Source organism: Marmota monax, unplaced genomic scaffold (genome assembly GCF_021218885.2).
Source record: "Marmota monax isolate L192 unplaced genomic scaffold, Marmota_monax_Labrador192_F-V1.1 WCK01_AAM20220418_F8-fsc00026, whole genome shotgun sequence".
NCBI lineage: Eukaryota > Metazoa > Chordata > Mammalia > Rodentia > Sciuridae > Marmota > Marmota monax.
Genome location: NW_026693108.1, coordinates 7,302,274 through 7,368,868, shown reverse-complemented (window position 1 = coordinate 7,368,868; position 66,595 = coordinate 7,302,274). Strand labels below are relative to the sequence as shown.

At 37.6% G+C, this 66,595-nt stretch overlaps 1 long non-coding RNA gene across 1 annotated transcript; it reads right to left on the bottom strand.

The window, feature by feature from the left end:
* Positions 1–27,297: 27,297 nt before the first annotated feature.
* On the bottom strand, positions 27,298–65,577 carry LOC124099707 (uncharacterized). Its single transcript, XR_006854057.2, has 3 exons — positions 65,226–65,577; positions 28,457–28,559; positions 27,298–28,373 (listed from the first exon to the last, which is right to left on the bottom strand). It is a non-coding gene; the product is annotated as an uncharacterized LOC124099707 (long non-coding RNA).
* Between the last annotated feature and the right edge of the window lie 1,018 nt (positions 65,578–66,595).

Below are 66,595 nucleotides of genomic sequence, written 5' to 3'. Positions count from 1 at the left end.
AAATAAGGTATGTTGTGCAACAAATCTTGTTTTAATCATTTTAAATCACATATTCTGTTTGACTAAGTTATCTAATTCTGTTAAGATAGATAATTAGGAAACACCATGGAGATGCCACAATCTCTGTGTTCACGAACTACCAGACTGTAAGGCCACATATCATGGGCCCCTTGGAAGAGTCTGTCTGCACAATGGGCTTGTCCGGGTTACCAGTCCCACCAAATGGTTTGGCTCCAGGGGATAGTTGGTATCATTATGCAGAAAATATATAAAATATTATCATGAAAGCAGAAGTAATTCTAAGTACCTCCATGGCATAGTATAGCCCATGGTAGCTTGCTATACTTCCACTCAGATAGATATTGTGTATTTTATCCATAATTGAACAGTACAAAAATGTAGAAAGGGTTTCCATGCATTTGAATTCTACTTTAATTTTTTCTTTCTTTTCTTTTTAAAAACTTTAAAAGTATTATTTTTAATACTGGTGCTTTACCATTGAGCTACATTCCCAGCACTTTTTATCTTTATTTTTTTATTTATTTTGAGATAGAGTTTTACTTTGTTGTCCAGGGTGACCTTGAATTTACAATCCTCCTGCCTCAGCCTCATGAGTAGCTGGGATCACAGGCATGACCAATGCACCCGGCTCTTTTGATTTTCTTAATATAACTAATACACAACCTGGGATGATGGAGAAATTATTACTTTCCTTGAAATTGCAAAAATAGATTTCTGTGGCCCTTACACATATTTCACTTTTATTTGCTAAGCTTTTCTTTCCCCCAAATTTTACTAGGATAGGAAGGATAATTTGGAACATTTAGATTAAAGAGGAAAAAGAGCACCCTTTTACAGTAAGCTCAAATAAATAAAACTACTCTGTGAGGGCATAGAATGGACATGTTGATTTCTTAAATGTCATAGCAGGGAAATGAGAATGTTTTGTAAAGAACTAAATCAATGTCCAAATAGGATCAGAGTGTGTGCCTCTGGGTATGAAGTTATTAAGATTTCATGTATAAAATAGTAGTTCTTTGTTATATCAGTTAAATTAAGCAGTCTATCCCTTTAATACACTAAGGCACAGATTGGAGGAGGCGCTGGCCATGCCTGCTGAGGTCTTCAGGGGAAGCCACACTTGTATGTTGTTGAGAGACAAAGAGAAGGGCCCGGGGGGAGGTGGAGGTTCTGGGGAATGATGACCATGGGGGTCTCCCCTCAAAAGCCAGTGTATCAACTCCACCAAGAGGAAACCCCACAGGTGATGCCCACTCTGAGAAATCATGGTAGGTGAGCTGGGGCACAAGCCTGCTACAACAGTGTTTGAGTTGTAGCAACAACAACCGCAGTGTTTTTCCTGCTGTTGGAACAGAATGCAGCACACTGGGTGAATCATAACCACAGAAGACCATTTGGCTCAGGATTCTGGAGGCTGGACGTCCAAGACAATGGCCCTGTGCTTGACAGGGGTCTTCTCGCTGTGTTATAACAAAGGAGGGTCCCACAGGGCCTGGGGACACTGAAGACAGCAAGAGCGCCAGGAAACCTCTGGGTAACAGTTCAGCTTGGTAGTAAAGCAGTTCCCGTGATGAGCAACTCAGGACTGAGCAGCCGTGCAGGTCTGTGCATAAAGTGCTGCTCTGGTCACTCAGCACCTTGTGAAGGTCCCCCCTCCCAATATCATCACAGGGGAAATTAAATTTCAACAGGACTTTTGGAGGGGGCATTCAAACCATAGTGACATCCTGTCTGGAGGAAAGAGTCAAGTTCATCACATAATGCACAGTTTGCAAACAGGAGCACACAGAATTGCCCCCTGGAGGTAAAGCACAACAGATCAAAGAATACCGTCAAAATCCTAAGGATTCTTATGGACTCTAAATTGAGGACTGCTACCAGACATGAAGTGGCACGAAGAATCCAAAGTCTGTGAAATCCCCAGTAAGCCTTCCACCTCCAGCTCCACACTGAGAGGGGCATGTTGGAAAGATGATCTACACTTGTCAGAAGAGAAACCATGTTACGTTTAAAATGAAAAAGGAACCCATTAGGAGATTTCAAGTGGTAAGGGGCCATATCTTAAAATTACAGAAGAGAGCATCAGGACTCTGCACCTGGACAATACTTCTCACCCACCATTCCTTCCTAAGATTTCATGAAATCAATTTGATGTGAACAACAACAATCCCAGGGATTTTAAACCACTATTATAAGAAGATAGAAACACACACACACACACACACACACAAAGATAGAGTAGAATAATGCCCACACAGAAAAAGGGAAAACTCCAAAGAGATAAAAGCTCAAAGGAAACTTTCAAAATAAGCTAAAATAAATTGAGATAGTTATAGAAGAAGCAAGAGAACTTCACAAATCTACATTAGAAAAACTCAGGAGGTGATAGCTCACAGAAAACACTTTGAAATAAACAAATATAATAAGTTTAAGAATGACCACGAAACTAAAGACACACTGATAATGCCTTTGCAGTAATAAAATAAGAAAGGAAGAAAAATTATAAAATCAAGGTAGAGATGAAAGTCATAGAAGGAAAAGTGACTTGTATAAAATATGTTTCAGGAATATCTTCTTGCTTAATGGACGACCTCAAACAAAAGGCAAAGAATGAAATATTGCATGATTGCAAAAGTCTCAGAAGGATTACATTCCATCATAATAGAACATTGGCTTCATAAATTTAGTCTTTGAAAATAATTGTTGTTCTTGGTATGTCTGACTTTTCCTTCCAGCACAATCTTTAAAATCCTTCCTTCTATTTCCAGATAGTCTTAATTTTTATACTGAATTTGTTGCCCAGTCATAATCCTTCCTTGAAATGAGTCCTGGCTTATGTTTTTAGCAAATAAAACCATATCTCCTCAGCATGCTCCAAACTTTAGTCAAAACGTTCATGCCATAAGCATACTAGTGATTCCTGCAATGAAAAGTATACAGGGTCCCAACCTTCGTGAATCTCCCACTTGGTGGGAATGTGTTTTAATTTTCAACTTCCTCTGATATAATTTGCTTCTTTCCAAACTATGATTTCCTTCCCCCGGGAGCTGGTGCTGACCTGCTACTGACAGCAGAAGCTGCTTCTACTTAGAACATTCCTCAGTGTGAGGCAGAACTCTGCTCTAGCTTCAAAACACTTGGGAGTAAACCTCCTCTCTGGCCCATACTAAGCATGTAACTTGAAGTAAGGAGCTTAATCTTTCTAAGCCTCATTTCCTCAGCTGTAAGAGAGCCATGATGATATTTTACTCCTCGGGTTTATTGTAGGGATTAATGGGGCAACATATGAAAGTTCTTTGTAAACTTAAAGCAACATATAGGCTTGAGGTTCATTACTGCTGAAAATTTCCACACTCAGTGTCTAATATGGAATTCATTTAACAGTCATGAAAAACAACAACAACAAAAAAAAACCTCTGAACGTCTGCTAGTGTTCAATATCCAGTCAACTTCTTTCTCACTTGCTGAGTTTCTCTTTATGATATTTTTGACTTCTCTTTCTTTAGTTCTTTTCTTATTTGTGCACCTACTTAAGGAAATCAGAAAATATACCATTTAAGTATCATACAATTATGTTTTAAACTGCCTTGGTGTTTTCTAAATTAAGCAAACTTGCTTAGGAACTGACCTTTACCAAAGTTCCTAGGAGAGTGACTTATTGAAAAATATATAAGGAAACTCAATAGAAGAACAAGCTTAGGTAGTTCTTTTAATGTGGAATATTCATGGCACAAAGAAATAGCTAGAAAGGTAAATACGCACTCACATTCAAACACATGTATGTGTTTTTTAAACTCTGGGTATGTGAATAGACACATTCTAATAGGTTAAACGGAGCATAGATCTGGGAAATTTTGCACATTGACCCAAAAGAGAATCCAGGATATTAAACAAGCTACATTTACTTTTTAGACTCAGAGAATGAAAACTGATTTATGAAGATAAAAATGAACAGAGACTTGCTTGTCTCCCCATTAGTGCTCTAGAAAGATATACTAAATCTAAGTAGGACTTCCCTGTGCAAGACAGTTTGGACGAAACCCCAAACTTAGAAAGATAGATGCGAAAATCGTCTTTGAAATCATAACCTCTCAGCAAGACCTACTGAAAACTCAATTAATTGCCACCACTGCATGCACTCTTGTACACACAGAGAGACTAAGAAGCATCCAGACATTGGACAGGAGGAAGAAGAGGAGAAGAAGATACCCTTGTTATTATTCTTGGAGAGAATGCTTTCTCTAAAATTTTCATAACATTAAGGGAATGCTATTATAAGACATTTAATTTTATCCAATGAAGACAGAGAAGTTTATTTATCCATTATAAAATTAATTATGTACTCTGAATTAAAAGTGCTCATAGGGAACAGATGTTGCATTTTAAACTATCTTATTGACTGTGGAAAGATTTTTACTTTCTTTAATCAAAATGATGAGTGAGATACTCAAACACCAAAATATCTTTATCTTACAACATAAATCCTGTTTGGTCTTAATGAATTAATGTCATGTTGAGTGTGAATTCTATTTTCTACTTTTCTGAGATTTTTTTTTCATTCAATAAGATAATTGTGATTGTACTTTTTTCTGTTTTAAAGCTATTTTTACATCATCTTAATCTGAGCTTCATTTAAAAAACATAATTTCTGTTTTTTTCTGTTTTGATGCTTTAGGAAAGGAAAAAAAATGAAGCTCATTTATATAAATATTGTGCATTTATATTAAATTTATTCCTAGATATTTCCTTACCATAGTAAATAAATTATTTTGTTATGTTTCTTAAATATTAAAAATATGCACAAGTATTGAATAATTAAATACAAGAAAACTACCATTAAATGCCAAAAATAAATATAGCATATTTAATTTTAATTCACTTTGGTAACAGGCATTTCTAGACAGCATACAAATCCTGAAAGTTAAACTGAAATCATTAATAAATTCAAGTTATTGGAATTTTTAAAATAGCAAAATATTTAAAGAGCCTCAGAGTTGGAAGTTGGTTACTTAATACTCAGATGAATGTGGCTGTGGAGCACACTGTCACACACCCAGATGTATACTGCAGGAGATTTCCTTCTCCTGCACAGGCACCTGTGGGTGCCAGAGGGTGACCTCCTGTAGACAGGGTTGTGGTGGGGACCCTGCTTTGGTCTGACGCCCTAGCTGGGTGTGGATTCTGGATGAGATGGTTCAGCTCAGATCTTTGTACCTGTGCATGATGGTGACCAGGCTGAGGGTCACTGTGAAGAAACCCCTGTATATCACAAAATGTCAGGATGTAAGGCCAGTCTTACAAAGAATTGTGATTCTGTACCCATGACATCTCCTAACTCACTATTGACTAAAACAAGTCCCACAGACAAAGAAAATGTCAAAGAATAACAACACCTGCTCCCAAGAGGAAAACAGAGAATTTTCAAGTATGACACTAACAAAAACTGAAAATTTGGGTTAATTTGTCAGTTTTTTAACAGTGAGGGTGAATTTGCAAACATTATATAAAAAGAAGCTTTCTTGTATATAAAGAACTCTTACAAATAATTGGGTTTAAGTATAAAAGAGTAGCAAAAGTTGAACCAACATTTTCTAGAAAATACATAGAATTTTATTATAACCAAAGACATTCTATTTCATTTATGAGATAAATATAAGTTAAAATTGTCAAAGATTGACAAAAAATGAAACAAAGAAGAGCTGTCTTGTGTTGGTGAGGCATCCTAATGTATTACTGATGGATGTGTAAATGCTTATAGCTACAGAAAATATATATCTATACCTACATAACTATTTGCATACATATTTTGCCTCTATGTTTTACATATGTATGTTTAAAACATGCACCATTGTGCCTCTAATAATCCTATTTCTTCATATATATTTGTCCTGGTGTATTTCCACTTTTGCTACACAATTCTGTGTAAGGTCATTCATGGCAATAGTTTACAACAGCTGAAGAAACATCTAGACAGTTATCATTCTGAATGTTTAATGAAATCTCAATACATCTATAAAATTTTCTCCAGTCTTTGGAAAGAATCAGGCTAGCTCTGCATGTCCTTCTGAATGATCTTCAGGAAAAGCACCCCCCACACATACTTATCCTGAGATTCTGTTTGTGGGAAAGTGGGTAAACATGCAGAAAATTCCTGAAAATAAAGTAAAAAAAAAAAAAAATTAGTAACAAGGCCATCTGTCTGTAGGAAAGGAAATTTGGAAGCAATTAACATCTATCAATGAGGTGAAAGCTAACAAAACAGCAATCCCTTCAGAAGTCATCTAAGCAGACTGAGCTGGCTTTTAAGCATTTGGGGAAAATGACCAGTATAGTCCCATTGAAATTTTAACTCTAGAAATGGTGGTAGTTTCCTGTTTCTTGTTAGCAGTAGCTTGATGGTACTTCAAGGCCTCTCACACACTTTATGATATATGTATTCAAGAGAGAGAATATGAATTTTAATATGCAAATTTCTTCAGGCCAACCACCACACTCTTTCATTTTCTTTAAAATTACCCAGAACTATTCCTGAAGATTTTGACAATAACAATCTATATTCTAATAATTTCCTTGTTATCTTTCAGCCTTAGAAAAATTATCTGCTCAAAAATTTTATAATACTCTAATTCCATCATTATAAATGTTATCTTCTGAAGACGTCAAATACAGCAATTGAAATGAAGCCTTAATAAGGATATATGTTTTTTTTTTCCTTGTTGGGGAATTTCCTTTACTTCAGATCTCTTGATCAATTTTCTTGAAAGTAAATGGACATAATAAGCTAAACTCTCTGTTATTTTTAAAACAATAGTTTTTCTTTGACATGCTAAAATACGAGATACTTTTTTTGCCTAAACATTTGCATTTTCTTAAGAAGTTATTTCTTTTATCAGAACTGTCATTTCAATTTGATGTGGGCTTATTTGTACAGGTTTTTATTTCACAAAGTCTAAGTGAAGTTAAAGTAACTTGGTCTGCTTTCTTTCACAATCTATTACAGAAAATCTTAAAGAACCCACAAGTCATTTATTTGTTGTTATAGTTATATTTTCACAGTGCTGAGTACTGGATACAGGCCTTGCACATACTAGATAAGCTACCACTGACCTACATCCCTAACTCTAGAAAAAATTTAGTGACCTAAATATGACCATAAATTAAGTCATAAAACTATAGGTTTGTGTCCACGAGGAATGTATTGTAGCTTTTGAGGTCTTATTTTCCTCATTGGAAGATGTGAACAATAATAATTACTTCTTGAGTCTGCAGCACTTTGTGAAATATATTAGAAGATGCTATAGTTTGGATGTGAGGTGTCTCTCAAAAGCTCACATGTGAACCAATCCAAGTAGGTTCAGAAGAGAAAAGATTGGGCTGGGAAAGCTTTGACCCAATCACTGAATTAATCCCCTGCTGGGATGAACTGAGCGGTAACTAAAGGGGTAGGGTGTGGCTGGAGGAGGTGGAATGGGGGCCTGGCTTTGGAATATATATTTGTATCTGGAGAGTGGAGTCTCTCTCTCTCTCTCTGCTCTCTGATCACTATGTGAGCTGTTTCCCTCCGCCACACTCTCCCTCCATGATTTTTTGCCCCACCTCCAGCCCCAAGTAATGGAGCCGGCCTTCTATGGAGTAAGACCTCTGTAACCTTGAGCCCTCAAAGAAACTTTTCTTCCTCTATAATTGTTTTGGTGGGATCTTTTAGTCACAACAGTGAAAAAGCTGACTAAAACAGAGAGCACCTAAGGAAAAAATAATTAGTTGGTATCTCTGGTTATTTTTACCAAAATGTTTATTACATGTTACTATGACAAAAACTGCCATTTCTTACATCAAAACCAACGTCTACCAATTTTTTCATGTTAATTAATCATAATGAGCTAATCACACAGTAATAATATAAAATGTATTTTGCCTTTGTGATGTTAAGGATAGAGAGATAGTTTGGACAGAAAGATAGAAAATAGATAAGTAATAGATGATATACCGTGTACACTAACAGTTAGCCATCTACTATTATTTTCTATTCTTCTCTCCAGCTACTGTCTCAGATGTCTTGCCTTGCTGATATTTCAATCTTCTATATCATGACTTAAAACCCTAGACGAAGGATGCCGGAATAAAATATGAAGACAGAGATTTTTATATCTCTCTATCAAATAATATTAGTTTCTTTTCTTTACCTTTCTTCAAAAAATGAATATATACTTGGGTTTCACTAACATTGTGAATTTGAGCAACAATTTCATAAGAAATTTTGTCAAGTGGATTTGAAAGCTCTTAAAAGGGAATTCTTGCTTCTGAAGTGGTAAGATGTTTCTAGAAAGAATTGCAAGGTGTTGTGAATAGAGGCATTCACTCCATGTTTACCATAATTATCTTCCAGGAGCAGGAATCCAGGAATGTGCATAAAGATCCTTGTGTTCCAATAATTCCATGGTCCATCCACCAATAACAAATTACCCAAGGCAGAATGATGATTTCTTCTTTGTGATGTACATTCAAATTTATATGTTTTCCATCTTCATATTCTTTGAAGATTTACTGGGAATAAACAGGTACATTTTATAGATAGGAAATGGAATTCAGAGAAATTTTGGGGTGGAATTTTTGCTCAAACTCTCCTGAAAGTAATTAAAAAACTTAACAAAATACACAGCTTTTTTTTATTTAGATCCCAAATAATTGAATGCTGAAAATGGGTCTGGATAGCAAATATAAGAAGGGAAAAACAAAATAAGCTTAAATTATACTCGATACCCTTCTATATAATCACCATAACTTATATATTTCTTAGTAATAATATAAATTCAGGGACACCACACCAAGTAGAAAAGCATTGTATTTATTCCAAACTTAACTAGCAAATGTAAGAAGTTATTTCAAAGTCTTGTCAATCTTAATTCTATATAGTTCAGATCAGATTACATGTCTATTTGGGCTTATGATAGAATTAATAATGAAGAAAACTAGCTATATGTTAATGAACACACATTCATTGATATGACAATTTTACAATAATTTTGTAAATTTTTTACTATATTTTTATGATTGAAATATATTTTTTCCTGCCTTGAAAGAAAATATTGTTAGTATATTTTTAAAGCTCAGAAGTTTTTTTGTTTGTTTGTTTCTTTCCCTCAGAATGGCATTGTCTCCATTATACAGATGGAACGTGGATTTACTTTACAGAACAGTCAGCAAGAGCCCCAGAGTCCCCAGAGTCACTCCAGTGAGATGAGAAGCTTTGGATCATTGTGGACACCCCTCACAAAGTCCAGTAACACCTCATCATGAAGAATTAGTGTTAGGAAGTCAGGCTGATACCAGCCTTGCAGTGCAGTATCACAAGGCAAGAACACTGCAGAATTAAAGCAAGTGTTATTGGGAGTTTTACAAAACATTTTCCAAATACAGAGAGAGCATAAATGGTGGAAACTGACCTATTTATAGGAAGACTGATTGGAAACCAAATGTAGAACTTAAAGTACCCACTAACAAATTTAGCCCTGGATTCTAAATGAAGGCTCAACCTCAGAAAGAAATCAAAAAGCTATTAAATTAACTTACAGCAAGTATTATAGTAGAAATTACTAAATTCATCTGACTTATCCTTATTGAGTTATTTTACAAAGCCTGATCCAACAATGCAACAGCAATTGCCTAAAACAAGAGTTTTAATAATAATAAAAGTAAAGTTTTAAAATAAAATGGTTTGCACACTAGACTGTGAACTGTCCTGTTTTCAGAAAAGACTCTGTCGCCAATGACTAAGGATCAATTCCTGTTCTGCCTCCACCCTGTCTAGACCACTCTCTCCCGAAGATGAGCAAGGTAAGAAGACAAGCAGGAAGAACCCAGCACTGTGTGTCTGTGATTTGTGATGCAGGAGCTGTGCAGAGGTCCCAAGTCAGTGTCTCTAGTCTCAAGGTCAATGCAAACACCAGGACAGTGACAAAGATCCTCTGGGGCTGAGTCTTAGGAAGTCCATCTATTTCCCCCCATAGTTATTGCCCCATCAACAGCCCTAGTTTCTTTAAGAGGTGGTACTTTCTAAATAATGTTTTCCCTAAAGTCTTTACTTTTTTTTTCTTTTTTCTTGGAATTCCATTTGTTCTTCCTATCTAATCTTCCAAGACAGAATAAAGGCCTTCTACTAGAAAAAGTTATTTGCTATTTTTTTCTCAAAGTTGCCAAAGTATTACAGCATATGTTGTTTAATGATAAAATGATGGTTTTTAAGCCAGAATATTTAAATTCCCTCATTCATTGCTCTATAATGTTATTAGACTCTTGTGGACGCCCTGCAAGAGAAATGTAAATATAGCAAATAAGACTTAGGTATTTATTTCTTTGTTTGTGCATTAGGTTACACATAATAGTGAGTTTTGTTTTGACATATTTGTAATGCATAAAAGTTTTCTCCACTTCAATCCCAGGTCCTCCCCTTCTCTCTCGCACTGGTGTAGATTTTTGCATGGTCCTATGGTAGTGTCATTCTACCTGCTTCGAGGAGGAGGGGAGACTTACTTGATGAGGCAATCCTAGGAACCAGACTTGAGGAATCAGGGCTTGGATGATGTCCCTGCTTACCCTAGGATATCCTTAGCCTTGCTCTAAAAACAGTGAGGAAATTTAGCAGGCAATCCTTTACCCATTTTTTTTCCTCAAAAGTAGTTCAAATTCTTTGAAAAAACATTCAGTGATTCAATGTGAGCCTCTGACACATGGGCAGGAATGATCCAGTATTATTCCTGTTTGAGTTGCAATTAAAATTATGTTGGTAAACAGTGGTGCAGGAAGGATCAGAAGGTGTCCTTGTTTTTAGCTACAAAGTTCCAAAATTATTTTTGTTTTCTTTCTGACTTGAAAACTCTATTTCAGAAGAAAGAATTTCAACTAAAATATATTTATCATCAAATCCATTGGTTTATGGAACTAAGCCATGTACCCCATATTTGTGATGGATGTAGATGGGGGAGAGATGGGTGGGAAAAGAGAGAGGTGGGAGGTAGTCAACTGCTGAAAAGCAAATCTAGGCAACAAATATCCAAATCTTTTCAACTCAGTACCATGAAGATTTCAGTTACCATCATATTTAGTGACTTATAAAGGATATACATGTTAATATTTAATTTCAAATGAAACCACTCAAATAGTTAAAAATATTTTCCTTTCAAGACCATTTTATTTCAAATTGTCACTTTAACATAATGCAATTACTTAATACTGTTTTCTGGGTTAACTATTACAGGACTAATCAAATTTAATTAGGAACTTAGCTTCTGAATTTCTATTCAACTCTGAAATAAATCTATTAAAGTTTATACTTCTGCTTAGGCAACAGTGAGAATTAAAAATTAAGTGTCACAATTGTATCAAACATGTTCTAAGCAGAGGCAGAGTCTCTGAACGCTGCTCTTTGGCTTCTTCCTTTTGCACTATTTTCGAAGATATCATGGTAGTCAGACTGGGAACACAGTTTAAATTAAATTTTCAAACAGAGAGTCATCTTTAAGATCCAGAAATAGGTTTCACTTCTATGAACACAGTGAGTTTAAAATATTGAAGACCAAATATGGAAAACTTGATTGATCTTATTTAGTGGGATATATTGACTCCATCAAAATATGCCAAATGGCCTTTACCTTTGTGGGTGAAAAGAACTGTGCTTTGAAAAACAAAATTACTTATCATAGCACAGCAGGGATGGGAACTGAGGACTTTTGAAGTTAATAATATAGAATTAGAGTTATTTATTTAATTGGTTCCAGTCTAGTGCAGTATTTAACAAGCTCAGATAAATGGGGTAATCTTTCACAATTAGGCCACTAAAGTCTGGTTATTTTTGAAACTTGAATCACTATAACCAGAGGGTTTCCTAAGGCATGAACTGTCCAACACCTTTGTACTCAGAGGGTGTCCAACTTGCCCTCTGCTATTTGTTCCGTGGACATTGTTTCAGCACAGGGAATTCTAGAATCATCACAGACAACTGCAAAACCTGGACAGCTTCAGCACATGAAATAAAGTCATCAGTTATTACTGACTAGAGGGGATCCTCCATTTCTACTGAATAAGCATTTCCTATTTTTAAATGTGCAACGGCACACAGTGTAAAAAATCATGCAATGAGAACTCTTAGCACTAATGACTGACAATAAAGTGGTGTGCATCTATTCATAAGGTGCTGCATCCTGCTAAATATATGGAAGTACAGAACTGTCATTTATTTTTTTCTCACATGTAAGCATATTTAAACCTTTTACAATCCTTTATAAGTTATTGAAGAAAAATGAACATTTATGATTCTTCAGGGTTGCAAGTCTAAACTTTTATATTAGGTAGTCAATCACAACAGCTTTTATAAAAGGAACAAATGGAAATAATTGACACAGTATCACCTGCAGGTCAGAAGTAATAACCAAATATGTTTGTCAGTAAAGATGAAATACTCTAAGCATAGGTTTAATGACTTGTGATCTACTAATTGACCCCATCACCCTTCCTCCGTCTACCAAAGTTCTTTGACCTCTCACCTGCACCTCCCTTGCTCTGTCCACTGTTATTCCAGTTTTCTGAGCCCTCTGAAGTTACTTGCAGCTGTTTTTATTTTCATTTATTTTTTTTTCACATGGGTGAACTTTGCTTAACGTGTGTGCTTATACTCTGTGCTACCAGATTTGGGCTACTAGCTTCAAACTAAGACTTCTCCTAATTTGGATTATATAATAAATATTTGGCAGTGAATCCAATTGATTTTCTAATGTGATTACATTAACTTTGTCAACTAAAACCACGCACCTAGTCTTCTACTCTTTAAATGGAATTCCTGGACGGCTGAAATGTGTTGACATTTAAAGAAGTAGTCAAACTTCTGCTAATGCTCCTATGACTGAATTCAATGATAGCAATTCTAACAAATGCATTGTCTACAAACATTCCAATAGCAAGAATAACTTTTTTTTTGTTAGAGTTTTTAAATTGATTTAAGAGATAAAAATGTTTAGAATTCTAAGGATGATAAAGAAAAAGAAAACAGAGGATATTAAATTCTCTATCACAAAATATTGAAAAGTTATTATTATTGACATATCCCTGAGAGATTTCTGATTAAATTAGCAAATTTAACTACAATTAAATGCATAAAATAGTTTAGTAATAGTAATAAAATAGGAGCTTAACAGAATAATAAAATTATTTATTTACACTTTTGAAAATGAAAAAAAAAAATCTGCAATGACCAAACACAAGGTCCCCTGTCCGGTGTCTCTCAGAGCACAAGAGTGGTAAGTTTGGAACTTTATGCAGGCACACATGTGGGGGATCAGTAAGAACTGTGGCTGCTGTGAGGAGGGGTGAGAAGCTGGCATACCCTGAGGAGAAATGTTGGTGTCCAGTGTTTAAGTGGAGAACGCATCTGAGGACCACCCTTCATGCTGCTGATGGATCTTGAATCTTGTGGAATAAAATCTCTTGAGAAAATAAGAAATGTGATGATAAGTACAGAAAACCAAGTTCTGGAAATGCAGAAATTAATTTCCACACTCAGGACAAGGTGATGAGAATTACCAAGTGAGCCCTAGGAAATGTGCCAAAAGAGAAAAGAGCCACTGCTGTTGGGGGAGCAATGTTTTCACAGGGGGTTGATGACCAAAGGAGGTTTCACCTTTATGTCTTAGTAGGATATTAAAAAGAAGAATATCCGTAGTTTAGGACAGAAGTACACATATGTAAAATATTTGGAAGCCAACTTATCAATACGTTATCAGTATTTGTTACTGGATGGTAGTTTTTTGAATGATTTTTCTTTTATCCCCATTGGTCTCAGTTTACACAAAGTTAATGAAGAAACAGAAATAAACAACAGTGACCTCGTGTTGTATTTAGTTTCCATTATAAGCCAATAAGACAATTGTATGATGACAACAGAGTGAGAAAAGTCTCAAGACTATTAACATTTTGCAAATAGTTGTATTTAAAATCTGTGCTCACTATTTTTCTTCCCCCTTAAGAGAATGAGCAGTAAATTTTGAGTCTTGATGTTACTTTATTGACGGAAAGGGAGAATTCTTAATTTTTCTCTGAAACACCTCTACATTTCACACATGTAGTGCACACATGTTACAATTTCTGAAGGAAGAAATGTAACTAGTAATTGCAATGTCAAGTGTGCTCTGTGGAAGTTAACTACTTATAAGTTATAATAGCTTACAGTAATTACTATGATGACTTTCTATATTTATTTTGTCTATGAAAAATATTTGACATTTTTGGTCTTAAAGTTTAGATAATAACATCACTGTTAAAATTATGAAACTTACCCACTCATTTGTCTTATAAAAGAGATTGTGCAAAAAGCTGAGAAAATGTATTCTAAGATGCCATACTTATCCATTCTCTTGGGAGAGGGATTTTAGGAAATAGGTCCTCTGCTCCAGTGGAAACTATCTAATTCTTTCCACCTGAAAAAAAAGGATATCTATACTGATAGCATTTTTAGCACATTTCTTTTGTCATTGTGCAAAAGTAATACTATGGATATGTTCAAAATGTAGAGCTCTAAAGTTAATACTTAGATGCCTATTCATAGTATTTTATTATCATTATTCTAGAAGGCTACCTGTGCAAGATAGGCTAATAGCTGTTTATTGTTACAGTTAAATAAATTGAAGACTAGATGATTTCAGCTTTACCTCAAACCAGGCTAATCTTTTCTAAGTGTTAGAAGTAGGACAGCATCCTTGTAACACACAGCTCACTGGGAGTACCACCATGGACATTGCCTTACTTAACTCTGAGACAGAGGGATGCTACTTCTACAGGCTTATTTCATGGATTCCAATTTGAAGCAGAGGAGAATCTATATTCTGGCCAACTGTTGTATTAACTGTGGGAAAGCTAATTTACACTGTATTTCCCTGCAGAAACAGGACGTCAGAAAGCCATTTATCTGAGCAAGAGCTTCCATAACAAAGTATCAGAGACTGTGGCTTCAAACAAACAATATATATATATATTCTTCTGGAGGCTAGAAATTCAGGGTCAAGTTGTCCAGCAATCCAGTTCCTGGTGGGGGCTCTCTTCCCAGTTTGTAGATGGCTGCTTTCTTGCTGTGTCCTCATAGTGGGAGGAAGTGGGAAGCAGACAGAGAGAGACTTCTCTTTTCCTTTTCTTATGCAGCTACAGTCCAGTGAGATTAGGGTCCTACCAGGATCTCTTTTAACCCTATTTGCCTCTCAATGACCTTAACTCCAAAGGTCATCATATTGGAAGTTAGGGCTTGAGCACGTGACTTTTGGAGGACAATTCAGTCTGTAGCACCATTTTTCTATGAGACTCTTGGAATTAATATCTCAAGATAATTTAAGAAAAAACAATCAGCATTGAAGCATGAGTCCTTATGATAAAATCTGTTAGTGTTAATATTTATGTTGTTTCAGCAAAGTATTCACAATGAAGTAGTAAATTCAGCCAATTATAGATCAAATTGAAAATCATAAATTTATATCTAATATATGAAAAACAATATAATGAAATTAATTAATAATTTAAGGCATCACAATTATGACTTATCCCAATTATTACCAATACAGATCAGATTATGGAAACAGTAGTATCTTATAAAGTAGAGAAATGCATTGTAATACATAATTTAAAGAATAGGGTTTATTCTATGTAGCTAAAATAACATTTAGTGTACCAAAATATTTCAAAAAAAAAAATATATATATATGTATATATATATATATATATATATATATATATATATATACACACACACATATATGTATGTATATATATGAAACATTTTTTTAGTTCTTTGGAGTATTCCCTTGTTTTCTAACACCCACCCCTGCCCCATAAACACACACACTTAAACATTCTCCCATTCAGCCAATATCTATAATGCATTTATTTGGTCAAAAATACAGTGTAATATATTCTTCCAGAAATTATTATTTACTTCCAGTTCTTCTTTTTGAAATTTTACTTGATGAAAACAGAGATTTTTTTGTAATATACTTTTTCATATGTATTATAGTATAAGACTCTTTTCTAAAGGCTGCCGTATTTCATTCCTAGGATGGGTCAATATTTGCTCTCCTCTGAAATTGGACACACTGACATCATTTGCAACTTTGGCTATTACTAATTCAATAAACATATGTCTCCAATTTCTTTTCTTTCTCATCACCAGACCCTTAAAATATTTGAGTGCCTCTCCATCATCATAGAGGAAGAAACTCACTATGGCTCCAGAGGTCCTGAAGTACCAAATCCTGGCTATTCTCAGTTGGCCCCTTAGTCTTGTTTCAGACTTTCAAGAACACTGAATTCTTTCACTCCTCAAGATATTTTACTGGCCTTCTCTCAAACTGGAATAAGATCCTCTCAACTCTCAATAGCCATTTCCTTTCCATTTTTGCTCCTCAGTTCAAATGTACTGAGACACCAAAGACACTGAAGGATACAGGGGAGTTAGTGTTGAGTGATCAGCAGCTGTGCTAAAAACTCAGGCACCCAGAGTTCCAGGAGCACGTGCAACGCAGAGAAGTTCTCCCCTGCCACCCAGATGACAAATTGTGGAGTCACCCAACCAGGTTTTGGCATGGACTGACAGAGTGGGTGAGTGAAAGAAGAAAGCATCTGTGAAACTGTGTTTACATGGATTGGATACACATTATGTATGTGAACCTGGTCAAGGAAAAGAACAACCACAAGGCTCTGTTAAAGTAAAAAATAATGTAAACTTAAAAGCAGCCCAAATACAGTGTCTGCCCAAATACAATGGATTTTTTAAAAATATGAAATGTTTAACAATACTATAGGGTCAAAATGTTTATATTATAGAATCACTAAATAGCCAATGTATTTTAATAGAAGGAAGATACTATAGTTAATAAAGCATTATGAGAATAATCACAAAACTCCTTTGATTATGAGACTTTGCATTGATCTTTTTTCTTGTCATGTTTCCTTAATACTTGCGGAAGGAAATCAATAGTAAGTCAGGTACACAGAGATATTTGATACTTCAATATCTGAAGAAATACTAATCACTAATTTAGATGGTTCATAGTCCTTTAAAATATCCATAAAAGTATCATGCTCTGCATAACATAGTGATATATCTTTAAAATTCTGTTATCAGTTTCTTAAAGTTGGAACACTCTCATCAGTTCATTCACTGTGTGTCATATCTCTTTGTGTGTGTCCTTGGCTCTGTCCTTTGTGTGTGTGTGTGTAAGTGAGAGAAAGAGAGGGACAGAGAGAGAGGAGAAAGGCATGATGATAGGAGAGAGATATTTTGCTGTTATTTTAACAACAAACTGTATTTAAATAAAGCGATATTTCTTGACAATCCTGTTTTTATAAGAATGCAGGCATAAAAATTTAGCAAAACTTGGTTGTTAATATATTTTGCAAAAATGACACAACTCAAGTATTTATTACTTAAAAGTATTGGTTTCATCCAAAACCAAATTTAAAAATTACTCCACGTTTCTAACTGAAATTTAGCATTATGTCTTTGTTGCAAATATTCCAAGGTGTCCCTTCGAAAGTCTTGCCTCTCCTGAACTTCCACTGAGGCAGGTGTGGCACAAGGACATAAGACCAAGCAAAGAAAAATGTGCTCCATTCTAGGGTTTGGATGTGGATTGTCTCCTAAAGACCCCTGTGTTGGAGGCTTGGTGCCAAATGAGGACCTGTTGGGAGACGGTCCTGAGGTCTTTCTGAATTGAGGTCTAGTGGGGATCCTCTGGAGGACCAGGGCAGTGCCCCAGAAGAGATTAAATAGTTCTGGAGGATACTGAGTTCCAGAGACAAAGTTTGTTACAGGAGAGTGAGCCTGGCGCCTGGGTGCTTAGGCCTCCTATCTCACCACAGGTCTTTGCCATCTTCCCAGAGGTGACCATGCTGCTTGGACTTTCAGCCTCCAAAACTAATAGACCTCTTTCCTGGGGATGCCACCCAGAATTATGTATTTTATTGTAGCAAAGGACTAATACACATTGATACAGAGATGAAATTATAACACCTTATAGAACATAATGACTACAAATGAGAAATGACCTAATGCCAGAATATGGAAGAAAATTTCTCAAACTCCAACCCAGTGAGAGCTATGTATAAAGACTTGATCCTTCGTTAAATAAAATAAAAATGAAAGAGGGAAGGAAGGGGATACTGACTACAGAAGGAACTCAGGGAGGGAGAGAAGATGAAAAAGGAGATGGTGCATTTCTGACGGTTAAAATCTGATATCCCCGAGGTCGCCATTACCAGAAGTCTTCATGTCAGCCCCAGTGCTGAGCAGAATCTGTTTTCCAACTAGCTGGAGGACTCATCAGACACCTTCACTTGAGAGGCCAAGGACAGCCCCTTTGTATTTATCCAACTTTGGAGAACTCGCAGGGAAGACGCAGCTTGCAACTGAGAGTCTCTAAACATGGTTCCTTGAAGAGGGAAGAGCTCCTAGGAGTTGGTGTGTGCTGGAGGCCAGAGTGCAGGCTGTGCCTCTTCAGAGGGCTGAGAGCCCTGCAACTGGGGGTAGAAAAGACAGAAGCCCAGCCCCGATGATAGTCTACTGCACACTGTGGCCAGGACCAGCAGCTGTGGACATCAACCAGGTGGATGATAACAGACCAGCCCAGACTTCAGGGCCCTGAGTGGATTTTGAGACTCTGCCTTTTGGGAAATAACAGAATCTGAATACACATTTTGTCCTTGAGGCTACATTAGGAGAAAAAAAAAAGATATGATTGTGAAAATTTATGCGTCTCTGTTGTTGAAAAAATGTAGTTATCATGCCAGTTCATTTCATACACATCTTTGACATTGTTATTTACTAATTTAATTTTTGCTGTAGTTGACTTAACCTGTTCTGTACTAGTTAGAATCTGTTTCCACTCATTTGCTCTGGTAGAAAGAAGTAACAAGGAATAAACTTGTATACATTTCCACATAGCTATTACATTTTTAGAATTCTAATAGCTAACTAAAAGGTCACATACACATTGCAATTTTCACGGGTATTTCCAAACTAGTGTCCATGAGAATACACCATGTTCAAATGCTTGCTTCAAAGCATCAGTAAATTTTGTCTCTGCCAATGTGATGGATTAAACATATCTATGTGGCTTTCATTTGTGTGTCTTTTTTTTTTTTGGTGTGTGTGTGTGTATGTACCAGGGATTGAACCCAGGGGTGCTTAGTCATGGAGACACATCCCCAGCTCTTTTTTTATTTTTTATTTTGAGACTGGGACTCACTAAGTTGCTTGCAGCCTAAGTTGCTGAGGCCAGCATTGAACTTGTGATCCTCTTGCCTTAACCTCCTGAGCTACCGGGACTACAGGCATGTGCCACTGAGACTGTCTGTCTTTTCCTTTCTTAGGAGAAGTCTTATCATCTTTCGAAATATATAGAGCTATAATTATCTTGTGTTGGGTGAGCTGGTAGCATTTACTACACACTTGGGAGTGTGTAAACCTTTGATGTACATTAATAGTAGCTGTATATTTTTCACAGAAGCTGGCCTTTTGATAATGATCCAAGATCAATAACTTCAATCTTTATTGCACGATTTCTCAGTTGAATCACAGAAGAAAATGCTTCCCTATTCCAAAGTCTGCACTAATTCTTTCACAAATTTATTTTGATTATTTTACTTTTTTAACAGATAATTTTTTGATTCTTTAACAACTGTTTTTGTGGTAGAAATATGAATTCAAGATTTTGTTTGTTGGGTTTTCCCAGAAGGCTGCACAATGACAAGTGTGCTGTCTCTGGGGCTGACAGTGCTCTCCACGTCTAGCACACGCTTCTGGAGTCCTGTGTATTTCTTCACTCACATATTCTATCCCTTCACCAGTCCTTTTGTGTAACCTTCATACTCACAATTATCAGTAACATATTTTAACACAGACTGTCATACTCTATGCTCCTTAGATCACTGGTAATACAGTGACAATTTCTTTAGAGTGCTTTAATTGTGCTCTTTGCTCAGTATCAACAGGAATTTCCTGACGTTGATGTTGGGTACTTTCAATATCGTCCCTGTGTGCAGCCTGTCACGCCCACCCTCATGGCTTTGATTATTGTGATCTTTTCCTGGATATTTGGCACCTTATCAGGACATTACCACCAGTGTTTGCTCTGCCACAAGCAATCCTAACTGAGGCAGAAGACCTGGAGTCTCATCAGCTTCTGGAAATCCTGCTTCTGATGGTGTCATTCAGAATTTTCCTATTGCTTTCCAAGAAAATAGGAAGTTGTAATCATTCTTCCACTGACAAATGTCTCCCTTCCTGATAACAAGCTGGACCCCTGCTGTTCATGTTCCTTGCTTTCCTTTAAAAACAATAACTTTTTTTTTTCTTTTGGGACTAGGATTTGACCCAGTGGTGCTCCATGACTAAGCTCTATATATCCACTTTCCTTTATGGTATTTATTTTGAGAAAAGATCTGGCTAAGTTACGCAGGCTGGCTTCAAACTTGTCATCCTCCGCCTGCCGAGTAGCTGGGGTTATAAGCATGCCCAACATGCCTGGCAGCTTGTCTTAACATTAATACCTTTTGAATTTAAGCTCTTTGGAATATGTTTTAATTGGCAATTAATTCCTCTCGCGTGGAGCTAAAAATACACAGCTAGGTTAAAAGTGAGAACACAGAACAAGATCTAACCTATGTAAATACGTTTAAAGTGACAGCGATCTTAAGACACAGTCTGAGCTCAGGCATATTGAAATGTGAACCCATGCACATTCTCAGACTTGATAAAATATGGCATTTTCAAATCTATAACATTTACCAGGTTCACACCAGTGCATGAAGCAAAAGATTATCACAAAGGAAAAACATGAAAGGATTCAGCTTGGTTCTAATTCCTTTTGTTTTTGTGGGGATTATATGCAAATCTCTTCTCAATAAGCACTTTGAGATTTATAATCCAGATGTAAATGTTCCTAAGTGGTTGTAAGTAAACTCAAAAACTTCCACCCCCTGTGAAGTCGGCTTCTCTTCATTAGCACTGATGAGAGGTGGCTATCCCAGTGCCCAACCTTGCAGAATACCCGGGTCCCTGTGCAGCTCAGGAACGCTGCTTTTCAGATCCCCAAGGCTCCTGGCTTTTCCCCTGGAAGCCTATGCCTTGCCAAGACTGACAATATTAAAAAATAGCAATAATAAAGTAAAAAAAAAAATTTATAAAATGTGTCAGTGCCAATTTAAAAAAAACAAACAGAAAACTTTACTCTTTGGTTATCCTGTCACTTTGTACAATGTAGCATCCAACTTTCCCATGGTGGGACCTTCATTTGTAAGGGCTGTGTCTCTCATGGTCTCCCTGCTATGGCAACAAGTAAAGGAGCAGCAGCCAGGGCAGACCATATGAATCCTGATTTGGGACCATGAGGTTGAACAGAGCAGGGAGGTGACTATGAAGAAGTTCCTCAGCAGAAGAAGGTGCAGAGTCCAGAGAAGTCAGACGCATGCTGTCCCTAATTCAGTGAAGGACACTCCTGGTCACAAGCAGCAGACTTAACACTTCCTTACAATCGTCTGTCTCAGCTTTCTCTCTGTTATTGTTGCTCACCAGGGTCCACCAAAATGCACACCCTTTTGTTAAGTGCTGTTCCATTTTGATTTTAAGAATGAGAAGAAGGTTGAGAAAATGTTTTTTAAAAAATGGAAAATTAAAGAAGAATTGTGCAACCATCATAATTGTCTAACTGCATCATGGTCTGATCATGCAGTTAGCAGACTTTCTCCATTATCCATCGTCCACTCCCCACACTCTGAAGGTCACTGATCTACTTTCTAATTAGCCTACTTTTTATTTCCTTTCACTTAGCATAAAATTTCCAAGGTTCATTTCCTATGGTATCCAGTAAAATCCTTCATTCAAGTTCCAGATCACAATTTATGTCCATACGGGGTCCGCTTCCTCCCAATAGTCATTTTTATTTTTAGCTTTCTATACCTTCAAAATAACATACCTTTTCTCTTGAACTCATTTCACTCAATGCATCCTCTTCCAACAAAAGCGTGCTCTAAATTTCAGCAGTTACCACCAAGTTTAATATATCCTAATGCAGCAAGTATTTGTTGGTAAAGGAAAACAAAGCAAAGAGGAAAATACAGAGAAAATAAAGAGAATTGAAGCAGAGAAGAATTTTTCAGACCCCAGGAGAGCTGCTGCAATTTAGATGGACGGAATAAAAACCAAGGCAAACAGATTAGTTCTCTTGGCCCAAGAAAAAGGGATTGGGATTGTTTAAAAAAGGTTTATCCAGAAATGGTCGTCTTTATTTGAGCTTATTGTTCAAAGAACCAAGGGAGAAATGCTAAAAGGCACTTACTAAGTTTTCAAATATTTAAGAGAGAGCAGCTGCCCAGGTCATAGTCATCTCCCTGTGTTGGGCAAAGACAGGAATGTCATGTATCAAGTAAATGAGGAGGTGAAAGTGCCACACGTGCCTGTGACACCCAAAGCTGTTACAAGTATCTAAGGGAATCAGCAGACAGAACACATGAGTCTAGAAACTCATTCTACTATTTCTAGAGCTTTCCGTTATTCTCCAGATGCTGGTAGGCCATGCTCAACAGCGGTTAGAAAATTGTTTCTGGGAAGGGCCAGTTAAATATTTTCTGTTTCTTTCACAAACCCTCAACTCCATTATAACATGAAAGCAGCTGTATTAGAACAGGGCTAGAGAAATGAGCACAGCAGTGTTTGAGGAACTGATTAAAAACAGGCGGCTGGTCAGGTTGTAGTTGTGAGGGTAGTCTGCTGATGCCTGCTCCAAGAATCCTGTCATTCGTGCTATGCATGTCTGTAGGTTCACCTTCCTGACTGCTGTGTCAATATTTCAATACAATCTGGAGAATACAGCTTTTATCCCAGAGAGAGGACACAGATGACATTGGGGGAAGAGCATGCCCACATCCAAACCCTGTAAGACAACTGAATAAATCACTGCACTTTAGGTGTAAAAACAAAATCCACATGTTCAACCTTAAACATTCTTCATTCAAAATAATTAAAATTATTGTCAAATGGGTTATAACCTATTTAGATGCTTTTATTTTGCAATATTGTCTACAAAAGTGGTTTTGCTTTGCTCACCACTAGCAATGTTTGAAAATTATGGTGTCCCTTTCCTTAATATTTTACATAGCTAATTTTTTATGTAGCTTGAAGTATAAATTTCATGGGGATGGAGGTACTAGTTCAGATCACAAAACTAATCATGAATATTAATTGTATCAAATTAACATTATTATAATTATGAACATGCTACATTCATAGGTTTCTTTTTATTTCTGTTTACGTAATACATTCTGTGAGTATTATGAGATAAGAGCTATATCGACCATTGTGTTTAACCCAGCAACCCCAATCCCATCAGGAGATTGCAGGAAAGTATGATGTCCATGCTAACAATTTATTTTTATTTATGTTTCATTGAAATATATAACTCTTAAGAGAAATTAATTCCCGAATTTTCAAAACTGTGAAAAAACTTACAAATGCCGCATGGAAAGGTGGGTTAGAATGAGTTGACTCCAGAGATCATCTCCCATGATATCAATTTATTTGTTAGTTACTTTTAAATAAAGCCCTTTTTTATGCTAGATTGACAGAATGAATTATATATAATAAATTGGATATGGAACATTGCTTAACTAAAGAATTTCATATTATTCTGCTGTTTTGGTAAACTTGTAAATTACTACCTTGGTCTAAAAAATTATTATATTTTCCAAAAACTAGTTTCCTGAGTTCCCTTTCCCTGCATAGCCTAATGGATACTGAATGGTGGTAGCAAAAAAGGTAATTCCTTACGGTTCTTGGGATACCTGAAACCTTGCCAGTGACAAACCCCATTCATTATGAAAGATTCCATAGATTAAGAATTCCTACCAATCACTTTATTGAAATATGTGTGTGTGTGAGTGTGTGTGTGTGTAAATCTGTCATGGAAGAGAGAAATGATGAAAGAAAAGAGCAGAGTAAGTTAAAGTGCACTTAAATACGTAAGCTGAGTAGCACAGGAGAAGAAGGGGTATGAAAAGTGCGATGTGCTCTAATACACACTCTGTTATTTCATATCCCACCAGCATGTAAAAAACCTATTGACCCACTTCATTGCCAACGTTTGTAATTGTCACATTTAATGTTTGATAATCTAGTGGGGAAAAACAATAACTCTTAATGATCTAATTTATATTCTCATATTTGCCAAACATGGCTGAGCAGTTTGTTTCTGACTTTTTATTTTCCCGGTATGCTCTCTGTCTCTGGTGGCTAATGAGGTCTCTTATACAAATGTGTGTGCATGTGTGTTTCTGTTTAAAACTATATTTACAAGGCTTAACTCCCCCTTACCCAGGTACTAGAGAGCTGTTTTGTTTGTATTCCCACTCTCGGTTGGCTGGACACTACTTACATAAATGTAATAATTAAACACTTGACTCAGTCTAAAGTATTTGAAAATTTGCTTAGAACTAATAAGCATAATATAAATTCTACAAATTATTTAAACATATTGCTAAAAGAAAATTAAATAGAAATAAAATACAGTTTCAAGTCATTTTCATAAGTTCTCTAGTTACTGTAGGTTCCAAATAAAAATTTGGCTCAGGAGTTTATCTATGGGTAGTAAGAGAAAAAAAAAAGTTATTTATGATATTAGCTTCCTTGTGCTTTGAAATTATTTTTGACAAAAATAATTATCAATTTCATATTTATAAATTGGTTTATTACTCTGATGTACTATGCCCCAGCCTGCACACTGAGGGTTTGCCCATCTACCTTTTTGTCTTCTCTCAAAGCATTTAAAGTGAGTTCTGTCTAAGAGAACTAATGACATGGTTCCTCCAAAAGGAAGATTGTTCTTTGTATGATACTTGAAATTCTTACAATTCTGCATTAGGTGTTTAATTCTTCAAAGTTATATTTACTGAGCATCTGCTTTGGTTGTAGTCTACTTTGGTCTTGGAGATCTGGTGGTGAACATAACAAAACTCCCTCTTTACCCTACAATAGTTGTATTATTCCCTGTGGCTATGTAAATTTTTAATAATTGCAAGCAAGTTAGCAAATTCTAAATCCTTTTCTGGTAGTGATATAGACACAATGACAGTGTTTTGTGCCATATGATGAGCCTATTTCTCTTTAATTTTTTGACAAATCTTTGATGTATAATGGTGTTTGAGTTTTAAATTTCTCAAAAGAAGGTAAGAAGTCAAACATCATTTCAGGAATAGCATTTCGGAACAAAGAAACAAATGTCGAAAACTACAAATCACAATTATGACTTTAATTAGAAGTGAGGTTTTGATTCTCCCCTAGCACCCACCCATTATTGAGGGTTCACAGAAAGAAAGCTAACTAAAATTTAATTAATGAGCAACAAAGAGCAACTCACTAACATGGAGGCATGAGGATAAAGTTGGGACCCATTTATCAACATTATGTAGGCGTTGGTTACTGGCCTACTGATGTTCTTACCTGCCCACTTCTAAAAATGATTAGAGGTGTTCTGCCTTGATGTACGGGCACATTACTGTATTGGAGATGGTTTCTTTATTTCCTCTTGTAAAGAATATTAGTGGTGACATAACAATAACTGATTTTAGGATATATTCCCTCAGTAATTTAGTGGCTCCTCCATTCCTGTGAATCACAGCCAAGTAATTAATCTTTTACCTAGGAGACAGCACTGGTGATGTTAATAAAGCCCAGGAACAGGAATACATTTATAAGAGAGAAAGCACAGGAAAGGCCTGTTTTAGGGTGTTATTAAAAGAGGATGTTTTGGCAGGCATGAAGAGAAATAGAAGGCTGATATCAGTGTATGGAATATCTCATTACTGGTTAATGGTAGTGTGCGGAAGACGTGTGGGGAGGAGAGCAGCTTTTGACTCCCAAGAAATATGCTGTTGTTGTTGTGGGTTTTTTTTTTTTTTTTTAACATAGCAAAAATAAGATTGGAAGAGCTCTCATTACGGGTGCTGCACGGACTGCCTCGCTCTGAAGGCATTTCAAAGGGTTGGAAGCATAGACCCTGAGCAGCTCAGCATCTCTCTCCCAGCACAGACATTACCTTCATTAAATCCTTGGATCCCCCAGAAAGAACAGTGCAGTGCTCTCCCAGCACCCCCTCCCCGTACCCCCAGTGAGATGCTGGGTGAGGCTGGGAAAGGGTGGATGTGCTGAATTGGCCAAAAGGAACTAAGTCTTGGCATGATTCTTAGGCAACCGGTAAATATTAAAATGACCTTTAATAATTTTTGGAAGAATTCTGACACAAGTCAAGCACTATGGCCAGACATAGGGAGCAGCATGTCGCGAGCCCTGCGCTTCCCCTGGACGGTTCTTTTCCTTTTGAAGTCATTGCCAGCTTAGCCTAAGAGCTGAGTGAAAACACAGAGCCTATGAAACAGATCACAGCAACGTGTATTTTGCTAACATACGTAGGCACTGCCTGTAAGATGCCAAACGAGGTGGATAAGGGGTGAAAATTTAGCTATCAGCATACTTGCCAAATGCAAACTTTTTCATTCATATGCTGTGAGGCCGCCTAAGGAATTAGGGAAAACTATTATCTTATCTGCTGCTTTCCTCCTTTCCAAGTAAAGCTTAAGTAGAAAACATACACATATTTCCTCCTAGGAATTGGTTCTTTATTTTTCACTCCTTAAACGTTGCAGTATTCAAAATCAGCTAATTCTTCCAATGTTCTTTACATATTATATAGAGGTTCCAACCTTTTATAAGGTTGCTCCACAATTATATTTATCCATAAAATGCCCTGATTTTGGTCATGGAGCTGTGAGCCATGCTCTTGTGGAGCCTTTCCAATCCTTGTAGGCCTCGTGCTCCTCTGCATGATGAGATCAGCCTCTCCACCCCTGAGATACCAGACTGGGAAGCTGCCCAACCGCTGCGCCCAGCTCCTTCCCCATTGCAGGGATTGAGCCAGGTAATTTGCAAGGTGTCTATTGGACCCAAAATCACACTAGCGAATGCTTGTAATTTCAAATGCAAAATTAATCTATGCTGTGCAGTAGTTTTCCCACACATAACTTCCCTGTGTCAAGTCCTGAAGACTGTAAGGAATAATATATATATATATATATATATATATATATATATATATATATATATAAATCTTATGGTTGAATCTTCAAGTTCATTCAAGTTCATTTTTATTTTTATTTATTTTTATTTATTTTTTTACATGAGCTCTATTATTATTATCATTATTATTATTATTTGCATTACAATTCTTAATACACTTTTATATCACAATTTATCATATCTCTGTACATAAGATATGTTGACACCAAATTCGTTCATTTTTAAAAATTCACTTTTATCTAAGTCTATAAAAAAAATGAGTGTTTATTTTCATTGGCTTTGAAATAAAACAAATCTGCATCAATAATATTTTTTTTTTTCAGAAGAGCCATAACACACAATTCAGGTGCCGGAGATCTGGGCAGTGTATTTATTCAAACCACATGATTGGAAAGGAGAAAATATGAGTTAAAAGGTTAAAAGTGGTAAATAAAATGCTGTTTGAAAATAACAGTGCAAATAACTTTTTTACTTATTGATCTTAACAAATTGATTTTTTATCTCATTTTACTCAATAGAGCTCTCTTTAGTGTGTGAAAATAAGAACTGATTTGTGACTAGATTGTGAATCAATTCCTTTTACCTTAAAAATACAAATACTTTGGGGCTGGGGATGTGGCTCAAGCAGTAGCGCGCTCTCTCTAAAAAAAATAAAATACTTATAAATAGTTATTATAAGGTCTTTATGTGTGTTTGTTTCTGTTTTTGTTTCGTAGTGCTGGGGATTGAATCCCTGGCTTTAGTTCAAGTTAGGCAAGCACTCTACCACAGAGCCCCATCCCTAGTCCAGTGATGAGTTTTTGTTTTGCTATTAGAGATGAGTAGCTTCTAAATTTCATGGATGAGATATTCACATTCTTCTCAGAGATATGGGAATGTGATACTTTGTTGTCATGGGAGATACAGGGGGAAAGTGTCAGGGAAAACCCAGAGATCCCAGGATGATGGCTGTGGTTTCCAGAGGATGCTGAAATTCAGTTAGGTCCAAATGCGGGTTTTTGTCTTGACTACAGTCTGAACTACTGTTCAGGCCAATTGATGAGTCTTCTTGATGGAAAAATGACTGCATAATCCAAAGGCAGGCAGACATTTCATTTGCAGAAATACCCACAATTTTCCAAACTGGCTTGTTCTTTTTTAGTTAATTGTCCATATGCAAAGTTCACCAATTCGCGAAGCTGCAGTTCCTAGTCATTCTCTGTCAATTAGACCCAGATGGCAAAATTAAAGGCCCTTCACATCATGGTACAACAGTAATTTTAGTTCATCAAAGATCCTTACCCCATGCCGCTTTTTCACAATTAACATTGAAGTTCCTGTTGGGCAAGTGCTTCACGAACAATGACACGTCCTCTGTAGCTGAGGGTCCATCTTCTTGTCAACGCTGATGGAGAAAAGAAAAGAAGTCCACAGACATGATAATTACAGAGCGCCTGCAAGGTGGAAGGTGAGACACCCCAGATGGCAGGGAGGACGAGGGACGCGCTCACTGCCAGGGAATTCTGAGAACAAGGGCCAGCTCCAGGTCCGGGTGCACTGCAGTTCTGAAGCCAGAGACAGAGAGGCCAAGAGAAATGGAAGGCGGGGGTTTATTTTTAAATGCCATTCATGGCAAATCAAGATAATATTTAGATAATGAAAGTCATTGAAGAACACACACAAGCGCTTTCACACACACACACACACACACACACATACAGGGCTTTTAGGAGGCGGTGGCTTCTGACATGGACATTTCACATCATCATTCTGAATTAGTTATTTCCAGATCTCAGCAGAATAAAGATGACATTTGGTAAGAAATTTATACTCCTTTTAAAATGACAAAGAGGCCGTTTTTTTTTTCATCAAATTAAACTACAACACTATATTTTAATTAATAACATTATCTTGGATTGTAGATGAGAAATCAGTTGGTAAAATTTCTATGTCAATTAAATAACTGGTGTGATTCTACATCATGTACAACCAGAAGAATGAAAAGTTATACTCCATTTGTATATGATGTGTCAAAGTGCATTCTACTGTCATGTAGAACTAATTAGTTTTTTTATAATAACAAAAAAATTCTATATTTATTCTTGCAAGCAAAATAAAATGTTGGTTTTGTCATTTCTATTTTAATCTAGGAAAAAGAACTTTAAAGAAAATAAGTTATTTATTTAAGGTCCTACAGATTGTAAGGGCCAGATTTGGGGATTTGAAATATATCTTCTGACATCAAGTTCAATGTTCTTTCTTACCAACCAAAACTCCCTCAAATATCCTTTAGGAAAGACTTTATCCCAAATGAATATTAAATGAATTTAATATTCATTTGCAGTGATGTCAAAAAGAAGGCATGATGGTCACTTAAAAAACAAGCAAAACATGTTCCACATCCTTTGCTGACTTCAAATCTTAGAAGTGAAGTGGCATGAAATACACCCACAGAAACTGTTCATGGTCTTTGCTCAAGTTAGCGATGTAAAGAATAGGAATGACAATGTAGCAATCTCAGTGTGAGCTATTTACTTATGAAATGAAAAATGTTTTGCAATTTTTGTATGTATTTGAAGATGAGTCCCAATGAAAAGAACCATATTTTGAGTGACATTTTTGTGTCAATTTTTTATTTTAAAAAAGTTTTAAAAATGTACTTTTTTATTCTTTTATAACTGAAAGACTAAGTTGTCTTTGTTTTAGAATAATGTGTGTATATGTATGTGTGTATGTATATGTGTGTGTGTGTATATATATATATATTTTTTTTTCTGGCTCAGTTTCTTAATATTAACATAACATTTTCCTCCTGAATGGATTATCATGAGGATAGACATGGGTGATTATGAAAATGAAGAAGAAGATGACAATGTTATCAATGCTAACCATGATAATTGATGGTTTGACATGGACTGAAAATTGTGTACCCAGCTTAGTTAGAGTTCTTATCCTATTTCCATAAGCAGCAAAGGTAGCAGCAGATCAGGACCCTGTGTGGGTTCAGCCCCTAGTGAGCAGCAGTACTGCCTAGGGCCCAAGACTAGCATGTGAAATAACACTAAACAACAGAACACAAAATTCAGTTTCACCCAAGAATTGCAATGATCTGAACTAAGATAGTTAGAAAGTAAATTAGAGATTTCATCATTAATCTTTATCCAATTTCCCTCTGTTTTGTTTGTAAGCTATACATGCTTATATATTACATGGAAAGGTGTGATAATTTGATGATACATGATTTAAACTGGAAAATGTCTATTGAAAATGTTAACTTGAGAAAGTTTTAGAATCAATTATTTATTCTATGTGGCTTGAATATGCTTTTCCTTTCAACAACCAATAGAAATGTCAGCGTTCTTGTTAATTCTTCAGGACCCAGTGGGTCTCATCTGCTCCTTCCGTTTCTTTTCAGACCTCAGGTGTGTCCAACAGTGCTGCAAATAAGTTCCTTCCACCCCTCCTGCCTCTCTAGCTCAGCATCTTCCCTCTTACCCCAACATCACCTAAAACAAAGGTCTTTGAGGATAGGAATCCTATTTTTAGACATTTTGAGGAAATATAGTAACATCAATTCTGTATTAGATTTCAAACCAATGTTAATTAATTCTTAATTATGTCCCAGACATTTTCACAAAGTAGACACTTATAAAAATAAGTCTTGAGATTATTTCTCTTTTCCTCTTTCAATTTCAACACTTTTTTGTCCCCTTTACAAGACACTATTCAAGTGAAATCAGTAAGAAATTTACTTATTGACTCTCATACATTAAATTATTTTAAAATATGCAAAGAGTCAAACAGAGAAAAAAGTATGTTTCACATCTAAAATAACTATGAACTAGGATAATAAGGGAAGTAGGACTTCATCCTGTATTGGTAATTCCATAAGTTTGAGTTAACACCAAACCACAGATTTTAGAAGATTTCTGACTATTGTGTCTGTCTCCGCACTATGCCACCAAGAAAACAATAGTAAAAGCCCGTGCTCTGAAAATTGCAACTGAATTCCTTTCAACAGCATTTTTTTTTCCTTTAAAATGATTTCTGCTTATACATTGAGTTTATTCTTCTCCAGACGTTTGGGAGAAAGATTGTGAGGCGGAATGACAGTTGAAGAGTTAGCCCATGATGTGAAGGAAAATATAATAATGATGGAGACTTTCTTCAAATTCTGACAAAAGGAGTCAGGAGAAAAAGTGTTCATGTATATTTTCTAAGTTTTATTTAAATAATGTTCTCTACACTTTTTGCATATATTTTGGCAACGAGATATAGGCAAATATGGATTAATTTTAAATGATCTGAAACAGTCATTTTTGATTAATCCCTGCGATGCCTCACTTTCTTTGTGGAGGCTTTCCATTTAATACTATATGTTTTTTTTTTAATTTGCATGAAGTGAAACAGTGAAATATCTGAGGAAAAAAGTACTATTTATAAGATATGTAAAGACATTTCTTTGAGTTTAGATTAGGTAGAATTTTTTAAAAAAAATTAGGCATGGTTATATGTTTAATGTTTTGGCATTATTTAATATGTAATTCCAGAAGATCAAAAATTAGGTCAGGAGAAGTAGTAAATTAGCTAATTGAAAAACTACAGTATATTAAATTTCAGTTATCATCTCTGTGAGAGTTTAAGTCTGAAGAACAAGTTAAAACAAAACAAAAAAAGTTTTGATACTCAAACTGAGAAATAGGGGGGGCTGTATAAATGATCTGCCTTCCTCTTCACTTTCCAGTGGCTTTGTTTCCTAGGGTGTAACATTCTATTTAGATTAAGACTTTTGTAAACTTAGGTATTAAACATTTTCAAATTTTAACCAAAGAGCCATGGGGTTATTAGATATGTGCACTCTATCACACAGCTCCCTGATATTCTTTGTAGCTTTTTTATTTCCTTGTGAAAAATATTTTCAAAGTCCTGACAAGTTTGAGAGCCACTTAGACCTTGGCTCTGGTGCAGTTCTTCATTTCAGTGGGATCAATAACCTGCCTATAAGACGCGATTTTGAGATGGAGTGGTGCCCATCAGGCTGACCATGCACTTCAAAGTTTAAAGATCAAGAGAAATGGATCAATTACCATGAAAAATATTAAATAAATACATTATGGTTGTTCTGGGGACAATCCAATAGTTTAATATCTACAGTCCTGTTAAAAATCTGAAAAAGCACCTATATTTGCAATACAATAAATACAAAAACCCCACACATTAAATATGTTAAATACTTAATGAAGAATGGATTACACATGGAGACTGTATATTTTCTTGATTTAATCTGTAGAAAAAAAGTTTAAAATAATGAGGAACTCTTAATCTGGATTTAAATCTTTGGAGTTTTCACAAGATTAGGGAAAACATGGTTGGCACAGGAGTTTTCCCTACAAAATTGTACAATGCACCCTGGTATTTCAAAACGCATGGCTCCTTTGATGAGACTCATAGTGAAAGTCAGGTAAAGCATATCCCAGGAAATCTGCAATGCACTGATGATTCCTGGAAGTGAAGCCTTGCAGGATAGCTCACCCTCAGTTTCTTCCAACTCTGACATGACACTAGAGATCAATATGTATCCAGAGAGCATGCATGAGAAGAGGCTTTGAAAGATCACTGCTGGGTTTTATTATGAGGTTTTAATCCAGATGTCTTAACTTCTGAGTTCTATAAACGACAGCAATATACTATGTAGAAATATTATGCAATTGGTTGTAACCAATATAGTGCAGATGCCATTTTTCTACTTGTGTGTTTTTAGGAAGCAGTACCTTTTCTGGTATATTCAATATGTCTATATTTATGACCATAGCTATATTTACCTCAATGCCTGTGTGTATAATCTACATCTGTATAAAAGTAGATATCTATCTATAAAATATATAAAAAGAGATAATTTTTTTTTCTAAATCCGTGTCCAAAAATTTATAGCCAAGAAAAAGTCACCAATTAGAAATATATATCCACAACACATAAATAACCATAAATAGACATGTGCATACATATTGATAAATGTACAATACAAATGAGATTCTTCAGCTAGGATTTAAACTCTTTTAAGAAAGCAATTCTTAATAAGTTTTTTAAAAGCACAAATTAGTCAATATTATAGTATATTGGAACTCAACAATTTAAAAAAATGGATGGGGGATCACTAATGCCAACAAAGGCTATGGAAGTGGCATTCCTATCCATGGACACATCCTTTCAGAAATAACCTGGCAGTTACCATACAAAATGTTTAAAGGGTCAGGTGCTCTTCTCTTCCCCAAGTGTTCTATCAGGTAAATATATAATAAGAAGAAAAACTTTACACGAAGAGACATTTGTTAGATCATCATTTATATTGCAAAGATTTGAAGCAATTCGGTTAGCCAAGTATGTTATGAGTGTTTGCTGAATCATGGCAGATAAATGAAATGCATTCCTGTGTATCCATTAAGATAATGAGCATGAAATCTCCTAGTGATATGAGAACCATTTTAAATGAAATGTTAATTGAATTATAGTCAGAAAAATTCATAAGGATATGATATATAGCAGTCAATAGCCAAAATAAATTGGAAAGAAATATAATAAGATGTGGTTATTTCCAAATGAAGATCAATGGTAGAGTCCCAGGACGGCCCTGCCAACCAGCAGACCAATGCCTGAGCCCAGGCCCAGGCCTAGTACTGCCCTGCTGACCACCCAGGAGCCAAGGCCCAGGCCCTGGCCCAGGAATGCCTCCACGGACCAGCACACCCGCACTGGGAGCTGAGGCCCCGGACTAGGATGGCCCCAAAGACTGGCATAACCATGCCTGAGCCGAGGCTGAGCCCCTCACCTTGGGACAAGAGATAGGACGTAGAGGCAGCTGTATCTGTGAACAGGCAGGCCACCCTTTCAGCCCAGTCTCTGAAAGTGGTTGCATCCATTTTGGGACTTCCTGAAATACCAACACTATTGCTATGACCACTTTTAGCTGCAGTAGCATTTACTGTGGGACACCAGCACGGTCTGGATGTCCAGCACCAAGGTGAGGTACACCTAACCTGCAGGAACACTACAAGATTATAGGGTAGAAACTGTAAAATCTCAGATCCACACTGCAAGAAGGGAGGACCCAGACAACAAGAAAAAACAAGGGAGAAAAGTGCCCCAAACAAACCAAGATACTACAATAGTATAATTCTTGGACAGTGCAGTTGATGAAATGTCAGAGAAGGAATTCAGAAAATACACAATGAAAATGATTTATAAATTAAAGAATGACTTAAGTGAGCAAATACAAAAATTGATCACTCCAACAAGGAGATAAAAGAGCCAGTATAGGCAACCATTGATGACACCAACAAACAGATAAGGAAGCAAATACAGGCAGCTATTGATCACACCAAGAAAGAGATAAAGGAGCAAATACAGGTAGCAAAAGATTACTTTGAGAAAGAGATAGAGATTCTGAAAAAAATCAGAAATTCTTGAAATGAAGGAAACAATAAATGGAATAAAATACTCAATAGAAAGCATCACCAAAAACACTAGATCACTTAGAAGACAGAATGTCACATAATAAAGGTAAAATATATGAACTTGAAAATAAAGTTGACCACACAGTGAAGATGGTAATAAACTATGAACAGAATATCCAAGAATATGAGATAATATCAAAAGACCAAATCTAATATTTATTGGAATAGAGGAAGGTACAATGATTCAAACCAAAGGAATGCACAATCTCTTTAATGAAATAATATCAAAAAATTTCCCAAACATGAAGAATTAATTGGAAAATAAAAACATGAGACTTACAAGAAGACACCAAATGTACAAAATTACAACAGATCTATATCAAGGCACATTATAATGAAAATGCCTAGTGTACAGAATAAGGAGAGAATCTTAAAGGCCGCAAGAGAGAGGAATCAGATCACATATAGGGGGAGACCAATTCATATCTCAGCACATTTTTCTACTTGGACACTCAAAGCCAGGAGATCCTGGATCAACATATACCAAGCTCTGAAAGAAAATGGATGATAACCAAGAATCTTATATCCAGCAAAATTAAGCTTCATATTTGATGAAGAAATAAGAACCTTTCATGATAAGCAAAAGGTAGAAGAATTTACAGTGAGAAAGCCTGCACTACAGGGCATACTCAGAACAATGTTCCAGGAGGAGGAAATGAAAAACAACAATGAGAATCAGCAAAGGGAAGAACTACACTGAAGGAAAGGAAAGGTTTCTCCTTGGTTTCAAGGAGAAACCAAGTCAAGTTAAAAACCAAAACCAAACCAAAATGAGCAGGAATACACATCATATTTCAATAATAAGTAAATGGCCTAAACTCATCAATTAAAAGACACAGACTGACAGTTTGAATTTAAAAAAAAAAAAGACCCAATAATATTCTGCCTTCAAGAGACTCAATTTCACAGGAAAAGACATCCAGAGACTGAAGATGAAAGAGTGGGAAAAAAAATGTACCACTCAGACGGACCACATAAACAAGCATGGGTTTTCATTCTCATATCAGATAAAGTGGACTTCAAACCAAAGCTGGTGAAGAGGGATAAAGAAAGACATTTCATACTGCTTAAGGGAACCATACATCAACAAGATACAACAATCATCGTATCTATGCTCCAAACAATGGGTCACTTATGTATATCAAACAAACCCTTCTCAACTATTAGAACCAAATAAACCACTACACAATAATACTAAGTGACTTCAACACACCTCTCCCACCATTGGATAGATCTTCAAAACAGAAACTCAAAAAAGAAACTACAGAACTCAATAATACAATCAATAATTTGGACTTAACAGACATATAGAGAATATTCCATCTATGAACAAGTGATGGATCATACTCTTTCTTCTTAGGTTTACATGGATCCTTCTCCAAAATAGACCATATATTATGCCACAAAGAAAGTCTCAGCAAATACAAAAAAATAGAGATACTACCCTGCATTCTATCTGACCATAATGTACCTGCATTCTATCTGACCATAATGGAATAAAATTAAAATCAATGATAAAATTAAAAAAAAATAGAAGACCTGGAGACTAAATAATACACTACTGAATGACACGTGGATAACACAAGACATTAGAAAGGAGATTAAAAAAAAAACTTAGAGGTAAATGAGAACTCCAATACAAGTTATTAAAATCTATGGGACACTAGTGCTAAGAGGAAAGTTCATTGTGTGGAGTTCATTCATTAAAAGAAGAAAAAGTCAACTAATGAATGTCGTGACATTACAGCTCAAAGCCCTATAAAAACAGGAGCAACCCAACACCAAAATTAGTAGAAGACAGGAAATATTAAAATCAGGGCAGAAATCAATGAAATTGAAGCAAAAGAAATAATTCAAATAATTGACAAAACAAAAAGCTGCTTCTTTGAAAAAATAAATAAAATTGACAAGCCCTTAGCCATCCTAATGAAAAGACCGAGAGAGAAAACTCAAATCACTAAAATTTGTGATGAAAAAGGAAATATAATGACAGACACTATTGAAATACAGAAGATAATTAGAAACTATTTTGAAAATTTATAATCCAGTAAAATAGAAAACCTTGAAGACACTGATGAATTTCAAAAGGCATATGATTAACCGAAACTGAGTCACAAGGACTTACACAGTTTAAACAGATCAGTTTATAGAAGACTCCATCAAAAGCCTACCAACCAAGAAAAGCCCAACACCATATGGATTCAAAACTGAGTTCAAGACCTACAAAGAAGAATTAATACCAATAATCCTTAAGTTATTCCATGAAATAGAAAAGGAGGGAACTTTTCCAAATACATTCTATGAAGCTAGTATTATCCTGATACCAAAAATAGGCAGAGACAGATAAAGGAAAGAAAATTTTAGAACAATATCACTGATGAACATTGGTGCATAATTCTCAATAAAATTCTGGGAAATTGCATACAAAAACATATTAAAGAAATAGTGCACCATGATCAAGTGAGGTTCCTTCCAGGAATGCAATGATGGTTCAACATAAGCAAATCAATAAATAAAATCCATCACATCAATAGACTTAAAGATAAGAATCATAAGATTATATCAATTTACGCAGAGAAAGCATTTGACAAAATAGAGCACCATTTCATGTTCAAAACATTAGAAAAACTAGGGATAGTAGGAACATACCTCAACATTGTAAAAGCTACCTATGCTAAACCCAAAGCCAACAGTATTTTAAATGGAGAAAAAGTGGAAGCATTCCCTCTAAGAACTGGAACAAGACAGGGATGCCCTCTTTTACCTCTTCTACTAACATAGTCCTTGAAACTCTAGCCAGAGCAATCGGACAGATGAAAGCAATTAAAGGGAAATGGATAGGAAAAGAAGAACTCAAACTATCATTATTTGCTGACAACACAATTCTATACTTAGAGGATCCAAAAAAAAAAAAAAAAAACCCACCAGAAAACTTCTAGAATTAATAAATTAGTTCAGCAAAGTAGCAGGATATAAAATCAATACCCAGAAATCAAATGCATTTCTAAACATCAGTGATGAATCCTCAGAAAAAGAAATCAGGAACATACCCCATTCACAGTAAACCCTAAAAAAAAATACTTGTGAATCAGCTTAACAAAAGAGGAGAAAAATCTCTACAATGAAAACTACAAAAGACCAAGAGAAGAAATTGAACAAGATCGTAGAAGACGGAAAAATCTCCCATGCTCTTAGATAGGCAGAATTCATATTGTCAAAATAGCCATACTACCCAAAGGGGTATACAGATTCAATGTGATTCTATTTAAAATCCCAATGTCATTCCTTATAGAAATGGAAAAAGTAACCATGAAAATTCATTTGGAAAAATAAGAGACCCAGAATAGATAAAGGAATCCTTAGCAAGAAGAGGGAAGCAGAAGGCATCATAATACCAGACCTTAAAGTATACTACAGAACTATAGTAACAAAAACAGCATGGTATTGGCACCAAAATAGATATGTAGACTAATGCCACAGAACAGAAGACACAGAGACAAACCCACATAAATACAGTTATCTCAGACTAGACAGAGGAGCCAAAAACATACATTGGAAAAAGGGCCTTTTCAACAAATGGTGATGGGAAAACTGAAAATTCATATGCAGCAAAATGAAACTAAACCCCTGTTTCTCACCATGCACAAAACTGAACTCAAAGTGGATCAAGGACCTATGAAGTAAACTAGAGACCTTGAGTCTAATAGAGGAAAAAGTAAGCCCAAATATTCATTACGCCAGATTAGGCCCTGACTTTCTTAACAAGACTCCTAAAGCACAACCAATAAAATCAAGAATTAATAAATGGGATGGTTTCAAACTAAAAAGTTTATTCACAACAAAAGAAATAACCAATGAAGTAAAGAGAGAGCCTACATTTTGGGAGCAAACTGTTGCTACACTCATATCAGAGCACTAATCTCTAGGATATATAAAGAACTCACAAAATTTAATACTAAAAAAAATCAATAAATGGGCTAAGGAGCTAAACAGACATTTCTCAGAAGATATGCAATTGATCAACAAATATATGAAAAATATTCAGCATCTCTAGTAATTAGAGAAATTAAAACCAAAACTACTCCAAGATTTCATCTTATGCCAGTCAGAATAGCAGTTATAAAGAACACAAGCAGCAGTAAGTGTTGGGAGGATGTGGGGCAAAAGGCACACTCATACATTGCTGGTAGGACTGCAAATTGGTACAACCACTATGGAAAGCAGTGTGGAGATTCCTTAGGAGACTTGTAATGGAACCACCATTTGACCCAGCTGTCCCACTCCTTGGTTCCTACCCAAAGGATTTAAAAACCAGCATATGATAGTAATGCAGCCACATTAATGTTTATAGTAGCTCAATTCACAATAGCTAAACTGTGGAAAGGATGCCCTTGAATAGATGAATGGATAAAGACACTGTGGTGTGTATACACAGTGAAATATTAATCAGCATTAAAGAAAATAAAATTATGGCATTTTCAGGTAAATGTATGGAGTTGGAGAATATCATGCTAAGTAAGCCAATCGCAAAAACTAAAGGCCAGATGTTCTCTCTGAGAAGTGGATACTGATCCATAATAGGGGAGGGCACTGGAAAAACAGAGGATGTTTGGAAAAGGCAAAGAGGGGAGGGAAGGGAGAGGAAGTGGTATGGAGACAGGAAAGATGGTGGAACGTGATGGACATTATTACCTTAGGTACATATATGACTGCACATAGGGTGGGATGCTACATTGTGCAAAATCAGAGAAATGAAAAGTTGTGTAGCAGTTGTGCACAATGAATCAAAATTCATTCTGCTGTCATATACACCTAATTAAAATAAATGAATAAAGTAAAAATAAAAAGACTTAAAAACAGCACACTGCAGCCAATTCAATGTTTATAGCAGCACAATTCACAATAGCTAAACTGTGGAACCAAACTAGATGCTGTTCAATAGATGAACAGATAAAAAAAAAAAAAACATGGTATATATACACAATGGAATATTACTTACCATTAAAAAAGAATAAAATTGTGGCATTTGCTGGTAATTGAGTGGAGTTGGAGAATATCATGCAAAGTGAAGTAAGCCAATCTCAAAAAACCAGGGACCAAATATTTTCTCTCATAAGTGGATGCTAATTCATATGGGATAAATAAGTGGAGGAACTTTTGAAGGGGCATAGAGGAAGGGGTTAGGGGGCAAAGGAGTAGGAAAAATGGTGGAATGAGGTGGACATCATTACCCTAGGTACATATATGATTGAATGAATAATGTGACTCTACTTCATGAACAACCAGAGAAGTGAAAAATTCTGCTCCATTTGTATACAATGAATCAAAGAGATTTTACTGTCATGTGTAACCGATTAGAACTAATAATAAAACAAAAAAATCAATAGTAGCCTTTCTTTTTCTTTCCTTTTCCTTGTAATTTATTCTTTTAATCTCTCCCACTTCCCTACACTTTCTACAATGGTCTACAATATTGTAGAAAATAGTAGAGTTATATGATTAAAATGTTATTGTTAAAAGAATATCCCTTACCCTGAGAAATATATTAAGTACTATATGCTAAGCATGAAGGATAAAAAATAAATATGACTTGCTGCCCTCGTGGACTTGGTAGAGCTGTGTAGAAGGCAGAGTTGAATCAAATAACCATGCTGTAGGGGAGTAGCATTCCAGAAACCCACATTAATGTCTTAAGCATACAGAAATAGAAGGGACTGTGGGGACAATGCTCAGGAGTGGCCAGAGAGCAGGGAAAAGTTCTCACCAGTGTTCTGTGGAGATAGGCACAGGGCAGACCAAGACAGGGAACAACTGTGGTGCTTATTATAAGACTTTGGCTCTTACGGGAGCCAGAGAAAATTTGAATGGGGTCTGGACAGGGAAGAGTGGAGACTATTTCAAAAAGGATGGACTATGATAGGAATACCAGTTGAAAGTTAGCCCATTATTTATGTAGTAAGCAAAATTGAATAATCTTGGACTAGGGCTTGAAAGAGTAGCTTGAAAGAAAAGTGACCACAACACTCAGAGCGACCAAGAGATCTTTATTGCAGCAGTGCAAAAGAGGAGAAGAGAGAGAAAGAGAAGGAGAGAGAGGGAGAGAGAGAGAGAGAGAGAGAGGAGAGCACGTGCGCAAAGGAGACAGAGAGAGCAAGAGAGAAGAGAGAGAGGGGCCCGGCAGAAGGGAGTTTTTATAGCCCAAATCTAATGGGGTCTCTGGGTCTGCAAGCTGCCTTGTTGGCACACAAGGGGGTTAAGTGTTCGGCCTTGAACAGTGAGCGGGCTGAGTGTTCAGCCTTGAGCAGGGGCTTGGGCATTTGGGCTTGAAGCAAACAGGTGATAAAGAGCCAGACAGAGGGTTTGAGTGGCCAGGTCATCCTGCAGCTAACTTTGTTTGGCATGCCCTGCAGACAGCTTACTCAGCCTGTCCTGCACCTAACATAGCTCACCCTGGGATTACAGAAATTGGAGTCACCTCTACTTGGCTCTGTGACTTTGGAGAATTATGTACATGCACCTTGCCTGTATCACTGGAATCATAACATTAGATGTTTGATAAGGTTGTCAAGATTGAATCAATTTACAAGATGCAAGCATTATAAAACTTGGCAGCTTTTGCATTTTCAATGAGCATTATATTTACTAACCAGCTTGTAGTGGTGTAAATATAGAGAAATAAATGGATATGAAAAAAATTTTAGGGGATAAAGTCAAATTATTTATGTGTACCCTGCAGGAAGTAAGGGAAGAAAGTGATGAAAAATATTTGCAATGTGTAGTCATAGAATGAGAATGGTAACTGTCTTTGAGAAATGGTTCAGGGGATAAAAACCAGTTTGAGGGGCTGGGGTTATGGTTCAGTAGTAGAGCACTTGCCTAGCATGTCCAAATGTCCAAAGCCCAGGGTTCAATTCTCAGCCATACATATATATTCATTGACAACTAAAAATATATTTATGAAAAAGCAGGTTGGGGAGCAAAATTGCAAGCTTGATTATTGGGTACCTTGAACTGAAATTGGTTCTATGATGGCCACATGGAGGTGCTGATTAAACCATGGTCCACAGGTGTTTCAGAGACTTTTCAAGACATAGGGCTGTCAAAGAGATCTCAGGTGGACTTGAGGTCTTGAGTGGGGGATCTCATCTGGCTGAGCCTGATAGAGAAAGGTTATTAGAGCCTGGGGTCAAACAGGGTGGAGTATGAGCCATAGAGAAACCAGGTAGCATAGCTTACCTGGTTTAGAGTGATTTAGATGGTTTGATGAAAGTGAAAGCACACTAAAGGTGAGTGAAGTATAAACTGGGAAAGATAAAAAGTAGATACCAAATTATTTATAAGATGTTTGTAGATTTTCAGGGGGAGAAGATGGCGGCGAGGGGAGTGCATTGCCCCTGTGTGCCGCATCACTGTGTGGGAGTATGACGAGTCAGGACGGCTAAAGGCTATCTTGTTAGGAATTTCCAGCAATAGTGGGGTGCTCCGGAACCTGGAGGAAGGATTTCCATCGCACGAGGATCGGCTACGGGGACTCAGACGCGAGAGATTTGTCGCACAGAGGGTAACACTGCTTATTCAGCAAATCGCCCCGCGGCTAGAGTCTGCAGCGCGCGCTGGGAAACGAGGAGGAGATAGCGATGCAGGGATACAGCGCTGCAGTTTCGGCCAGCCGTGCAAGCACCGTACTCAGTGCTGAATTCTGGGTTCGAGACGGGGGAAGGAAGTGGTCCATTTCGGTTCTCCACACCAGTCAGACCACAGAGGAGGCCAGCGGCCACCATCTTGGAGAGCTGACGTCACCATCCCTGTTTTCGACTGACCGCAGCTCATTCAGCCATAGATCAGGTAATTTCAGGCTGCCATTCGCCTGCGGCTTGCAGACAGATTACTCAGGCTCAGTGCCTGAGTGCTTCTTGGAGCCTGCTCTTATCAGAGCATACACCGAGCACGGAGCGGCTGAGTTCCGGCTCCTGGAACTGATCTGGCCCAGGGCTAAGGAGCCCGCGGAAACTGCTTCTCAGTCCGGGTCCTGCTGAGGGCCGGTCAGGACTCACCCGTTGCTTTGGCTACCAGGCAAAGGGAACGAAATGCTGCCATTTGCATAGGATACCAAGATGGCAGAGATCTGATGTCATCAGAAAGCGCCGGAGGAGAGAACTTCATCAATACCAGCAGCGACAGAAACAGTTGGTCTCCTGGTAGGGGGGGTGAGGCACAGACACCCGAGTCTCTCTCGATTTGTCGTTGAGCCAGAGGGGAGGAGCCGGGCCTCCGCCTGCGCCTGGAGCAGGCCCAGCGGCTCGCCGGCGTGGTGATCGCGTGACCCCAATTGGAGAGGGGGCGGAGCTGAGCCGCCACCCGCGCCCGCAAGGTGGGCAGACCTGCGACCCAGTGGTACACGGGCGTGGTAGATGGGGCAAGGCAGAGCCGCCGCCCGCGCCTGCAAGGTAAGCAGACCTGCGACAGACTGGCGGGTCAGGCCCAGTGGCCTGCCAGCGTGGTACACACGTCACCCCAACTGGAGTAGGGGCAGAGAAGAGCCTTCGCCCGTGCCCGAATCAGGCCCCGTCGGTGTGGTGGTCACGTGACCCAAATTGGAGTGGGGGCGGAGCGGAATCGCCACCCGTGCCCACAGGGTGAGCAGACCTGCGACCAACCTGCAGATCAGGCCCAGCGGTCCGTAGGCGTGGTAGGAGGGGCAGGGCAGAGCCACCGCCCGCGCCTGCAAGGTAGGCAGACCTGCGACAGACCGGCGGATCAGGCCCAGGAGCCTGCCGGCGTCGTACACACGTCACCCCAATTGGAGTAGGGGCAGAGCAGAGTCGCCGCCTGTGCCAGGAACAGGCCCAGCGAACTGCCGGTGTGGTAGTCACAACACCCCAATTGGAGTAGGGGCACATCAAAGCCGCCACCCGTGCCCGAAAGGTGGGCAGACCTGTGACCGACCAGCGGGACAGGCCCAGTGGCCTGCCGGTGCAACAGACAGGTCACCCCAATTGGAGTAGGGGCAGAACAGAGCCGCCGCCTGCGCCCGGAACAGGCCCAGTGACCTCCCGGCGTGGTAGTCACGACACCCCAATTGGAGTAAGGAGAGAGCAGAGCTGCCGCCCACGCCTGCAAAGTAGGCAAACCGCCGCCAGACCCTGCAAGGGAGACTTTTCAACTACACAAGAGCAATATAAATATATAGGGGAAAAAAACGTTTCAAAAACACAACAGTTTCACCAAGCAGAAAGAAATGCAAACAGTATGAAAAGACAAGGAAAGAAAGGACCACAAGCAATGCAGGTCAACTCAACTTTAGAAGAGGTAACAGCTGCAGCAGATGGAATGTCAGATAAAGAATTCAGGATATACATGCTTCAGATGATCTGGAGTCTCAAAGAAGACATTAGACAGCAAAATCAGACAATGAAAGATCACTTCGACAATGAATTACACAAACAAATCCAGGAAGCAAAGGATCAACTATACAGGGAGATAGAGATTATAAAAAACAAACAAACAGAAATCCTAGAAATGCAGGAAGCAATAAACCAACTTAAAAACTCAATGGAGAATACTACCAGCAGAGTAGAACACTTAGAAGATAGAACGTCAGACAATGAAGACAAAGTATTTCAACTGGAAAAGAACATAGACAGCTCAGCAAGACTGTTAAGAAACCATGAGCAGAACATCCAAGACATATGGGATAACATTAAGAGACCAAACTTAAGAGTCACTGGGATACAGGAAGGTACAGAACTCCAAACCAAAGGAATGAGCAATCTATTCAATGAAATAATATGAGAAAACTTCCCAGACTTGAAGAATGAGACAGAATCCCAAATCCTAGAAGCCTACAGGATGCCAAATGTGCAAAATCATAAGAGATCCACACCTAGACACATTATAATGAAGATGCCCAACATACAGAATAAGGAGAGAATTTTAAAAGCTACAAGAGAAAGGAAGCAGATTACATTTAGGGGTAAGCCAATCAGGATAACAGCTGATCTTTCAACACAGACTCTGAAAGCTAGAAGATCCTGGAATAACATATTTCAAACACTGAAAGAAAATGGGTTCCAACCAAGAATTGTGTATCCAGCGAAATTAAGCTTCAGGATGGAAGATGAAATTAAAACCTTCCACGATAAACAAAAGTTTAAAGAATTTGCAGCTAGAAAACCATCTCTTCAAAACATCCTCAGGCAAAACATTACAGGAAGAGGAAATGGAAAATAACAATGAAAACCAACAGTGGGAGTTAGAACAGTAAAGGGAGGGGAAATAATCAAAGAGGAAAACAAATCATGTTTAGTAACAGAAATAAACAAATATGGCTGGAAGAACAACCCGTATCTCAATAATAACCCTAAATGTTAATGGCTTAAACTCACCAATTAAGAGACACAGGCTAGTAGAATGGATCACAAAACAAGACCCAACAATATGCTGCCTACAGGAGACGCATTTGATAGGAAAAGACATACATAGGCTGAAGGTGAAGGTTGGAAAAAATCATATCACTCATATGGACTTCGGAAACAAGCAGGAGTGTCCATACTCATATCAAATAAAATAGATTTCAAGCCAAAGTTAATCAAAAGGGATAAAGAGGGACACTACATACTGCTTAAGGGAACCATACACCAACAAGACATAACAATCATAAATATTTATGCCCCAAACAATGGTGCAGCTTTGTTCATCAAACAAACTCTTCTCAAGTTCAAGAGTCTAATAGACCACCATACCATAATCATGGGAGACTTCAACACACCTCTCTCGCCACTGGACAGATCTTCCAAACAAAAGTTGAATAAGGAAACTATAGAACTCAATAACAGAATTAATAACCTAGACTTAACTGACATATATAGAATATACCACCCAACATCAAGCAGTTACACTTTTTTCTCAGCAGCACATGGATCCTTCTCAAAAATAGATCATATATTATGTTACAGGGCAACTCTTAGACAATATAAAGGAGTAGAAATAATACCATGCATCTTATCTGATCATAATGGAATGAAACTGAAAATCAACGATAAAAGAAGGAAGGAAAAAGCATACATCACTTGGAGAATGAACAATAGGTTACTGAATGATCAATGGGTTATATAAGACATCAAGGAGGAAATTAAAAAATTCTTAGAGATAAATGAAAACACAGACACAACATATCGGAATCTATGGGACACATTGAAAGCAGTTCTAAGAGGAAAATTCATTGCTTGGAGTTCATTCCTAAAAAAAAAGAAAAAAAACAACAAATAAATGATCTCATACTTCATCTCAAAATCCTAGAAAAAGAAGAGCAAAACAACAGCAAAAGAAGTAGAAGGCAAGAAATAATTAAAATCAGAGCTGAAATTAATGAAATCGAAACAAAAGAAACAATTGAAAAAATTGACAAAACTAAAAGTTGGTTCTTTGAAAAAATAAACAAAATCGACAGAACCTTAGCCATGCTACCGAGGAGAAGAAGAGAGAGAACTCAAATTACTAGCATATGGGATGAAAAAGGCAATATCACAACAGACACTTCAGAAATGCAGAAGATAATCAAAAATTATTTTGAATCCTTATACTCCAATAAATTAGAAGATAGTGAAGGCATAGATAAATTTCTTAAGTCATATGATCTGCCCAGATTGAGTCAGGAGGATATAGACAACCTAAACAGACCAATATCAATTGAGGAAATAGAAGAAACCATCAAAAGACTACCAACTAAGAAAAGCCCAGGACAGGATGGGTATACAGCAGAGTTTTACAAAACCTTTAAAGAAGAACTAATACCAATACTTTTCAAGCTACTTCAGGAAATAGAAAAAGAGGGAGAACTTCCAAATTCATTCTATGAGGCCAACATCACCCTGATACCTAAACCAGACAAAGACACTTCAAAGAAAGGAAACTACAGACCAATATCTCTAATGAACCTAGATGCAAAAATCCTCAATAAAATTCTGGCGAATCGGATACAAAAACATATCAAAAAAATTGTGCACCATGATCAAGTAGGATTCATCCCTGGGATGCAAGGCTGGTTCAATATACGAAAATCAATAAATGTTATTCACCACATCAATAGACTTAAAAATAAGAACCAAATGATCATCTCGATAGATTCAGAAAAAGCATTCGACAAAGTACAGCATCCCTTTATGTTCAAAACTCTAGAAAAACTAGGGATAACAGGAACATACCTCAATATTGTAAAAGCAATTTATGCTAAGCCTCAGGCTAGCATCATTCTGAATGGAGAAAAATTGAAGGCATTCCCTCTAAAATCTGGAACAAGACAGGGATGCCCTGTCTCTCCACTTCTGTTCAACATAGTTCTCGAAACACTGGCCAGAGCAATTAGACAGACGAAAGAAATTAAAGGCATAAAATTGGAAAAGAAGAACTTAAATTATCACTATTTGCAGGTGACATGATTCTATACCTAGCAGACCCAAAAGGGTCTACAAAGAAATTATTAGAGCTAATAAATGAATTCAGCAAAGTGGCAGGATATAAAATCAACATGCATAAATCAAAGGCATTCCTGTATATCAGCGACAAATCCTCTGAAATGGAAATGAGGACAACCACTCCATTCACAATATCTTCAAAAAAAATAAAATACTTGGGAATCAACCTAACAAAAGAGGTGAAAGACTTATACAATGAAAACTACAGAACTCTAAAGAGAGAAATAGAAGAAGATCTTAGAAGATGGAAAAATATACCCTGTTCATGGATAGGCAGAACTAACATCATCAAAATGGCGATATTACCAAAAGTTCTCTATAGGTTTAATGTAATGCCAATTAAAATCCCAATGGCATTTCTTGTAGAAATAGAGAAAGCAATCATGAAATTCATATGGAAAAATAAAAGACCCAGAATAGCAAAAACAATGCTAAGCAGGAAGTGTGAATCAGGCGGTATAGCGATACCAGACTTCAAACTATACTACAGAGCAATAGCAACAAAAACAGCATGGTACTGGTACCAAAACAGGCGGGTAGACCAATGGTACAGAATAGAGGACACAGAGACCAATCCACAAAACTACAACTATCTTATATTTGATAAAGGGGCTAAAAGCATGCAATGGAGGAAGGATAGCATCTTCAACAAATGGTGCTGGGAAAACTGGAAATCCATATGCAACAAAATGAAACTGAATCCCTTTCTCTCGCCATGCACAAAAGTGAATTCAAAATGGATCAAGGAGCTTGATATTAAATCAGAGACACGCCATCTGATAGAAGAAAAAGTTGGCTACGATCTACATACTGTGGGGTTGGGCTCCAAATTCCTCAATAGGACACCCATAGCACAAAAGTTAATAACTAGAATCAACAAATGGGACTTACTCAAACTAAAAAGTTTTTTCTCAGCAAAAGAAACAATAAGAGAGGTAAATAGGGAGCCTACACCCTGGGAACAAATCTTTACTCCTCACACTTCAGATAGAGCCCTAATATCCAGAATATACAAAGAACTCAAAAAATTAGACAATAAGAAAACAAACAACCCAATCAACAAATGGGCCAAGGACCTGAACAGACACTTCTCAGAGGAGGACATACAGTCAATCAACAAGTACATGAAAAAATGCTCAACATCTCTAGCTGTCAGAGAAATGCAAATCAAAACCACCCTAAGATACCATCTCACTCCAGTAAGATTGGCAGCCATTATGAAGTCAAACAACAACAAGTGCTGGCGAGGATATGGGGAAAAGGGTACACTTGTACATTGCTGGTGGGATTGCAAATTGGTGCAGCCAATTTGGAAAGCAGTATGGAGATTTCTTGGAAAGCTGGGAATGGAGCCACCATTTGACCCATCTATTCCCCTTCTCAATCTATTCCCTAAAGACCTAAAAAGAGCATGCTACAGGGACACTGCTACATCGATGTTCATAGCAGCACAATTCACAATAGCTAGACTGTGGAACCAACCTAGATGCCCTTCAATAGACGAATGGATAAAAAAAATGTGGCATTTATACACAATGGAGTATTACTCTGCATTAAAAAATGACAAAATCATAGAATTTGCAGGGAAATGGATGGCATTAGAGCAGATTATGCTAAGTGAAGCTAGCCAATCCCTAAAAAACAAATGCCAAATGTCTTCTTTGATATAAGGAGAGTAACTAAGAACAGAGTAGGGACGAAGAGCAGGAGAAGAAGATTAACATTAAACAGGGATGAGAGGTGGGAGGGAAAGGGAGAGAGAAGGGAAATTGCATGGAAATGGAAGGAGACCCTCAGGGTTATACAAAAGTACATACAAGAGGAAGTGAGGGGAAAGGGAAAAATAGTACAAGGGGGAGAAATGAATGACAGTAGAGGGGGTAGAGAGAGAAGAGGGGAGGGGAGGGGAGGGGAGGGGGCTAGTAGAGGATAGGAAAGGCAGCAGAACACAACAGACACTAGTATGGCAATATGTAAATCAATGGATGTGTAACTGATGTGATTCTGCAATCTGTATATGGGGTAAAAGTGGGAGTTCATAACCCACTTGAATCAAAGTGTGAAATATGATATATCAAGAAATTTGTAATGTTTTGAACAACCAACAATAAAAAATTAAAAAAAAAAAGATGTTTGTAAAGGGAAAGTGAGACACAACGTTTAGGATAGCCTGGAAACTTGGGTAATGGCATAGAGATCCTCAGTTTGTTGGTCAAAATCCTTAGAGCTTTATGTGGTTCCAGATTCAGAAACATTGGGTTTCATAAGACAATAAGAAGCACAGATCATATTACAAAACATCCCTGCAGGTGTGCAGAAGTGAAACTCTTCCTCAGCCAGCCTGTCAGTCACACCACATCCACTCTGATTGACAAGAGGAGCTGCTGGTTCACTTCAACACTTCTGACTAGATTGCTACACATCTGGGGAGGGTTGTTGAGCCCCATCCTCAGGTTTGCTGCTGACCATGCACTGGCTGTGCTGCTCAGTGATGATGACCCTGCCCAATGTGCCTAGCCAGCAATGTCTGCAGGCAACTCCATCTGAGGAGCCCACCATTCCACAGTGACCTCTGAGTCTTTTTCACTTGACCTTCCATTTGGACCCCAGCTTTGTTCAGTTCCCCTGCATAGGATGGAATGCCGATGACCTCAGGATCCCTAATACCTCTACGTCTGCTTTTCTGCAGGCATTTTGCCTTAGGATTCTGACTTGTTTTTTCTGCCAGGTTATTGGAGGCACAAGACTACTGGACCCCATCAGCACATGAATGTCTCATCTTAAAACAGAAATGAAAACCAGAAACCCTTGTCAGGAGTCTTCCCTGCCTTCCCCTCCTGCCACATGATGTCCCGTCAACCTTTACAAAACACTTCCTCCTCTCACATCCTCTCCTCAAACTGCTGCTGGCTCCTCATCACCAGGGAATCTGTTGGAATGTTGACTCTTCTCGGGGTACTGATGATGCTGGACTCCAACACCCAGGTCCAAACACGCATCGCTTTATTCCTTCTATCACAAAGCTGCCTCAGAGTGTGCTGTCTAGCTCTTGGATTACCTGCTTGCTGTTTGGAGAGAGAGAGAGAAGAGAATAGATCCTCCCAAGACAAGGGACAAGGAGTTAAAGCACGTTTTCTAAAGACAGCTTGATCCCCCTGACATCGTGGCAAGTTGTTGGGGTATTTATTTGACAAATAATCACCATCATACATTTCAGAGACAAAACATATAATACATAATATTTTTGTACACACACACACAGTGAATAAGAGTGACTTTTACCTCAATGTTATTATATCCTTTAGCTATTGTTCATCCTGAAGGATTTCCCACACTCTACCACAAATTTTCACAAATCCTTAGGAATATACATTTTTACAGTCACTTTTGGCCCAAAACAACTTTCTCACTTCACATCCCACAGCAATGCTTATTGATGTTCTCCAATGTAGGCTTAGAATGTTGTTTCTACTCTTTCCCTTTTCTGTGAAAATTTCTTGAAAAGGTGCAGATGATGTCAATACAAGGCATGTGCAGGTGGGGAAGTGATTTTACTGAAATGCTTATGCTGTGGAGGGTATCTGGCTCAGCTAGAGGGATGAAGGCTCTCATCCGCAGGTACAAGAGACTGAAGCCGGAGGAGTTCAGTAATTTGGAGGGCTGCTTCAGCTTCTTAGACTATCCTTCCTGTTTGCTGTCTGGGATTATATCCTTAATAAATAAACCACCTGCCCAAAGTCCCCCGCCCCACTGAGGTTCTGCTTGCCAGAAAACCCAAAAGAAAAGGGAAGCAAACAGCAACACATTGCTAGCATCACATATATTTAGCCATTCTCATCTAGAAAGTCCTGAAAATAATGAAGCAAAAATACACACTGAGGGACTTTTATGAGAGTTTTTAATACATGACAGTGGTGCGTCCAGAAGACATCAGTCCACCTGAAGGCTCAGACAACCGCAGGTAAACAAGGATGCAGACACCAGGGTCAGCCTTGGGAGAGGCATGGACAGAGGCTGCTGGGCAAACAGAGCACTGCATGCAGGACAGCCTTGTGTTGTTGACCCAGGGAACTTAGGCAAACAGTATTCAAGAGTGTCTTTGTTTGTAAAGAGACAAATACAATTTTTAATCTCCAGAAAGAGATTCTGACCAGATTTATTGGATATCCAGAATAATGTATAAGTCAGAAAATTATGTCATTATTTAGAAAAGGGTTCTGAAAGATGAAGAAAATCATCATCCCTAAAGCAGATGTCAGCAACACACACATAACACTTTGGCGGCCTGTAGGGGATAGGGGTCACAATGAGATGGAGCAGGCCCATCAGACACTGTGTGTGTGCTCAGAGGCCAGTGCAAAATTCTAAGATCACATTAAAGTCAAATTTTAGGGAAAAATAAGTAAAGTTCTATTGTTATTTGTACAATTGGCTGTATTGAAGGCAGACTTGACCCTGACTTACCACATTAGCAAATGAAGATGCTGGAAATGGCAAGAATGAGTCCGTGCTGGGAGGTCCATTCACAACTCCTGTGTGTTTGTGTTTCATTATTTATTTATTATGAGACTTGACCTTACTGACTAATTAGCACTTAATCACAATTTTAACTGGGACTGTATAGAGATTATTCAAGGAAGTAATTTTAAAGGTATTAATTAAGCTATAAAGAGAGATTTTGAAAAATGCACATGAATAATTAAAAAAAATTATCTGTATATATTTGGCCACCTGCCTTCTTGTTTCATTGCCTGTTTTCCCAGCTCTGACATATCTCAGTGCATATATTAACATAAGAGTGTGTCTGTTACTCTGACATAGTGTATATTTTTCCTTCTGTAAAGTATTTTTTTCTATTTTAATTCAGATGATTATATCTACTTTTTTTTTTCTTTCCCAAAAGTTAGCATTGCATTCCTTTTAAACTGTAAGGTTTATTTTCACACTTCTGATTGCCAGCAGGAGCGGAAAGAGAATGTCGCACATCAGACATTCAAATCTAGACATTATGCAATCACAATGACAAGGATTAATAAAGATTAATTTGCTCTCCACTTAAAAAGTCCTAGCACTTTAGCAATATCATTGCTGGGCTTGTTGAGGGAAGAATAATTATCATCTGCTTTTGAAATGTGCTTTTTTTGTTGTTGTTGTACAGCACTTTGCTGTCCATGTTGGCAGTTTGTTTTTATCAAAGTGTTCTCAAGCCACAGCTTTCCAAGATGCTGCAGCTGGGTAACATGTCTTAGGAGGCAAAATCTTGCATATATCAGTAAGAATATATCATGCTTATTCTCAGGTTTTTTTATTGGATTATTTCTTGGTATTATTACTTGTATTTTGAAATGAAATGTTTAATTTATTTTAAAAATGACTTCAAAATACTGTTTCAGGCATTATTTTTTATTAAAGAATTTACCAAGTAAGTTGAGTCCTCACAGGGCCACATGACCAAATTCTTTTTATTTATCTTCTTATTATCTCTCTCTCTCTCTCTCTCTCTCTCTCTTCTCTCTCTGTCTCCACACACACACACACACACACACAAATATAATCTTATTGACTATATTAAAAGTGATATGTAGTCATATGGTTATGTGTGTGTGTGTGTATAATATATATATATATATATATATATATATATATATATATATATATACTTCTGCATATCAAACATAGTAGAAACTCAAGGTAATTCAAATCACATCCCATAGCACACTTGGTCTTCCACCTGAATCTGTCGCCCAGGGCTCCTGCCAGTTGTGGCTTCCAGTTCCTGAAGCCCAGAAGACACTGGATGTGAGCTCTTTGCATAAAGCCTGGCATACCTAAGCTTTCCTTCTTCCTAAGAGAAGAAAAACATCACGGATGTGGAAGTCCCGTTCAGCAGGATGACTGTCAGCCTCTGACAGGGCTCCAAGTCAGGGTGAAAAGGTTTCAGAGAAAACAGGGGAGCCAATCTGGGAGGGAAAGGACGATGCTGATCCTGGAAACACGCTCAGTCAGCATCTTTGCTGTGGTGGTTTGCTATTCTTTTAGTTGTTGTTCAATTTGCTTTTCCCTAGCATTGTTAAGGAAGAATTAACAAGTGCAACTTGCATATATCTATGGTATATAAGGTGATATTTATGGTATACACTAAGATATGGTATATAAGATGTATATACACACATTGTGAAATGATTGTCAAGCTAGTAAGCTTATAAATCACCTCACATAATTTCATTTTTGAATGATGAGAACATTTAAGATCTATTTTCTTATCAGTTTTCAATACATTGTTATTAACTGTAGTCTTTAGAACTTATTCATCTTTTATAGGAACAATGCTGAATATTTTGAGGATGGGTTGCTATAACTATCTAGATTTTTTTTAAGTTGGAAAATAATATATTGTATTTGTTAAAGTCAAATTCACATGCATAGTCATTTTAAGGACACATTATTATATTAGTAAATGGTTTCTGTGAACCATTCAGAATGATCCTATGGTAAGGATATCCTATGGTAAAGATAACCAAGGTACTCTATGGTTTAAGAGTATTATCTTTTGAGTTAGGCCAGAAATGCTTGGTTTAGAAAATCAGCTCTTCCAGTTCTCCAGCTATGTGACCTTGGAGAAGTAAACATCTTCTCTGAGTGTCAGCTGCCGGCTTTAGGATATAGTTACTATAATAAGAGAACTCATCCCATAAAAAGTTCAATATATTAATTTCTTAGAAGAATGCTGACTATATAAACATATGTAAATATAGTATCAATGTATTGCTGACTGCTTCTTCCTATTTTTGAACAAAAGTGGCTAGTGATAGAATACAGGGGCCCTATAGCAATTGGCCTGGGTTTCTAGGTATCATGGAAAAAAAAGCATAAATACATCTTTAGAAATCCCTGTGAGTAGGTTTAGCTGAAATTCTTACTTTGCTGACATTATCTCCAGACAAGGAACTCTAGAAGATGGTGGAGAAGTCCCCCGATCCTTGTAAATGAACCTCCCCTTAACCTAGAGACAGAACCTCTTACATAGGCTTAGTAGAACTCTCTGCAGAAGGCTTTCCTGTCCACATTGTAAATTTCTTGCACACGTCCCTGCCCAGCCAACCTATCCTTAGCTGTCCATTTCCCCTCGTGGAGCCTGTGGCAGCCATGAGAGGGACTTCCCAGAGCTCCATCTTCAGGGGATACAAATGGCAAGGACCCTGGGCTTTGAAATTTGTCACTACTTTTGCCTTCAGGTCACTCTCCTGTGGGCTGCAGCCACCCAGGACTGAAAGCCATGAGCATACTAGGGTTGGGGCCTCCGGCAGGAAAGGACTCCTCTGAGGACCACGTTGGCTCCAGCACTCTCTGATGGCCTTGCTAGAACCCCCTCAGGCTGCGTGCAGCCTGCCTGCCTCTCCTGCATTCAGGACCCAACAGACAGAAGGTCTGCCCCCATCACCGTCTCTTCTCTTTCACGGGCACTTTTCCTAATAAACCCTTGCTCCTGCCATGGCCTCTGCTTCTTGGTGACCCAGGACAACACAGTCATTACATCTCTGAAGGACAGAAATGGGTGACACGCGGGACTGTGACCATCGGCCTCTACCATCATGTTTCCATAGTGTTTGGCTCTAGTAAAGAAACAGTAATTATCATCTTCCCCTTTATCTGTCACCAATTTCTGCTCAGTGTGTCTCGTTTTGCAGAACTATGCAAGAGCAATTGTGAATCACTTACATCTCTGTTAAAAGCTTTAAGGAAGAGACAGCAATGACTGAAAAATTCACAGGACTGCCTGCCACGCCTATGTATTAAACAGCAGGATAAGGGCCCATGTGGGCATATTCCAGTTTATCTGGAGGCTCAGGCTTCTTCCTAAAGCTCTTTTAATTTAGTCCTGACATCATTGTTTTACAATGACTTCAATGTTGAAAACATGGACACATTGTTATTAATGCAAGTGATGATGCTACTGTTTCTTAAGGAGAAGAGTGAGAGAAGACAAAAAGACCTACCACATACCTGTGCTTGGACATATAACAATCCTAATACACCTAAGGCCACAAATGGGTTCTTGCTCTTTTATCCTCAAATCTGCTTGTCCCCAGTTCCTTCTCAGTAGCCAGGAAGTTTATTTCACACACTGGCAACTTTGGCTTTGGCTTTGACCCTTCTCTTTTGCCATGTTCCCTCCGTCTCCACCATGAAAATATGAATCTGACCAGTTCATGACAGCTGACCCCACCAGGCACTTCCTGGCACCTGGAATCTTCCGGCACAGTCCCAGTGCGTGTCTCCACTGCAGTGTGCATCTCCACAACAACCTGAGCTCTGCACAGCAGCCAGAATGAGCCCAGGATTCTCCGTCCACCTTGGCCAGTGTCCCTCTGCTCTTGTCCTGCCTCACACTGAGCACATACCCTGGGCTCTGCAGGACCTGGATCCCACCCCTGACCTCCTCTGGTCCTGTTTTCCACCTTCCTCTCCCTCGCCCAGCCCCTGCTCAGCCTCTGTTCTGCAGGTCCTGCCTGTGCCGTCTCAGGACCTGCTTTGGCTTGCACACCCTTAGCTCCTCCTTCTCCCCGTGCATCCACTTGGCCTTTACTGCCCTGTGTTTAGGCATCTGTTCAAATGTGTGCTTATCCACTGCGCCTCCTGGACACCGAGCAAGGTTGCCTTTCCTCCTAGCACAATTCCCTTGTCCTGACGTCCTTTCCTTCAACGTTCTCACTCCCATTCTGTTTACCCCATTCTTTAAACCCACTGCCTACAATAGGCCTTGCACTTACTAAGGTCTGAACAGTCACTAATTGATTGATTAAAGGAATAAAAAAAAGCAAGTGAATACTGAGTCTATCACATGAGAATATTTGATTTATAAATTATAGAATCAACTACTGATATGTTTCAAAATGAGACAAACCATTAAATAAGTAGGAATAAACCAACCAGGGGACCTGGGCCTCTATGACCAGGTATGAAGAATAAGATCAACTTTATCTGTGATAATTCTAATTTGGAATACAGACTTCTGAATAATGTTTAACACCTTGTAAAACAAGACAAGATCTTTCTTTACCTTTTAAATTGATATTACATAAAGTAGAACAGGATCCTACATAAAAGCATGGATTTTTTTTTTAAAGAGAGAGAGAGAGAGAGAATTTTTTAATATTTATTTTTTAGTTTTCAGCAGACACAACATCTTTGTTTGTATGTGGTGCTGAGGATGGAACCTGGGCCGCATGCATGCCAGGCAAGCGTGCTACCGCTTGACCACATCCCCAGCCCTAAGCATGGATTTTTATAAAGCTCAAATATCAATATTTTTGGTTTATTTAATTTGTAATTTACAAAAACTAAGTCCTAAGAACCAGAGCATCAATTCCTTTCTAATTTCAATGGTATGATTTTAGTTTTAATTGTTTCAATTGCTCAGTAGTTAGATCATTTCTGTGTGTCATATTTTATAAGTCCAATATAAAATCCATATGATAATGTTCATGTGTTCAATATTGGTGGGGTTAACAAATTAGGTCATGATAATTAACAATCCTTAGTGGACCAGACTCTTTCCTGTGCTAGGACACCCTTCAGATGGTCCTCTGCTTCAGGGAAAGGGATGTGCATGGTTCAAATCTCCTTCCTACTCTGGGTTTCCTAATCTCTTCAGGCCCCAGTGTATCAGAACTGGGGGACAAAGAACAAGAGCAAAACGGGAAGGTGTTTCCTGGTTTTGAGTGAGCTTTATGGACTCTGGACTCTCCTGGTCCTGTGTGTCCCACGGGCGCCTCACAACCCCTCCCCTGGTGGTGCCAGCCACCTTCCCTTGCTCCCACCTATGAAGCTTGGGTGAAGCTGTTTCTGTTCTAATTCCTTGGATCCCCATGTAAACCAGTTTATGGGACATTCAGGGTTGTCCCACACCAGCTCTGTTCTGGGGGAACCCTCCTCTCTCTTCTCCCGGGGGGCACAATGTATCCTTCAACCCGAGGAATGCTAGGAGTTTGGCCCAAATTCAACATGGCAATGAGTCTCTGATTCCTCCAGCAGACAATGGCTGAGCTCCCTTTGACACTCCCCACTCCCCACTGCCCATGGCTCTGGTGGGAATTAACCCATTCCCAGCTACCTTGATCATGCCGAACCTCTGTGGATAGCCGAATTAGTGAAAGCTTCCCTCGCAGTGGAGTTCAGTACTCACAGCAAACTATTGCAAAATAAATTGTCTCCTCAATTGAAATCTTTTCTTGCTTTATTGGGACCCATTTCTATAGGCTCTGTCAGACCAAGTGGTAGCGTGTGTCCACAGTTCTTTCCTTGTAATCCTTCATTTGGTCTGTAATGCCACAATCATTAGTAATTTTTTTGTCTTTATAGGAATTTCATTTAAGAATTATGTTACAATTTATTTTTGGCTTGCCATTGATAATAATTGCTTGCTTAAAAGGTGAATTTTTGTCTTAAGTATAAAAGGACATTGTCCTAGATCTTCAGGGAAGCTCATATTTTTCAGAATTCAGTAAGTACTTATTGAGTGAAACTTCTTTGCCTAACTATTTAGTATTTTAAATACAAACTTAAAGGAATGAATAATAAAAGCCATAATTACTATAATAAATTATCAAAAAATTATGATTTTATGCATATTAAATAATGTATTAAAATTACACAAATTATTGTAATAAAAACATGTCTATTCTGTTCCTACATCTATTTGTACTCTATCAAACAATTTTCATATTATAAAAATATTCAAGATAAAAGCTATTTGATTCACATATGAAAAAATTTTAAAGACTTCACATAATTATTTTCCTCTTGAAAATGCAGTTTTCATTTTCTAGCCTAAAGGGTATAGGTTGGTGTTCTTTTCTCCAATCATTTTCTTTCATTTATTTAGCTTCTTCCACTGCAACATTACTACACAATATTCTTAGGTATTTCATAGCTCCTTGCTCTTATTATTTCTAGCATGTGTGATTACCTTCAGTAGAGCTCTTCCATCTCTAAGATGCTAAGGACTGATAGAATAAGTGCTCTTTATCTCCAGTTATTATGCCACCTGGATCCACCCACTGTTCTATCTTTAAAATTGTGTTAATGGACTCCAGTTTCCCATCCTCATGGAATAGGCACAGGTAACACTGTGAAAGCTAAGGACTTAAGACTCTCACTTTCCCACTGTGAGCATCCTTAGTGCATTTGAATGGATTTTAGGCAAAAATCTAATTGGAATCTTTATCCAATCTCTCTTTTTTCCTATACATCCTTAGTTCTATGTCTGTGGTATCCTTTCTAAGAATGTCTTTGAAAGACACACAAATCCCATCAAACACACAAGGGGACACAGCCCAACCCTTCCATGGCCATTTCAGTCCCTGCAGGCAGAGATGTCTAAATTGTCCTTCTTACAGCTCTGAGAACTGAAAGGAGTAAAGAAGTTGTAACTTTTATTACCTCATTGCGGCTTCAAAAATGCAGCCCTGACTATATTTGCTGCCGCAGTCTGGCTGGGCACAATCAGGAGCCACTTGTCAAAAGAAACTAACTTTATTTTTAGAACCACTCACGACAAACAAAATAGTCTCTCAGGAAAAACCCTCAGAGCCTCAACTGCCACCACCGGCTTTCCACAAGCCTCTCTCTCCCACACAAGCTTCTCCCCACCTCCCACAATCCTCCTGCTCTTGAGGCCGATTGGCTGGGTCACGTGGGCGGAGCCAAAAAAGTCCCCCAATGAGCAGCTCCGTGGTCTGAAAGGGCAGGGAAACAGTCCAATGAGCATCACTGCAGAGGAGCCAATCAGCTAGATGTTGCTGGGGCCGAGGAGCCAATCAGCTAGATGTTGCTGGGGCTGCTGTGAGCCAATCATCAGCCGGCAGCTGGAAGTTTGCTGGCAGCTGGAAGTTTGCTGGGGCCCCTCAGGCTGTGGCTCTCAACATCTCCCCCTCTCTGTTTAAACAACAAGCATGTGGCTTAGGGACCGTGCCTGTTAGGCAGTCCAATTCAACATATGGTCCTTACCCGTCATCGGATGAACTGACCTCTAGGCGTCAGCCTCCTGTCTTAGGTTGGTACCACTGCAATTGGATCATACCCGTCACTGACTACCGGTCCAGCATACAGCCATACTTGTGGATAGGCCTTTGCACCTGTGGGGGGGTGAGGTTCTTTGCCTCACCTCTGTTGGCCCCCAAATTTTAGACCATCACTAGTAGAGGAGGATGCAAAATGCCATGACATTAAGCCAATTGAGGGCTCCTTTGAAAAATTGTACCACCGGTGACATCATCAGCAAAAATACCCCAACACTACCATAAGTCGCTGCACCAACAGATAGTTCACAATGCATACAGGTGAGCTCACAATGTGTCCAGGCAAGTTCTGCAAGCAGTTCAGTGATGGCTATTGTAGAAGCTGTAGATTGGTTTTATCTTTGACTTCACCAGCACTGGGATGAAAATAGGAATTCTGGCAATAATGGCTAAAGAAAAAATTATGTAACATTCCAGAAGGCACTAAAAGAAAACAATTTTCTTAACAATTTACATTGTCTTCACCGGCACTGGGATGAAGATAGGAATTCTGGCAATAATGGCTAAAGAAAAAATTATGTAACACTACAGAAGGCACTAAAAGAAAACAATTTTCTTAACAATTTACATTGTCTTCACCGGCACTGGGATGAAGATAGGAATTCTGGCAATAATGGCTAAAGAAAAAATTATGTAACATTACAGAAGGCACTAAAAGAAAACAATTTACATTGTCTTTAAGAGAATTATTAAATATAATGAAAAGGAAAGGTGAAAGTAAACAAACAGATCTGTTAACCTTCTTTTTTGTTTACATATTAAAACAATCCTCAACAGTTGTTTACCCAATTTAAATTAAACCATATAAATCACGTGAAAAAAAAATATTTGGATCCATTTTATCATGAGCGCTCATCATATATGATATATGGACATACGTACATTCAAACATATAACACAAAACACAAGTGTGCACACATAATATAATACATACAACACATAACATTATAGTAAAGGCCTTATAACTTTTTACAGGTGAAATCTCCATTGCAATGTTTAAAAACTCTATAGTCAAAAAATAGAACTGATCAGCAAAACATTAACCTAGGTCTGTATGAGCTCAAAAAACAAAATAGAACTTCATGATATGGCAAAGGGCAATAATAAAATAGATATTGAAAAAAGCATCCTGGTTCTGTTGCAGATGTAAGAATAGCCAAACTGGAGTTTTGGATATCAGTTGTTATGGATTTGAGCCAAATCATCTTCTTTTTGGTCTGTAGAAATCGCTTTAGTTAATCTTTCTGGAATCCAAATCGGCTGCTGTTCTCCCTGTGGAAACACATAAACAGACCCCCGACTCCAGACAATCACTGGGTCAGGACCTTGGTTAATCTCTCTGGAATCCAAATCGGCTGCTGTTCTCCCTGTGGAAACACACAAACAGACCCTCGACTCCAGACAATTACTGGGTCAGGACCTTTCCATTGTCCTGTTAGAATATCCTTCCAAAGTACCTTGGGCTTATGTACATTTTTTGGACACATATGCCTTTCCGCAGCACTAAGTCCTGATGAATCCAAATTTAAAAAGTTTAGAGTAAAAAGGGTTATTTTAAGTTTATCTTTGGGGAATATATACCCCTTCCCAATTCCTTCTTTTTGCTTTAATAAGTACATTTTAATAGTTTGATGAGCTCTTTCAACTATGCCTTGTCCCTGTGGATTGTATGGGATTCCTGTTATATGAGTAATGCCAAATGTTGAGCAAAATTGTTTAAAAGAGGTAGAAGTATAACCAGGGGCATTATCTGTTTTTAACTGTTTTGGAACACCCACAGTGGCAAAATTTTGTAAGCAATGAGCTATAACATCTTTAGTTTTTTCTCCGGCATGAAGGGAGCCCATCAAAAATCCAGAAGAAGTATCAACTGTAACATGCAAATATTTTAATTTTCCAAATTCTGGCAAGTGTGTGACGTCCATCTGCCAAATATGGTTAGGTATCAATCCTCTAGGATTGACTCCAAGATTAACTTGTGGTAAAAAGGTCACACAATTTTGACATTGTTTTATTATTTGTCTAGCTTGTTCCTTAGTTATTTTAAAGTGCTTTTGTAAAGTATTAGCATTGACATGGAACTTTTTATGAAAATTTATAGCTTCTTCTAGTGTAGAGAAAATATGTATGTCATGTGTAGTTTTATCTGCTAAATCATTGCCCAAACTAAGGGCTCCAGGCAATCCTGTATGTGCCCTGATATGTCCTATAAAGAATGGATCTTTTCTGTCCCAGATTAGACTTTGTATAGTGGAAAGCAAAGAGAAAACAGTAGAAGAAGGGGAAATCCTACCAGCATCTTCAAGAGATACTATAGCATTAACTACATACTGACTATCAGAAAATAAATTAAATACAGAATCTTTAAACATCACAAAAGCTTGTAAAACTGCATTAAGCTCTACCTTTTGAGCTGATTGTTTGGGTACTAAAAATGTAAAAGTTTGATCAGGGGTAACTACTGCTGCTGTACCATTATTTGACCCATCAGTGAATATATTTGGAGCATTTATGATAGGTGTTTTTCTTGTCATTTTTGGAAAAATTACAGGATGCAATGACCAAAAAGACAATAAAGGATTAGATGGTAAGTGGTTATCAAATGAAACATTAGATTTACACATGATTATTGCCCAAGTACTTAACTCATTAGCTAACTCATCAATTTGATTCATAGTATATGGAGTAATAATTTTATTGGGAGAAATTCCAAACACTCCCTTTGCTGCTTTTATTCCTTTGAGTATTAATTGTCCTACAGCCTCAGGATACCTAGTAAGAATAGTGTTAGGAGAATAAGATAAATGTATCCATAATAATGGACCTTCTTGCCAAAATACTCCTGTAGGAGATGTTGAGAGCCACAGCCTGAGGGGCCCCAGCAAACTTCCAGCTGCCAGCATTTGCTTCATATTCTGGGCTCCCAGAAATGATTTTAGAGGTATCATAAATTTTCCCAACACACAATTCCCCTAGGAAATAGTAGACGTCTGAATAATATTGGTGTCTAAATGAACTCTAACCAACAGAGTTCTTTATTTACCACTATCTGCAGTCTGTCTCTGCCTTCCACTTGACCTCTCAAACTGTATCTATCCAAACAAAACAACAAAAAAAATCAGCACAACTCCATTACCTACCCCAAGGAAAGTTTTTCTATTTTTCTACTCGTTTAATTCTTCTACTAACAGCCATGTTTAAATTCTATCTTCTTTCCTGACCATTCAAACTTCTTCTAAATTGAATTCCTGCTACTTTTTATTGGTAGTACTCTTTATGCATCATTTAATATCATTGCTATTCTATATGATATTGCTGTTTATCATTTGATGTAACATTAAAAGTCTCCAGGTTATTTTTCCAGTCTCATTAAAAGAATGATGGAACATTTTCCATCCCCTTGGCTTACCATGTTAATGTTTAGTAAGAAATACATGGACCCTGTGCAGGTCACAGGAATGAAAGTCTTATCACCATGATTGTAAGAAGATAAAAAAGTCTTTCAGTGAACAAATTGTTCTTTTTTTTAAATTGGAAGTAATTTTAGAAAATAAATTTGATCAAACTATAAGCCCCCAACTAGAATTAGCTATAATGATTTAGTAAAGCAAGAAACTCCTCACCAAACATAAATATGCTTTAATACTATCTGTCTCCTTGGCCTCCTCTGGAGGACTTCTCTAGAGTCTTATTGCCTGGACTAAGTGCCTCTGCAATAGGCTCTCATAGCATTGTGTGTATAAATCCATCTTGAAAATGCATTACTATTTACTAGTCTTTGGGCCACTTGAGAAAAAAAAAAACTCACCTTATTTACTAATTTGCCAAAATGAATAAATATACCATAAAGTAAACTGAAGTTTTAAACTAAATTTGTTTTATTATCATACAAATTATGAAGCATATTTTCTTTCTGTCATTCTTTTTATACAGGAGATTGAACTAAGGGACATTTTATCACTGAGCTACATCTTCAATCTTTTTTTAAAAAAAAAATTCTTTCAGACAGGGTCTTGCTAATTTTCTAGGGCCTCACATAGCTTCCAAGGCTGTCCTTGAACATTTGATCATCTTGCCTCAGCCTCCCAAATAGTTAAGAATATAGTCCTATGCCACCATGTTCAGAAAGCATCTTTATTTATAAATGATGAAAATCTCTAAAATATGTCATAGTCAACCTTTATAGGTTCTGTTTATATCATGCCATTTTCAGTTTTTTTCACTCTATATAGTCACTGTGTTGGATGAATAAATGATTTTAGCTAATATTTTTAAGAAGCATTCATATTAATTTGAATTGGTATAATATGACTTCACTTTGCACTTCCTACAATAAAAACATGTAAAACATTAAAAATATAGCTTCTGTAGTTTTACATGCCAAAGTATTTGTCATATTGTTTTTAACATTTGCTATCATTTTCACATTTAAGTCAAACTAGAATATATTACAGTGTAATGAACATCTTTTTATTTGTGTATGACTCCTGCCATCTTGTAGACTTTTATATATCAAATATTTTCTAAAAGATCATAAAGATTTTACATTCATTATAATAGTCATTTATAAATGAGTTAAAGTAATTTTATTACCGATTATGAAGAAAAACATATTTTAGTCAAAATTTAATGCATGAATTTTTAATTATTAGTTTTTCTGTATATCTGCAAACACTTCTTCAAGAAATTACGTTCAGACAGGTCGTGCTCCTCATTTGATCTTCCATCTGTGACTACAAGGGCCACACACATTTATCTAAATAACATAAACTGAACTAAGTCCATGTCACTTTTGAATGCAACTTGAGAGCGGGAGCTCAGCCTTGGAAACACATGCTTTGGGCTTTGGGTATCTGACTTGGTGTTTGGCTTCTTCTTGGCATGAACATATTCGTAATCAATACTATTGACAGTTTCCTTCTAGCGATGGACAGAAGAGGTAATGTGCTCTTGATGGCCAAACTGAAACTGTCAACTGTCTGCAGCAATATATGATCAAGTGGCAGCTTTGAAATGATGTTCCCTGGAGAGAACAGAAGGTTTTCCTTCTTTTATTTTCGGTGAGCAGCTTGGTTTACTCTGTGCTGTTATCTCATAAAGTGAGAACCCGTATGTCTTGCTCTGAGAACACCGTCTCCACTGGGGACCAGTGTGTCCCTGGCCATGCAATATCAGGTTTGTTGCCACGTGACTTATCAGAAGTCTTAAGAACAACTGTCAAATCAGAACATACCAGACTAATCTGAAGCCTGAATGTAAGTATTGCATGAAATAAATTATGGAACTCCAAAACAAGCCAAACTATGAACAAACAAAATTAAATATCACAAATTCCTATTAGATTGGTTCTGTTTTACGATATTTTGATGATAGAGTTTTTTTCTTCTAATGACAAACAAATCTATTAATGAACCAAACAAATTTCAAATCATTTTCTGTTCTCAAATATAAAGATGTTTAATAGAAATATCGGAATTTCGGAGTCCCATTTCATCATAGAATGATTTTTCTTATATAATATGGATGACTGGTTTTAAATTGAGGAACTGAAAAATCTCCATTTTGTTATGATTTTTGATATGTGCTTCCAATTTAAAGCAGCATTTGCTTCTTCTTAAAGTTCAAGTATTGTTGAATTGAACAATATTTTCCTTTACACACAATTCCATTTTTCCCCTCCCCCCCCCAAATTAAGCTGATAACTAAACATCATCATTGGAAAGAGACAGCAATGATGTTTGGGAAAGCACACCTATAAGAAAAATTTGTTCTTTCAAAAATCTCCATTTTATACTTAAGGTATTGATCTACTATAATAAAAAATTATATCTGCATATTAAGTATCAAATCAATATAAAGCTTAATTAAATCCACAGAAATTTATGTTAGTGAGATAAACCCCTTCTTATCAGAAATTTATCAGATTAAAGTTTCCCTTCCTCTTCTAGAGAAAGGGATAAGAGGACCTTTGCTGATATCTGCATTTACGAATAGAGAAACTACATACCTTTGTGTGTCTAAACCCGTTTTGATGGCCTCTTCAGGTGGAGAGGCTTGCTGCTGGGGCTCCAGGAGGAGGCAGAAACTCCACCACTGGGGACGCCAGAGCCTGAGGTGAAAGGTGCTCTGCTAGGTTTCCAGGGACGCCAAAGCCGGGTCTGCAAACTGAGGGGTGGCGGGGCGCGGCTAAGTAACAGACCTTTACTGTCTCACCATGCTGGAGACTGGAAGGCCACCATCCAGGAGTCACCAGGCCTGTGTGTTTAAGACTGGGAAGGAGCACTGTGTCCCAGGCCTCTCTCCAGCCTCGGGGTTTGCAGGCAACCCGGGGCAGTGCAGGCTTCTGCTGCCTCATCATCCCTCCCTCCACCTTCCTTTGACATGCTCTTCCCCCACGTGCAACCCTGTGTCCAGTTCTCTTATTTACACAGGCACAAGTTTGTGGATAAGTAGGTTGACCCTAGTCCCATGTGACCTCATCTTACCCAAGTACATCTCAAAGACCTGATTTCCCAATAAGGTCACGCTCTGAGGTACTGGGGTAAACTGGACAGCATATTAATTTGGAAAGAACACAATTCAACCTGCAAGAAGAACAATAAGCCCTTAGATCAGAGAGCAAGGCTGAAGGAGATAAGGCCCTGATGCAGATTCCCAGGTTTAGCATGGACACTTGCCAACCTTGGGACCCTCAGCATCTGCTTGTTTCAATATAGCTGGTGACATCCACCAAGAAAAGAGTGGCACAGTAGCCACCCGCACCTTCACTAGAAGCAGATTAAATAAAACCCAAATTTGTTTAATTTGTTTAATTGCTAAGGAATTAGTAGATGACATTGGATTTTTTTCATGAATATATTCCTGGGATAGAATGCTAATTACCGCTGTAAATACAGCCCAGAATCTGGCATCCTTAGTCCATAATATCCCTTTCCCTTACCTTAGCAAAGTTGCTCTTCCTCCTTCCTCCCTCCTGTCCTCCTTGCTTCTCTCTCTACTGTGTTATTGTCTCCTTCTTTTGGCAATTGTCACAAATCTCTAACAACAACTGCTCTTCAACTTACTTTTATTGCTTAAATTCTCAAAATTTTGCCTAAAATGCTTAGAAAAATAAACACCACAGATATTATGGAAAGTGAAGCTGAACTCATAGTCAAAATATAGGTCGGAAATTGATGGTTTGGGGGATCATTAGATTTAAATGATTACCTGCCCATCCTTATTTTTGGAAATTATTGTAAATCAATGTATGTACATATTGGTTATTCCTTGAGTAAGTACTATTTGAAATCAGTAAATAATTTGTAAGTCAAACATAGACTTATTTAGTATTATCCCTAAAAAACGCAATGCTACTAGGTCAACATAAACTTTCAA